Below are 72089 nucleotides of genomic sequence, written 5' to 3' on the forward strand. Positions count from 1 at the left end.
ACAGTAGTATACCGCTGTTCAAAACTCATAAATCCATGGACAAAAAACAAAATAGGGGTAACAAACTAAAACCGAGGGAAACGCATTAAATATAAGAGGAGAACAACGACATAACACCGAAACGTAACACACACAGAAACGGACCAAGCATCAGACAAAACACCACGAGAATAACAAATATAACATGAAAACCAAATACATGAATTTGGGATAGACAAGTACCGTGCCACGTCTTATCTCAATTTCTCAAAAATAAGAGAAAACACAAACGACTCAACGTTAAATGCAACACACACAGAAACGAACAATAATATAACAATGGCCATCTTCCTGACTTGGTACAGGACACTTTTAAAGGGGAATAAAAGTGGTGGGTTGAACCTGGTTTTGTGGCATGCCAAACCTCGCACTTTAATGGCAAAGTTAAATATAACATTGAAATGACAACATAATATTACAGGACTACAATACAAATTAATAGGAGAACATATTAGACAAAGAAAAACATGATTAATAAATAACAAAAAGCATCAGGTTTAAAATTCAATACGCCAAAAACGCGCCTTGTCCACACAAGACTTACAAGTGACGCCCAGATATAAAATATCGAAAGTGAAAAAAGTACAAAGTTGTACAACACTGAAGATCAAAAGTTGAAAAGGTTTCGCCAAATACGGCATTGTTTTTATGCCCGGGATATTCCTGACTTGGTTTCGCCAAATACGGCATTGTTTTTATGCCCGGGATATTCCTGACTTGGTACAGGCATTTTCTAATGTAAAACTCACTGAAACTATAAAAAATGCAGATGTTTTTTCGTCTTCATACATCTCTTACATCCTATGTTCATTCTGATTGATCCAAACGTTAGTAATAAACTTCAAAGCGTATCTATATTTACACTCCGGCATTTGCCGGTACTGTAAGATGGCGGGGGAGCGTGGGTCATGTCGAAGCTATCAAACATACAACATTAGGAAAATAAAAACAAGAAAATAACCTGGAATAGTAAGCTACTTATTTGAGAAGGGTTTCAGTTAATGCATAACAAAATAAAAACCGACTGACTTAAAAAAAAAAAAAGCCAACGATGTTGTAATGATATTTGAACAGTGAAAGTAAATTATTTTACATGCATTCTAATATGACATGCTTCTTTCGCTTTGTGAATAAACCCATGCTTTAAATCTAATAAAATGTGTTTGCACATGCGTATATTGACTACCGCATATTAAATAATTTTACCATTCTGACATGCATTTAATATATTTCATTAACTTAAAACACTTCCAAACTCTTAAATGATGCACATGCTGTTACTAATTCATTTATTATGACTACTGTGTTGCATTTCGAAATTGACATAGTTGACCTAGATACGAAAACTGTTCATGCTGGATATTCAAAATTCCTCCCTCAGAAAAATCACAATGCCAGTCGTTTGCTTTTATACAAACAAAAAAAGGGAGGTTCACAGAAGAGCCTACAAACACACTCTACATTTATACATATCGGACATAGAAATTACCTGAATTGTCCTATTCCGAATCGAAATGATCGATGAAAGTTATACTTTATTGTAGTTTTAGCATGGGTAACATTGTGTGTTTCAGCCCTCATTATCGCTCGGGCAAAACAAAATCATGAATATGATGCCTACCCATGTTAAAACGACAAAAAAGTTTAGCTTGCATCAACTATTTCTTAAATCATGTCCAATATAGTCAAATAGTAAACAATCATTTTACTACCATATCTGAGTTTAAAGCGCATGTAGAACATTTGAAGGCCCCTTCTGTATATTGACTACATAAACTTATAAAACATATCGTCAGAATTTGTTTCATCAAAGCCTATAACAGTTTCCAATTCTCATCTTTTAGTGCATTCATTTCATTTCCTAACTACGCACAATCAGAGAACTTAACACGTACACCTGTAATAACGTACCCATATGCAAATGATTACATTGATTATATTTAGATAATTAACAATTCTTTAGAAGTTTTAGATAAATCGCCTGCCTTTTGGTGCATTTACAAAAATCTCAGAATATTGTTATGTAATAAAATCAGATACAAAACTTGTAAACGAGTAAAAAGTATGCATGGTTGACAACCTACGTTTTATTTTGGCGGATATATGCTTTCATTTTTCTGATGTTAGAAAATAAAAAAAAAAACCAATAGAATATAACATGTAATGGGAAAATAACGACAATATATACTCCCGATAGAGTTACAATATGGATGAAAGAGGTGTGGTATGCATACCAATGAGACAGCTATTCACCAGAGAAAAACTTTAAATGGAGATTTCTAGATAAAGTTTATAAACTCATCAATGTCGATTACAAACATTTTTTGGCAATCCTCCTTATTTGTTTTTGTTGAAATGATTAAAATAAGGTCATATATTCAAAAGCAAATAAAGCGAACACACCCTTGTCGTATCTTGTACTGATAATTACAGTTAAAAAATAAAATCACAAAAATACTGAACTCCGAGGAAAATTCAAAACAGAAAGTGCCTAATAAAAAAACGACAATAATTCGAACACTTTTGTATTTATATATGGACGCTGTCATCGCTATACTTTGTCTGTTTTAGCGTTTAATGTTATATTTAACATTGCTATAAAAGCGCAAGGTTTGGAAAGCCACAAAAATCCAGGTTAAACCCACCATGGTTTCCTAAAATGTCCTGTACCAAGTCAGGAAATTGGCAGTTGTTATCTCATAGTTCGTTTCTGTGTGTGTTAAATTGTCGTTTGTCTTTTTGTTGCAATTAAGTTTTTCTGTTGTTTCGTTATTTTCCTCTTAAAGTTGATGTGTTCCCTCGGTTTTAGTTTGTAACCCGGATTTATTTTCTCTCCATCAATTTATGACTTTCGAACAGCGGTATACTACTCTTGCCTTTAATTCAAATGTATATAAAATTTAAGTTTGGATGTAGCATGTCGTCTGATTGGCTGACGTTGTTTAGTTTATCAGCCCATAGACATAATTTTGTCATGTGACCGTGACTTCATCAACGTTTTTTTATGATTTACTCCGGTTTAAAATGGAATTAAGAATTAAATTATAAGAAATGACTGTAATATTTTTTTGTCTATTCGAAATAACATAAAACTGTGGTGGACACTTTAAATAACCAGCTACGCGCATTATTCAGTGTGCACCATATTTTTTATGTTATTTCTTCATAGACAGAACAAATATTACATTCATTATTTAAATAGACTTTGAGGTGAGTGTCCATTATACGTCGTCTGCAAACAATAAAATGGATATCTGTTTTATATACTCTAACATTGCTAATTTTGCTTACAATACTTTTGTTCAACTCCTGATTGATCAATGTAATTGCATAAATATGTGATTTGCGAACTTTAATAAAATATTATCACACTTTACTACCACTAAGGATGTTGCTACTGTACTTTTTCTGATCGAAAAGGGAATCATCTTGCGCAGTAGCTTATTCGTCGTAAAATAAAATTAAAGGGATTTGGTATGATTGGCAATTAAACAACTCTCATCAAAAACCAGAAAGACGTAGACCGCATTCAGCAATGAGCAAAATATCTTCTGCATTGCCAGCTATAAAAGACCCCAAATTGAAACATGTAAAACCATTCAAATCAACAAGGAACTGACGGTCTGATAAATGTACAAATCAAGTACAAATCAATGATCAAAAGCAAATATGACATACAGCAGCAAACTACTGATGCGACTGTCATACAAGTGAGAGGTTTAGCTAGCTATAAAACCAGGTTCAATCCACCATTTTCTACATTAGAAAATGCCTGTACCAAGTCAGGAATATGACAGTTGTTATCCATTCGTTTGATGTGTTTGGACTTTTGATTTTGCCTTTTGATTTTTGATTTTCCTTTTTGAATTTTCCTCGGAGTTCAGTATTTTTGTGTTTTTACTTTCTACTGAATAACGTGCTTCTGACTTATACATGCACATTCAGTTATACATCGTGTAAAAACTTCGATTACAATTCTTTTAGGAAACGTAAGCCATCGACATCTATTAATGTTGTATTAATGCACCGTAACGAATGACCCTGAATTAATTACTATGTACGAAATATTAACAAAGTTAAAAATAAATTAAAAGTTAAGCATTTTGAGTAGACTCTCAGGTAGTTACGACAAACTATAGAAAAACAGACAAATCTTAAACTGTTGATTTTATTATAGCTTTTCAATTTTATTTAAAATTTTAAACAGAACGCTTTAAATTTCAAAAATAATATATTCGACATGTGTGAGTATGTACAGGTTAAAAGTTCATTTTTTTTTCTAATTGCATATGACCTCAATATTGCAATACATGAATTGTTACAAAACCTCCCGTATTCTCTAACTTTCTCATAATTATGTTTTGTTCTATTACGATGCTTAAAAAATATTTATTGCCCGCAGCGGTTAGAGGGTAATTGGAATATACGAATGCTATAATTCATTCAGACAAGTAGAATAATTAATCCATTAAAGAGCTTCAGAAACATGAATTAGACAATCGGCTTAATCAAAGGACACTATGGCTTATCACACAAAATGCCGGTATCAGATAAACACCAATTTCTTTCATATCTGATTAATATACCTCTCTAGAAATTTGTAGTATCCCAAACTTATGAAACCGTTTTGATTGTGTCATCGCAACAGTTATTCAAAAGATGACGTGAGTTCGAAAACTAAAACAAAACAATTCGTAAGAATAAAATATGAATTTAGAGTGCTTCAGATTGCTTCAAAACATAAAAATCAAGAGTTTTATTAAAACATTTGTGTAATGAAATTATTAAGATATATGTTCACAATGCCCTTCAACTTTGTAATTGTTTGGCTTTATAACTATTAATCCTTAAACATTTGATTACTATTCAATCGTACAAACGTCTAGATTCCCTTTGAAATAAAAACGGGACAAATAGTGTTATGCAAATATATAACGAACTTCTTTTTCGTGTACACATTTTCGTGTCTAAAATCAGCTTCCAATTAAGACTGAAATGTTTAGTAGCTAATTAGCTGGTAGCTCAGGCATATTTTATTTAGGTTCCAAAATGAAAAAAAAAAAAATATTAATACCATGTTCAAGCAGATGTTCCTATCATGACCCTTGTCTTTATAACTTTTGTTTGTTTGTAAATACCCCCAACATTTTAAAGAAAGGGTTATCAGCACATTACGTTAAGTAGAGCAATATGAGGATATTTTTGTTTTGGGCTAAGATACTGTCATTTGTTTTCTTATTTTAAAATATTTTTTTTTAATTCTAACAAAGGTTTCGATTAAAAAGTCATCACTCTGAAGTCTAAATCTCGAAAAAGGTTACAACTCTCACAACTGTCACGCATAAGGAAATTGATTGTATTTTGTCTACAGATTGAATGCATAATAAATTATCAGTCTTTGATTGTTTTAATGCTTATCAAACACAAAATTAATTCAATTTTTGTTTAATTAACTTGGAACTTATGTGTAATTTTGTTTGTCTGTTTGTCTTTTACATTTTTAGCCATGCCGTTGTCAGTTTTTTTTCTCGATCTATGAGTTTGACTTTCCCTCTGGTATCTTTCGCCCCTTTTTCCTTACATCTAATCTTAGAATTATATGTATGATGTACTTTTCTTTTTATCATACAATTTTTTTCATGCATAATCTATACAAAACGTTGACCCATACTTTTTTTTAAATTTAAAAAAAAAAGCATGACATCAACTACATTTTGACAGATAAGGAAAACAAATCTCTGAATTTTAATTAAGACACCTAGACCCACCTTAAAAACATAAACTAGAAATATCAATTTACTGCCGTTACGTTTATTGTTCGCAACAAGTTATTTTGTTCTGTTTGAAGATTTTTCAATTGATATCTGCAACTTTTTTTTTGTTTGATCTTTATGAGTCGGATGTGTTAGTACATTTCCCTCTGTTTTATTGATTTTATTCTATTGAGAATTATGCTGACAAGACAAAAAAGCAAATTTAGTTTGTCAAGTATCTATTTATAATACAATGAACGTCTGAGATCAAAATGGATTTTGGACTTATTACATTTTAGAAATAGAATATTCTAGATACCTATTCAAAGTTATCTCCATTAAGTTTAAATAACTCTTAAAACATGACTTCTAATTATGAGGTTTTTTTTTTAAATAACAGTTCGTTAACAAAAATTATATATACTTCAAACCTGCAATAAGTAAAGTAATCAGAGTTGATAACACAAAAATTGTTAGGCAAACCCAGAACAAAATTTTATCAAGAGCTGACATGGCTTCCTTCCACGTTACACAGGTTTCGTCTCCCGGCAAAGACTTTGAAATTTCCGATTTTAATTGAACACTTCCTTTCCGGCACTTTTTAACAAGCGCTTGTAACAAGCAATACACTGATTCATCATCAGACCGATGTGCGCATCCTGATTCTATTGCTGAAATGATAACAATCACAGTTGCGATGAATATTTGGATCATAATATAGATAGAAACAATCGGAATAGATTCTGAAGTCTGTGGCAACGAATCACTAATAATCGTTAGAAACACAGCATATGCTAGCCATACTGTTATAACATAACCTATGCGTTCCCCTGTATCTACTGGTATCTTGAATGTAAATATATCCAGAATTGAAAGTAACAAGATTGGCATAATGTAATTTATTAAAGCATACATTGGTTTCCGTTGAATCACTATTGTAAATCGAACTTTTGTCTCGTCAGATTCCGCGAGATTTAAAGAAGATGAAGATAATATTTTCCATTCACCATGACGCTGTAGATCATTGGCAAGTTCTATCCCTTTGCCCCCTTTTGTTATATGAACATCTACATTAGACAAACTCCACGCTACAAAATCTAAATGACAAGTCTGTCTATCAAACGGAAAATATGTTGAATCTATGTCACATTTGGACTCAAACACTTGGAAGGGTCTCCATTTTACTAGTCCATTGGAATCAATAAATACCGAAATGAATTTTGATCCGAGTTCTTCCAGTTTGGAAAATCCATTTTGTAAAGATATATCTGGTTTCCATACTTGGCCTTGTGGATAATAAATATACTTAAGTCCTCCAAAGTTTTCGGGTGTCCATGATAACAATTCATCTGTCCATGCAATCTCAAGCCATCCAGTAGCGGTCAATTTCTGTTCGATCTCATCCACGCCTGAAATGCCGTAAAGTGTAAAAATAACGTGAACAGATAACGGCACCGACTGGTTTCTACTCGGTCTGATCAGCGTATTGTAATTATTAGTAGAGAACAGAAGTGTATATAAATTTTGAACATTTATGTTGCTCTGTGAATTAACTGATCCAAGTAGAAAAGTCAACCAAGTTGTTAAGCACCAGGTAGCATTCATCTTTAAATTATAAAAATATCACTTTTGTCAAAAACAAATTACACATATTGTCAGCATTTAATTAGAAACGCTTTTGTTCAATATTATATATTTTTTTATCCCTTATAGATGAAAAATACAGTTCATTCCTCGCCATATAATAACATTGATATTTTTATACGAATAAAAGCTAATTGTCTTAATCGGTTATTCATGTGATAAACAACGAACACTTTACTCTAATAACAATATTGCCTGTTGTAAATCATCGTTTATTTTTCATTGAATCCGTTACAAAATATCTGTAGCTAACTCAATGCTGTGAAGTTAAATATCTATGATAGAGATGCGCAAGCGCTAAATATAGTCAGCCTGCGATCTACTTATATTTATCTTGTCAATTTAAAACTGCCTTGAGAAAGTAATATGATTATGTTCATAACAATCAGGAAATGTAAATAAGCAAAATCTAATAAATCTGTGTGTAACATGACATCAACCTAATGGGAATTTAAGACATATACTCTATAAACCAAAATTACTTTTTTATTCCAATACTAAAAATAGTAGCATACGAAATATAGACATGATGAAAATTCTGTCAAAATTGGAGATTTGGGACTGAAACAAGGTTAAAAGAAAGAAAACGAGGATGACAGGCGCCACATAGTTTACATCTGAGATAGTTGCTAAAAATATATTTATATTTTGCTGCCCTGTTAATAAGAAAAGAAAGTTTTATAAGTGAGATACAATTGTCAGATATGATCATGATGATAATAGTGTATCTAAATTAAGGTAGATTCATGGTATACCGCCATCTTGGATTGAACAATCACAGTAAAAAATCGGTCTAGTTATTTGCCTAAATCTGCAAATTTGGAGACAGATTTGCAATTTGATAGTTAGACTGTTTAATAATATAAAGAAAACTTGGCAATTTATTGTATAATTCAAAATAATTAAACAAATATCATTTTATTTTGCTTTTTGAATCATTTTTTTCAAATGAGCCATTTAAGGGAAGATAACTCTTTTAGTAAAAAATTTATACTGGACAGATAGGGAATTTTTTTCTTTTTACTTGTAGCAAGAAAACAAGTTCGGTGACACCATTTTTTCTTTTTATTTTCTTAAAACATATTACAAAACCTATCTTTTCACAATTTATTTCAAAATTCTATCTCATAGATTATTTTTTATGCACACAATTGTGTTTTTCCATTAACAATCTAACCAAATTTAGGCAATTTTCAACGACTCATAGCTTGAAAAATAGCACGGTGACCCCTACTTTTTATTATATTTTTGAAAAGAGCATATTAAAATCTTCATTCTGGCTAAGTATAAGAAAATTCTGTCTCAAAATAGATTTACTTATGATCTACCTTAAATAGAAGAAATAAAAAAAAGGTATATTAATTTTTAAATGGTTTGATAAATTCATTTTCCAAATATGTATTATAATAGGTATGAGTTCGTCATGGAGTAGGTAAATGATCACTGTCTTAGAATGGAAAATAGAAATCATTGTTCTATTTGTAATTTTCTTGTTAAAACCTGATTAATGATTTTCCTTGTTTATTCAATGAGATATTATTTATCATAGATGCGATTCGTAATAAATATTAGCTGTTTTGATGACTTCATGTTCCATTAAAGATGTTATTTATGTCATTATAGATGTAATTTAGATAATGTTTAGTTTTCTGTGTAATTACCACCTGACACGCTTAATTACATTGACCTGGTTATAAACAGCACAACACTTTATTTGAACTATTTTAAGAAGCAAACATTTGTTTTATTCAACCCCTGTGCACTTGTTATACGAAAATGCTTTGTCATCGAATGCTAAAAGGGGAATGACAGATACCAGAGGGATAGTCAAACTCCTAGAAAATATACAGCGCCATGGCTAAAAGTAAAAAGACAAACAGAAAAATAATAGTATAAAAAACCCCATAGAAAACTAAAGACTAAGCAACACGAACCCCACCAGAAACTTGGGGTGATATCTACTGATATTTGTCATTATCATTCTATCGAATAATGTGTAGACGCCATCATGGGTTGGTATACTGTTTTTCAAAATAGGTTTCGCAGATGACGAAGGATATGTTCAAATATTTGTTGCCAAAATCCCGTTCTTTTTACTTAATTGTGACCTACCAAAGAAACTATACCAAATTTTTACTTACCAGAGCAACACGACGGGTGTCAAATGTGGAGTAAGATCTGCATAATCAGCTATGATATGACCTGTGTAATGAACAATGCAAAACAAAATGTAAACGAGAGAACGGCCTGATTCATGTACAAAATAATGAACAAAAACAAATATGATATACGATGATACGAAAACCACTGAATTGCAGGCTCCTGACTAGGGACAGGCGCATGTAGAATGTGGCTTGGTAAACAGGTTTGAAGACGCGTCAACTCTCACCCTAACCAAAGACAGTAGTGTAATAGTACCACATTCAGAAAAAAATATCAAAATTAGTTGAATCTGATCTATACAAATCAGAAATACTACTTACAAGTCAATTTAAATGAGGAAAGTTCATAAATAAAGGCAACATTGGTATGCCCCTGTTCGAAATTCAAAAATCGATTGAGAAAAAAACGAATCAGGGTTACAAGCTAAAACTGCGGAAAACATATCAAATTTAAGACGAGAACTTCGACACAACAGAAACACAACATCAAAATAAAAACTGACAAAATCAAACGTTATCAACTAACGGAACGAGTGATAAAAACTGTAAATTTTACTGATTTGGTACTGTTTTCTTTCGATAAAAACAATAAGCAACGACATTTGCATCGGAAAGACATGCGTTTTTAAAATTTTCTCCCCGTAATACTGCTGAAACTACTATAGGATATAGTTCTAAGCATGGTCACAAATAAATAGGTCATTTGTCGCAAAACCACATTTCTTGAATGTAAAAAAGCTATTCCATTCATCTATATAGTTTGAATTGAAATTGTGTATGACAGAATTGTAAATTGTACAAGAAGAACTGGCAGGTGTCATATGATATGACCCTGATTTCAATTACATGGTTCATTTGTTTTGATCCTTTTTTCTAATAACACGAGACATTTCAGCGTGTGAACTCTTGTTAATGGTGAATGTTGTTTGCGGTCATGAAATGCTTTGTGGATTTTAAAACATGATTTGGATCTTGTAGTCTGTATTACCTAACTTGTTTATTAATTCATGTATTCAATGAAGCAGAGGCTAATGAAATGGATTGATTTTGCCACAATAAATCTCTTAATAATTTTATTAAAAGCTTAAACACATCAAACGAACGAAAAATACCTTTATAGCTATCTAAACATCACACATGAATGATAGTCGAGATGATACCTCAATTTTACGAAAAATATATAATTTTGAAAACATAATGACAACATACGCGGAAAATATGCGGAACACATATTTTTATATTGTCGTTTTCATTCAATTCAATATTCATAATAAGGAAAATTACGACATGTGTTATCATATTATTTTACAAGTTCTACAAAACATGGCCTAATTCATCCTTAGGGTATCTTGTTTAAAAATTGTATCCGATGACACCATACATTAACTAAGATGGACGCAATGGCTAAAAATAGAACATGGGAATAAAATACAGTTCTTTTGCTTATAGCTCTGAAACTGAAGTTTTTAAAGAAAAAATGACCGGGATAAAAAGGTTCATCAGGTCAACCTGCCCTGAAATTTTCAAACTCATCAGACAACCTGTTGATGGATTGCTCTCTCGAAATTGGTAATTTTAAAACAAAATTGCCTTAAAAAAAATGATGTTCAGACTATATTCGTCAAAACTATCAGACAAATTCTTATAGAAGTTATTGCCCATAAATGACAAATTTCACGATACTTTTTTCAGTTTTGCCGTTTATCATGAACACTATGATATTTAAGGAGAAGCATTATTTTCTGTTATGTATTGTACTTATCAGAATATATAATCCAAAATATATATACACATCAATATTCCTAAATTTTCATTTCTGCAGGCAGGTCAGGAGTTTTGAGTAAGAACAAAGACAGGGTGTGCAATTTTCTCCCGGCACCATATGGTACCATCTTAAGGTGTTATTTTTAAGCTGGGGATTTTGCTACCACAAATTACTTAAAATATTTACTAAATTGTTCCATATATATTAAGACTTGGTTTTAAAGTTTGGTTATACCTGTAGAAAACTTATTTCAAACTGGATAACACATCCCCGTTTTTACGGAAATGTTGTTTTCTGTGCCCGGAAATTTAGAAATGATCCTGGTAAACTTATAGATTCTTTAAATAAACGTATTCTACATGTTTTAAAAGGTTACAAGTTCAACACTGTAATTAGATTATTGAATATTGTTTTTATTGGTATTAATATTGATTTTGTTATCAGTAAATTAAAAGGAAACTAAATATAATTGGTACACTTATACATATATATAATAAAATTCAAGAGTCTTATCTAAAAATGAGGGTACTTTTTATATACTTTTTTATATGGCCTTCAAAATACCGTTTCGATCCCTAACATCACTGAAGAGACATTTATTGTCGAAATCCGGATCTGGTGTACTAAAAAAAAATGACACCGTATGTTCGTGGCATAACATCATGGCCACAAGTTAAATTTCTTTTCTGTTGAGTATTAAATTTATATTAAGATCCATTTTGTTATATATTGTGATCAATTTTATTTGGCAATCGCCAATGACAGTCAGCAGGGTTAAAAAAACATCAGTTCTTCGACCTGTTAGTTAAATGCGTTTTGTTTAAATATACTTTTTTACTTTTTTGGTCTTTTAGAAAATGTTGTTTGTGCTGTTTTTAGACCCTTATACAACGAAATTTGTTTTACATGCACACGTATAAAAATTGCGGTTTTTATCGAACGCAATCATAGGTTTGAACGTAGTTTTCAATTTAGACTCGTATATATACTTATACAGATTATTATTTTCTGTGACTACATCTTACATTAATTTATAGGATCCTTTACTATAGATAATTTAGCTGATCTTTAATAATAACATCTTCATGCCTTATACAATGTTATATATCATGTACTGTAGTACGACGCTAGATTAAAACTGACGTGGAAAGGTAACACCCAGCCACCGAAAGCTTCATTTTTATGCTGACTATATGGTATTGGCTTTGTTCATTGTTGAAGGCTGCACGATAACCGTTAGTTATCATCATCTGAGACACTATGTCCGATTACAAAAAAGGAAGAAACTGTTATGTGTAATTCTTAAACAATAGAAATGTAATTTGTCATTTTGATTTTCAATAATGCCTTTCTGTATTCATTTTGAGTTGCAGTGATGCTTGTATTGTTTGATAAGCATATGAGACCTACATGAATCATTTGCATGTTTTATTTTGAACTTCCTTGGTGTGCGCAATATTTCTATTACAATCTATATCGCATTCATATCTAACTCTGATTAGGAATTGTTTACTTACGTCCTTTCATTTCTTGCACCCATAACATGCAAACTTCTTTGGGTTTTTTTACGGAATTTAAATATAGTATTGAGAAATGTAAAATAAATGATAGACTAAATTTACTTTTAGGTCATCAGACGATAATGTTATAAGTTTAGCAATGGGTTCTGAGACAACAGCAACGTATGTATCATTATAATACTGGTATATTCGTCATGCACACTTTGATCCGATTTTTCTCCTAATGTCTATTTGTAGTATATAGCTAATTGTGTAACCTAGTAAGTTTCCATCTTGCCTCTATTAACTATAGATTTGGGCGTTTCTGATCATATTGATCCGGAAATTTTTAAAGCCCTACGTTCGAACCAAAGTTTTAAGTGATAGTTTGTTTTTAATTCTGAACTTTAAGATCGCCATTTGTTTAATAAAACATTAGCCATTCTTCTATTTTTGATTAGATGATTAAAGTACTTTGTTTGTATTTCTATTGTAAAAATACAGAACTATTTATAACAGCAAATCCTTGATTTGCCTTAATTTTCATATTCAAAGTTTGTAAATTTTTAAGCATCAACAGAAAACAAAAACAAATCAAAATATATCACGTTGTCACTACTAACGGTCACGTTTGCAACATACAAGCAACAACGTTTTGATGTTGAAGGGAAAAGTGAAATTAATCTATGAGAATTTAATGATTAGATTAGATTAGATTTTATTTTATCTTTATCAATAGTATATATTATATTTACAGGGTATTAAACACTTACAATATCATCAACAGCAGTTTGAATTTCCAAAGAGACTGTATGGTAAAGACCAACATTGCAAACTCCAGTACGAGTTCAAGTCCTCCTTTTTAAATGATTGATTACTGATTGCATGTACATTGAATTAATTTTGTTTTGATTTAGAGTAGCGAATATTATTTATCTATGATTTTCCATAAGACCTAGGAATAGATGTAATAATACACGTCAAATTTACTAAAAAATATTGATTCAACAATAAGATTAGCTTTTACATGTTTAAAAAACTGTGAGTACTTGTATATCGGTGCTTTTCATTTCTTGTATCTCTTGTATTTTTTGTGTATTACTGATTTATTAAGTTATGAAGTTTGCAACTGAGTTTTACTTTATTGTTCTTATTTTGTGCTCTTACATAACTGTTCAAGGTACAGGGAAGCTTGGGGGCGTACAGTTATGTACATACATGTCAAATCCCGACACAAGTGCATATCCCAAGGCAGAAGCATGTTATTCAGTTGTTGTAGGTGGTGCATGTATGTCATAATTATTTTTCATTAATTGAACTTGAATATGAATTAAGTCGTTTTAAATTTTTGTGGGTTTCCTCTCTTTTGAATGCCGTGTGGGGATTTATAAATGCTTATATTCACGTCATATAAACACTGATGGATAAATGTTTCAACGTCAATGTTAAAATATCTACTCATTTGAAGTATGTTGCTCACATGTCATTTTTTTTTTTTTTTTTAATCTATTTCCGGTGTGTTACATAGCAATAGAATGTGCTATGAGTGCAAATGAGACAACTCTAATTCCAAGTCACAATGTGTAAAGAGTAAACCCTTATAGGTCAAAGAAAGGTCGTCAACACAGAGTCTTTCCTCACACCAAACAGCCACCTATGAAGAGTCCAAAAATGACTAATGTAAAATAGTTCAAACAAGAAAATATTGTCAAATATGTATACCAAAACGAGAAACAAGAATCAGGTATTAACCACATTAGTTAAGCTGATATCCATATTCTTTTAATTTTAAATTTTAATTTGAATCAACGAAACAACTGGCGAACCGAACTGTTGCACTTCATTTTGATGTTCCGAAATCAATATAAAACCAATTTTGACTACATTTTAGATAACAACCTGATTACAGATGCATTGAAAATGGGGATGTTCCAATAAATAAAGCATCTGAAATTCAATTAGTGACCTGTAAGTTTCCTTTGAGGTACCGTAAATAGCGTCTATTGCAAATGGTTTTTTTCTCGGTTTCACATGTTTGCACTCATTCATTTAGAGGTGGTAACTGTACTTTATAAAAATAAAAAAATAAAGAAATGCACCAATTAATTTCACCATGTATTGAGGTGACGCTTTCGTAAAGTAGGTTTAACATTAGATGAAACGTATAGTGTCTCATCCGAAACGTGCACAAACTAACTCTTTGATCAGTTTGTATGGCCTGCCAGTGGTACGATGAAAATATATCAATTCAAAATATGTTGGTACATTTCTAAAAAGTTGTCGGTGATTCTCTAGTAATTAGACAAAAGGAGTATCCATGACTAGAAAACATTTGGTAAAAGGAGTATCTATGACGCGAAATATTTTGAAAGGTAGTATCTTTGACACGAATAAATTTAATAAAAACAGGACCTATGACGTGAAGATATTTGGTAAATGATTTGTTTTACGCAAACACATTTGTTTAAAGGAGTATCGTTGACTTGAAGTCATTTGGTTTAAGGAGTATTTATGAAATGAAAACATTTGTGAAAGGAATATCTATGACGTGAAAACATTTCGTACAATAAGTGTCTATGACGTTAAAATATTTAATAAAAGGAGTATTTATGACGGGGAAACATTTGGTTAATGTAGTATCGATGACATGAAAATATTTTGTCACAGATATAGAAAAAACAAGTCTGTTACTATATATGAACAACATACTTAAAATATACAAACATATTTTGTATTTATTTTGTTGAATTGTTGTATCTTATCAAAATTGTTTGAGGTAAAAGTAAAGTTATATGAGTTGCTTCCCCTTATTTGCTAAAGTTGAAACAAATAAATTGATACAAAAAATGTTCTGTATTTCTAAAACAGTTGAATTAAGACAATACAATACATATTCATTGTTGAAGGCCGTACGGTGACCTATAGTTATTAATATCTGAGTCATTTTGGTCTTTTGTAGATAGTTGTCTCATTGGCGATCATACCACATCTTCTTTTTTATATTATCTCAATATAAAAGAATACTATTACAAAAGGATCACTTTACTGTCTTGAAATTTGTTTATTTGAATAAAGATATAGACCGAGATTGTGTTCTGCTATTTTACATTTCAAGAATCTAATTCGTCCCCACAGTGTTGGTTTGTAACCTTACTTCATTGATGGCTGTTTAGTCGGTCAGTCTGTTGTTTGACATGCATAAACAGAAAGCCTTTTTAAAACTAATAGTGTAATTATTGTTTTGTGTTTTGTATTAAGGACCTTGACAGTTGTAAGAGAAAATATATATTTGTATAACTAATTTACAAATAATAAATCTGTTTTATAAAACAACACTCTTCTTTTTTGTAAAAGCTTAAATAGCACGTGATTTCTCTAAAGCATCTAAAGATTTTTGTACAATTCAGAAATGATTTAAACAATTATTTTCATATGCAGTATGGCAGAATTACGTGACAAGTTCTTTGATAGTACGTAGCATGGCAGTAAAATGAAAAGGAATAGCAACGATTAATTAGAAACATTTCTCTCCTACAAAGCTTTTAACTGAAGTCATGGATTTCATTAAATTATTGCCTCAGCAGTAAGACTTCTTTGGTTACTATAAAGCACTCATCATTGGATTCTAAATCCTCACATGTTTGTTCCAGAAGTAAAATGAAAATAATTTTCTTTATAAAATTGATAAATCAATATATTAAAGACTTTGAATTTCAAAAATGAAGTCTTGCACTATCTTTTTAAAAATAGGACAAACCATGTGTTTCGAGAACCCCCCCCCCCCCAAAAAAAAAAAAGTAACAGTCGGTACTTTAAACAAAATTCTTTCAAATACCGAGTAAGCTTGTGACTAAGTTGGTTAATCTAAATCAGTGCAGTTTTCCATTATGTTCTATGAAGTAAATACTACACGAATATTTTAAGCAATGAAATATAAATTCTTCAACATTTTGGTCCGTGCATTCCAGAGATAGCGAAATAGCAAACAATAAAATCACTTTTACAAACGAGCTAATGACGTCATTTGAACATTTGTATGTCCCTTTTTCGAATTTTTACCTAAATTAATGAGAAAACTTGACAAAATGTGTTTCCGCTCGGCCTGTAGTAAGTGTTTCCATCTCAACTAATTCATTGGTGCACTTATTTAATTTCCCAAATTATATCAAAGAACTTGAAATGAACTTATTTAATAAAGCATATGAAAATAACGTTATTACTTTCTTCTGATTTGTGTAATATTTTGGCACGTTTAAGATATATGAGGTGCGTTTTGTGCATTTATAAAAATCTAAGAATGTAATTATGTTATAAAGCAGATATTTAACTTAAAAATGAGTAGTTATTATTACTTATTGTCCAATAAACTGTCAATGTTCAGTTTTGGAGGTTACGTTTGCAACTTTATATCTGACACTTATTGCAGTAATTAAATCTACTCAGCATGTAGAAATCAAAGGAAAAATGCAGGTAATGTGAAAAAAAAATTTAGACTTTGTTGGCGTTTTGATAAAAAAAATCTCTCCTAGGAATAGTAATGGTGATATCTGTTCTGTATGCTTAAACGTTTTCTTTGCTTACAACTCTTTTGATTACAATCCGTCTGATTAAGATCACTGCAGAAACATATGATTTAATAACACTAAAGGAGCATACACAATATCATTAATTAACTTTCACTGTTCAAATATCATTACAACATCGTTGGCTTTTTTTTTAAGTCAGTCGTTTTTTTTTTTATAATTTTTCATGGAAGAGCCTACACAAACACTCTACACTTATACACATCGGACATAGACATTACCTGAATTGTCCTAATCAGAATCGAAATGATTGACAAAAGCTATACTTAATTGTAGTTTTAACATGGGTAGGCATTATATTCTTGTGGTTTAGCCATCATTATTGCCCGGGCAAAAACACAAACCCGAATATAATGCATACCTATGTTAAAACGACAATACAGTATAGCTTGCATCAATTATTTCTTAAATCAGGTCCAATAAAGTTAAATAGTTAACAATCATATTACTACCATATCCGATTTTAAGGCGCCTGTAGATCATTTGAAGGTCCATTCTTTTATATGGATTACATACACTACACAAAAATATCATCAGAATTTGTTTCATCAACAGTTTTTCAATCTCATTTTTCAGTGCATTCATTTAATTTCTTTACTACGCACTACCAGAGAACTAAACACTTACACCTGTTATAACGTACGCATATGCAAATAATCATATTATTTACATTACAGTGTTAAAAATTCTTTAGAAGTTTTAGTTAAATTACCTGCTTTTTGATGCATTCACAAAAAACTAAGAATATTGTTATGTAATAAAATTTGTTATATAACGAGTCAACGAGTAAAACGTATACATGATTGACTTCCAAAGTCTTATTTTGGAAGCGAAGCGGATACTTTCTGATGTGAGGAAATGAAAATTACAATAGCATACATATAACTGAAAAATAGAGAACTTATACATATATGTACTGTCGATAAAGTTACAGTGTGAAAAAAAAGAGATGTGGTAAAAATGCCGATGAGACAACCATCAACCAAATCTCTAATGAAGTGGATGTAAGCAATTTTAGGCCTTCGTCAGTGAAAAAAAAAAATATACATGATAATGCTATTCTTTTTAAAATAACTTCAAAGGGAGACTTCTTGGTAAAGCTGATAAAGTCACCAATGTCTTATTATTATAAACATTCCTTTGTAATCCTTCTTATTTGTGCTGTTTAAATAATTAAAATAGGAAATATATTTAAAAGCAAAGAAACCAACCCCACTCTTGTCGTAACTTTTACTGAACGGATATATGTTTTACATACTCTAACAGCATTTTTAGATATATCAAGAATTGCATCACGCTGTTGTTAACAAAGCGAAAGAAGCCTATAATTTTATAATTCAAAATAAATGATGCTAGAATAGATTGTAGTTCTGGTTCAAACATGAAATCTCATAAATTAATAAATTTGGGTATTTCTTATTCTACATTTCTTATAATAGTTCTTTGATATAATATTTCGTGTTTAATCCGTTTATACTTTGAACGACAAAATTATTTTATGTCTACCTTTGCGAATTTTAAACACCCAATTTTACACCAGTACTTAAAACCTTCCATCCTTTATGGGTGGATGTTACATAGATAAATAAAATCGTATAATATAAGCAAACTGAGGATGTTAAATTTAATGTATGCCTTTTTGTGCTTCTTCGTTACATTTGTTGTTTTTATAGTGATTAAGATGATAGCACAATGTTGACTTCTGTACACCTAATTTTCACTTTTTTACCTATTGTGTCTGTTTGTTTTGTTCACTCATCGTTGACAATATAATGGAATTTGATGCGAATGTCATACAAGTGAGAGGTTCAATCCACCATTTTCTACATAAGAAAATACCTGTACCAAGTCAGGAATATGACAGTTGTTATCCATTCGTTTGATGTGTTTGAACTTTTGATTTTGCCATTTGATTTGAGACTTTCCTTTTTGAATTTTCCTCGGAGTTCAGTATTTTTGTGTTATTAATTTTTTTTATAAATTAAAGTTCTTATACGTTTTAATCGGACGAATTCGCTTAACTGAAAAATCCCATTACATAAAATAACATGTGATTTTTGAAAAGGCAGAATTTAATTAAAAAATCTGAATCGTCGGTTTATTTCGGATTTCCCCAACAAAGAAGATAAGATTTATAATAATTACATCTAAAAGAATATTTAATATAGTAATTGTACGGAATTCTCCACTTCCGTTTATTACTTTAGTACTTTTAAAAGAGATTTAAAAGGAATCTGGTAGATTAAAGACCAAACAGCCTATTGTTTATGCGCATCAACTCACGCAACTTGGTAGTGACATAAAAGCTCTATGACGTTGTTTCTAGCAAAGGAAAAAACGTCAAATAATAACGTCCAGTTTCGCGTTTTTCACTGATTCTAACATGGTGTACGCTTAAAAATACGTCTCTAAAGAAAAAAGGAACTAAACGTCGCGATGATATCTTGTCGAAAATGGACACAAAAGATACTACGCTATATTTAACCGTCGTCCTAATAAAAATGATAAAATGTAAATTTTGATCTCGACTTTTTTGCATGTGCGCCGATCTGCTTATCATTTTTTTCTTTCACATGCGTAGATTTTGTCTTATACTTTCGCCGATCTGCATTTCATTTTTCTTATTCTTTCTTTTGCGTAGATTTTGTCTATCATTTGCGCCGATTGTGTAGATAGGTGAAAGTTATTTTTATGCCCAATATATAGGCATTATGTTTTATGGTCTGTGCCTCCGTTCGTCCGTTCGTTAGTCCATCTGTCCCACTTCCTATCAACTTAAAACTTAGTACACATATTCCTTATGATATGATCCTTCTAATTTCAATGTCAATTTTTCAAATATTTAAAAAATTTAGTATCAGTGGCGGATCCAGAAATTTTCATAAGTGGGGGCCCACTGACTGACCTAAGAGGGGGCCCGTTCCAGTCACGCTTCAGTCATTCCCTATATAAGCAACCCATTTTTTCCCAAAAAAGGGGGCCCGGGCCCCCTGTCCCCCCCTAAATCCGCCTCTGAGTATTCAGAAGGTTAAGCCGATAAACAATTATTCCTAGAACTTTTGACATACTGACAGCCGCAAGGTATGCATGTAACTGATGTCTGAATGATTCTCGTAAAATAATGTCCGATCTTGCAATGAAGTTAAAAATAAAAATACTGCTTATTTGACAAAATCTTATTACAAAATAATGACAAAGGGTCATTGTCGTTTGTCATTTGTTTCATTTCAAACTGTCTGAAGGAGAAATGATAAACATTTCGCCTTATCTCACTGAAGCTTACAGCTAATTTCTTAATGTATAAGATCAACACTTTGGTTAGCTTGCTTGCTTTGTTGGTATATTTTGTATAATTATATTCCGATAACGTCCAATTGAATTTAAATATCACATATACAGGCTACATACCTACATGTATATATGAAGATGTCAATCTTAATTTCAAAGCTTGAATAAACATTTATACAAATAAAGCAAGGAAGCCAACCAAAGTTTTACTCTACGTGCAATAGGAAATAAGCTGTAAGGCAAAACATATTAACAAAATTAATACTCAGCGAATGTGAATTAAAAACATTCGATGTTTAAAACTAAATTGTTGTAAATTTAACTTTTAAAATATGTCAAAAACAATTGCTCCAAGAATAATATCAAACATAAGATCCCTTACATTTATAGCTACAACTATGACCGGAAAGATTGAAAACAAATTCGATTTCAATGCCGTCAACATTCTTGTCTTTGTTTTAATTTCCAGAATGAGGAACTTAGATTTACAATATTTTATCCTCTTGGAGAAATCTTACTTTGTAGTTTTCAAATAAAAATTATTTCTAAAAATTGTTTTGAATCTAAAACTTTTTGTATTTTGTATTTACGGTCTCGTTTATTCAAAATACGTGAGTTAGTATTAACAGGGATTGTGTTTTATGATAGATGTATAACGTTTTAGAATCAAATACTTTACCTATAGTTTTGATTTCCTTAAATCTTAGATACAATTGTCAGTGAAAGATACGAAAAAAGGTGTGTTTGCTTTAAATATATTCTGTCTTCTGTTTATTTGTTGTACCATTACCGTCATGATATATATCACTTATTTCAATCATTCCAACAAAATACATTAGAATGATTACAAAAGAATGTTTATAAAATAATGAAGTTATTTATGTATATATATGGAAGTTTTTAACGACCTTGACTGGCTATACAGCCCTTGCACGGTCGATAGTAATTTATGATCGACATTGCTGACTTTATCAACCTTACGAAAAAGTCTTCTTTTAATGTGATATTAAAAATAAATACACTATGTATAGTTTTTGTTCATTGTTGAAGGCCGTGCAGTTGCCTTTAATATTTCATTCGAACTTTGATAGCTAGTTGTCGTATTGGTATTTATGCACTATCTTTTTATTTTCATACTGTAACTTTATCGACAATATAATATGTAAATTCGCGATTTTGCACATTCCTTGCATGCTATGTGTTTTTTTTTTTCCCTAAAGCCGAAAAGATTTAATTTCTGCAATAAATTCTGATAGTTGAAAACAGATCTTCACTTCATCTCCGAAATAAGACCTTGACAGTTGCATGATACAATTTTATATAATTATTATTCATTTGAAAGTGATGTATCTGATTTTATAATAACGTAATATTCTGAGCTTTTGTAAATGCACTAAGAAGCATGTTAATAATCTAAAACATCGAAAGAATATTTTACACTTCAGATATAATAATTATCATTATTTTCATAAGCGTTATTACCATGATTACAGTTGTTCGGGATAAGGTGACCGGGAATAAATACAATTCAAAGTTCATTGAGAACGTTTGAAAAAATCGGTTTACACAGGGTGTATAGATAACCAACAATATCTGCTGAAAATGGATGTGCTTTATCTATCTTAATTAGTGGTTGTAGTAACAACATCTGCAACATATTCCCTTTTGATCAGAAAAAAAACATCGAGGTAGTCATAACAATTACCAGACATTTTACAAATTAATTGCTGTACAGTATTTTGACAAAGTTTCATTTCATCTGGACATTTGTATCGTCTCGAGTATATTTTTTTAACCTTAATGAACAATTGCCAATAACACGGAAGTATAAACATGATACACAGCTGTTATACAAGTGGGAGGTTTAGCTAGCTATAAAAAAAATGTTAAACCCATCATGTTCCATGGAAAATGCCCGTATCTTGTCAGGAAAATATAGTTGTTTTCATTCAGGATCTGCTTACCCTTCCGAAGCACCTGAGATCACCCACAGTTTTTGGTGGGGTTCATGTTGCTTAGTCTTTAGTTTCTATGTTGTGTCTTCTGTACTGTTGTTTGTCAGTTTGTCAGTTTATTTTTAATCTATAAGTTTAACTCTCCCTCTGGTATATGTCGTCCCTCTTTTACATTAGTCATGTTAGTTTTCGGTTTTTTTGTTTGTTTAATAATTGTATTTGCCTATTTCGTTTCTTTTGATGCATGTTAATCACTTTAAATATTTTCTGTTCTCCACTTCTTTGTTTGTATTGAAGTTATATATTAATTACTGTTCGATATATTGTTACTTTGCATGTTATGCTGAAAAACTCATTAATTTTATCTTGATTTTCAAGGACACGGATGATTATAACATGTGCACAGCTTGTTTTTAGAATCCTACCATCATAGTCTACTTTGTATAATGATATATTTGTAATGATGGCGTATAAATGTGTTTAAACCAAGTCATAATGTATATTAGAGTACAAAAGAAAGAAAAAAAAAGAGAATGCACATAATGTCTTTATCAGTTTTCTTTCCAATATGCGACCAAATTACAGCGCCAGCTTGATTGACGTTCAATTCTAATGTTTTTTAAGAAGCAATAATGTATTGTATATGTTATAACTTTAGTTGCGTAATACCTAAATGGCAAGCGTCTTTCTTAAATTGTATTCTTGTAAGTTGATATGACGCAAAACAAAAACGATAAGATATTAGTGAACACAACAAATGTTTATTTAATAAAATTCATCAATAACTATCTTCAGAAAATGTATCAATAAAACGTGTGATATCGTATTCATCAAATTGAGTCTAATTCAACAGCAAGGGTCATGTAAGGTTGACTTTGTCAAAAGGAGTTGTAACCGTAGTTTTTGCACACTTGTGTATAAATCAATCATGCATATGTGAGTCAAGAGTCCGTTATTGGGTAGTTGTCGTTTGTTTCTGTATATTATACTTGTTTTCTTTATGTGTTTTGTACATATCAAGTTGTTTATTTTCTGGTGTAAATGGTTTTACATTGCTATTTAAGGGCGTTGTATAGCCAACTATGCGAAAGGGGTTGTATTTTTGTTGAAGGTCGTACGGTGACCAAAATTTTCGTCATTTGTTCTTTGGTGAAGAATTGTCTCATTGCCAATCATACCACATCCTCTTATTTTGATAGACCGAAGTGTTAAATTTTGTAGAAGATGATGCTCCTTTCGATTAAAAAAAATATTTAGCAACAACACCAATCTTAAGGTCTAGCAAAGTGAACTTATATTGTATTACTCAGTGTACATGTTTCTGCAGTGACCTTGATCAATTGCAAAGTGATAAGAAATAATGCTAGCAGGTTGCTGCTAACCGTCAAAAGTTAAAGAACGTAGAACAGATGTCACTTTCACAATTCATAGAGGAACCATATTGATCATAAATCTCGAAGTCAATATTCATCCACCAACGTTCAAATGAAGTGGATGAAAGCCATTATAGACAACCATACGGTCTTCTACAATGCAAAAAAGCATACCAAATCGAAAAAAACAACTAACGGCCTATTACAGAAAAACAATTTGCCAAAAGCAAATATGACAAACAAGAGCCAACGACAACGACTGAAATACAGTCTCCTGACTGGGGCATTTAGTTTTTGAATTAAGTTTCTAAAACATAAAAATAAAAATTAGCTGAACACTTAAACAGACAAAGTACAGCGATTAAAAGCTTTAAAAGTTGGAGTAAAGTTGCAATTGTTCACAGCTTGTTTTTGCTGATATGCAATTCGATTTTCTTAAATTTATCGTATTGAATAAAATAATTTCATGCATTAAATGATTCCTATACAACAACATAATGTAACTCATTTTGTATATCTAGCAAATCGTGAAACCACCAGCCTCCCAATAGTTTAAATTCCAAAAACACTTGGCAGTTACTAAAAACGATTAACATGATTAAATTAATTTACTATTTTATTTAAAAAATTCTATAATAAATATATGATTCAATGTTTTAAATGAAAGACGTCCATTGCCGTCCCCCGAACAGAAAAAAAGTAAGTCTAGTTTACCCTAAAGAGTATCAGTGCGTTATGCTGAAAAAGAAGAGATCATCAGATACTTTACTATTTTGTGTTTTACGCAGACCTTCATGTTTAAATTACTTTACGGCTTTGAAAAAAATTAATCAAACAATATGCATACGAGAAGGTCACAGTTACTTGGGTTTATTGTTATTCTACCAAATATTAGACTTCGCACGTGGCTAATTTGCACATGATATAACTCATTTAACATGTTTAAGCAAGCACAAAAACACAGATAACAATAAATCACTCTACGCTAAAGAACCACACAATATTTGTCTTTCTTTCTAGAGTATTTAAGTAAAAAAAAATCCAAAGAGTACACCCCATTTGAACTCGCCTAGATTTCAATAATTTTCATATGTTTGGGAACACGGTCACTGACGGCCAATCTTGAAGCACACATATCACGAGAAAGCTCCTTCATCAGTTAATGCTGTTTCGTTTTATGCTCTTTTATGAGCTCAACCTATATGTAACAAGTCTACTAAAGAGTCTTTATTTCTAGCCCTAGTTAAAAAGTAGGACTTTGCATTTGGCATAATGCAGTGCTTGGTGTATCTAGTATTTGAATTGTCGGCTGTAAACAACGACAAAATCAGGATTAGCCATTCTCATAATTCTGGATGGTACATCGTTTAGATACTTGTTTTTATTAGCGTGCTATGCATTTCATGAATTCGGGAAATTACAATACATAGATGTACACAGTATGTCATAGTAGATGTAACAAATAGTTCAAAAGGGTTATCTACAACAATAACAGAAGAAACGTTCAATCAAAAAATATTTGCCCAGTAAGAAAGTTAATAATAAGACACGAACAAAATAAACCCCTTTTCGGTCATTTTAACAAACCTGTGTAAAACATAATCAATTCTCTAGAGTACTTTGTAAGACCATGCAACTTATAGCATTTCGATATCCTAATGAGAACAAAAATCTTTCGTTTCGAATAGGTGCAGCAACACATTTTTGCAATGATTAGTCATTCTGTCTTAGGACGCTGGAAATCGGCATCCTTTAAACGTTAGATTTTGGCAAAATAAATGATATATTCAGCGTGACATATTGGTTGTTGGTTCTTCAATAAATTGCATAGGAAGTTAAGCAGGGAAGAGTGGGGTCACCAGCTTATATACTCAAACACGAGAAATATGTGATTACCTATCCTGATTTTGAAGTAGGAAGTCATTTCGTACCTTGACCATTTCTTACCTTGACCATTTCGTACCTTGACCATTTCTTACCTTGATCATTTAATATCTTGACCATTTCGTACCTCTGCCATTTCTTACCCAAAATAACCATTTTGTGTCAAACGTTTATCATTTCGTACCCATTAGAAAAACCATTATTAAGGTTAACCCTATGGACCAAACGAAGACACCAGAAGACCGTCATCCTGACTTATTTTCTGACGACAGAGTACATTTGTTATTGTATAAAGTTTTCCATATGCTTCTAGCATTAATTGGCCTTGTTAAGATAATTATTATTTGTTTAAGTGAATGTCAACATGATTTTGTTTTTGATTAATCGTACTATTAAATCTTTGACTAAAAAATCAATAAAGTGTTCTTTTCATCAATTGTAAAACCAAATCATGATATATACAGATAATTTACAATTAAAAATGTATGTTCTAAACGTAATTACACTAAAATTAAAAGCAATAAGTGTTTACTAGTTATGATTTCATGATGCAAATTTACATAAATATATTAAAATCGACAAACAAAAATACTATTGTTGACTTTTTGTCAAGCATGATTCGTTGTTTTTAATGCAGCGTTTTGTTTGATATGCATATTTTGAAGAAACATGAATATATACCCACGGATTTGACAAACAAACCATCTTTTAAGAGAGGTTTGGCTAGCTTTAATACCAGGTTTAAACCACCATTTGCTACATAAGACAAAGCCTGTACCAAGTCAGGAACATGACAGTTGATTTCCATTCGTTTGATGTGTTTGGGCTTTTGATTTAACCATTTGATTAGGGACTTTTCTTTTTGAATTTTCCTCGGAGTTCAGTATTTTTGTGATTCTACTTTTTGAAAATGTGTAATTATGAGTTGATGTTTTTCTTTCATTCGTTCTATGCTAAAGACAAATCTTAAAACAATGTATTTAATGTAAACTTTTATAAAGGAATTTTTACATGTTTTGTCTAAAATAGACACAGATAAGTAATTTTTTTTTTATCAGTAAAATATGTGAAATGAAAGTAACTTTTGAAGCATCTGGCTGTCATTTTTATTTTGATTTCTTTAATTAAAACATATTATTTTGCCTAAATTCTTATGTTTTTATGATTTGCTTTTCCATTTTTCAATATGGAAATAAAAATAGGTTTTGTAAAGCTATGGTCAATTAAGTACTACAAAATGATATTAGTGTACACATATTTAATAAATTAGGTTCAGGTTAAATAACATACACAGCTTGACATTTACATGTTAATACAATTGAATAATAATAGGATCTGGAAACGACATGTTAATTTTTAGTAAACCGTTACCATAAAGAAATTATCTGACACAACAATTATTATATTAAAAATTTTACTGTTTTATTGTTACGCCTGTAAACATCTGTTTTATTTACCAAAACGTATCAGCAGAACGTGTTTCACAAGTTATAACTCTGTAATGGCACCTCTTGAATAAATCATTACACATACATTATGCAAGCAAACGTTATATTGTTAATCAATTAAAATATCCATCAAACAATAATTACCACTAGAGGGGGATGTTATTTGATTAACTATCTTTAATTGTGCATGACTATTAAACTTCAATCATGTCATGCAAAAAATAAGTGAAAAATTATGCTTTATTAATGTCACAAATGTTGAAACATTTAAATACGTGATCTTGACATTAACTTTTAGAAATACTGTTATTAGAATAAAGTGTTCGTTGTTTATAACACGAATAACCGATTGAGACAATTATCTTTTATTGGTTAAAACAGTAATTGTAGTTCCAACTGGAATTGTCATATTATTTCAGCGAATAAATAATACAAAATATTTAATCAGAAGCATATCAGACTCAATAATGACTTTATGTGTAATTCTTATTTGACAAAAGTGATATTTTATTAATTAAAAGATGACTGCTATCTGATGTTTAATAACAGCAATATGAGTGTTCAAAATTTTACCCACTTCTGTTCACTACTATAATTTATTACAGCCTTATCCGGCCGAGTTGGAACCAGTCGGTCTTGTTATCAGTACATGTAATGTTTTTACACTTGACGGCATACATGTTTCAGGCGTGGACGAGATCGAACAAAAACTGACCGCTACTGGGTGGCTTGATGTTGTATGGACAGATGAATTGTTATCATGGACATCCTTTGTCCTAGAGAAAAACCAATATCTTAAAGTAAGCTATAAAATAGCCCCAACATAAAAAATGATAAAAACTAACAGCATTATGTACGAACACAAATATGACAGGCATGAACCACAGAATTATAGGCTCTTGACTTGGGAAATGCACATAAAGAAAAATATGGAGAGTAACTGGAAGTGTATATTTCAGGAATATGTTGTAATTGGGTGGAGACGTCGGACATACACGTATCCCTGAATTAGACTTAACCCAGAAATTAACCTGTATACTTAATCAGGAAAAAAACTTTTTCATTGTATTTTTCAAAAAAGCAAAATATTTTGTACATGTAGTAGATCTTTTGATAGAAATCACAGTAAGGTAATGAATATTTTTATACATGTAATATTTTAACAGGTGGAGATGAATGCAAAAATAAAGAATCCTTATTTGAAAAGAAAGCATTCATTTAAATTTGAATTTATTGTAACATTGTAAAGAGAGACAACTGCAAGGCATTAATTTTAAAAGGAAACGTATTTCAATTATAAGTTGTCCTTATCTAGAAAACACAATACTTTTACTATTGAATACACAGTATTTAAGGAGTATACCTTTTATAGAATAAAACTGCATATTTCAACACAAAAAAAAACAACACCAAAGATTGAATCAACTAATATCATAAATATGTATCGATAAATGAAACCCAAATGTGATCTTATTCCTTAAAAATCTTGCAATTTTGATGTTCGAAAATATTTTTTTCTTATCATTAAACGGAAGAAATATTAGTACATCCGAAAACAAAGTCTGAAGGTGAATATATAGAAATAGTTTTATCTGTCTGTCGGTTTTTCTACCCGTGTGTATTGCTAGGCCAACTGCCCGTAAACGACTGGACAGATATATGATACAAATTTCCTCAGTTATAAAACACTACCTGATGACATGCAAAAATGATTATAATTCCAGTCTAAAATGTGGAAGTTCAGATATATAAATCTTCTTTAATATTCAATTGATTATTTATTATTATAAATATATTTACTTCATACAATTGAAATTTGTAGGATAAGAGTATTTCGTAAGTCAGAAAAAGTTATCGTCATAAAGGTTTTTCCCGGATAAGTGTATAACAGACGTATACGGTTCGTAAGTAATAGTAACTGGGATAAATAGTAAGCATTTGGATCATAACATGCAGTAACATGAAATGAATATTTTAGGAATATGTTGTAATAAAATGCTTAGTAAATTGATTAGTCGTATTTGATAGTTATTTAAATCATTGAATTTTAGTGAATTCTTCCTTTAATCTCTTTTTGTGATGATCGCTAGAAATAAGGATGCACGGGCCGTTGTCAATGCTAACATCAAAGACGTTATACGAAAAATACCGAAAAACAGATTATAAATGGTCTTGGCAAAATAAAAATAAAGGACAAAACAAATAATTGTTTTACTTTAGCTATCGTTCTCTATCTACCCTGGCCTGAAATTCTGCGCATATTCGGTCGTCATCGCACAGTATACAAACAATCAACAGAACCTGGCAAGATAGAAGTACAGTACTTGCAACCTTAGGCGTTACTGTTTGACGTGAACTTGACTGATCGGTGAATGATCGGTGACGGATGTTTGACTGATCGATGAGTGATCGGTGATCGGTGACCCATAGGATCCGTCAAATAAGTCAAATAACCTATGTGAGAGTTACCCTGACAACTGTCACCGATCGATCAGTCAATTAAATTTATGCACGGATCGGACGGATACGTATATATTTAAAATTCTTATGTAAACCGAACTCGACAGTGTTTACAAACGATGAACGCGGACCTCTACGAAGACACCTTAATTTACACGTTAATTTGTAATAAAATTAGTTGCAATAAAAAAGTGAAAATAGTATAACAGAATAATATGCTTAGAGCGTTAAATTGTTTGTGTTGATTAATAGTTTTGTATTTAATATTGTTAACATCAGAGACATATAATACATAATTGTATTATATGACTCTGTTAACATAAACTTATTCCTACGAAAATAGTTATTATTGACCGGCATTGGATTTTTGAACTTTTTATAGTTTCGAATAGGTTGTTTTTTCGTGAAATTAAAAGAATGTCAAAGAAATAATATTAATTTTTTTTTTCGCATTTTATAGAATTACCAAAATTATTCTTCTTTTTATAAAAAATGATACTATTTTATTTTAAATCAGTTATTTTTACCATCTTGAGACAAGTCTTCTAATCAGAATTGAGATATAATGAGAATTAAAATACTTAAACTTTTATTTTTGTGGAATAAGAATGCAGTTATTGATTTATTTTGATACAAATTATTAACCGTCATATGATTTGAGTACTTTTTGTACATCAAGATTGGCTGTTCTTCATAAAATATGCTTACTTTAAGGAAAAAGATACTAAATTTTTGTACGCGTTGCCTAAAATGCAAATATTTCTTCATTTTACTGAAAATTATTGACCGCCATTGAATTTTTGTACTTTTTATAGTTTAGAATAGTTTTTTTTCATTAAATTAAAAGAATATCAGAAAAATCATACTAAAACTTTGTTCACATTGCTTAAAATAACCAAAATTATTCTTCTTTTTATCAAAAATGATACTATTTAATTTGAAATCAGTTATTTTTACCATCTTGAGACAAGTCTTCTAATCAGAATTGAGATATAATGAGAATTAAAATACTTAAACTTTTATTTTTGTGGAATAAGAATGCAGTAATTGATTTATTTTGATACACATTATTTACTGTCATATGATTTGAGTACTTTTTGTACATCAAGATTGGCTGTTCTTCATAAAATATGCTTACTTTAAGGAAAAAGATACTAAATTTTTGTACGCGTAGCTTAAAATGCAAATATTTCTTCATTTTACTGAAAATTATTGACCGCCATTAAATTTCTGTACTTTTTATAGTTTAGAATAGTTTTTTTTTCATAAAATTAAAAGAATATCAGAAAAATCATACTAAAACTTTGTTCACATTGCTTAAAATAACCAAAATTATTCTTCCTTTTATCAAAAATGATACTATTTAATTTAAAATCAGTTATTTTTACCATCTTGAGACAAGTCTTCTAATCAGAATTGAGATATAATGAGAATTAAAATACTTAAACTTTTATTTTTGTGGAATAAGAATGCAGATATTGATTTATTTTGATACACATTATTAACTGGCATATGATTAGAGTACTTTTTGTACATCAAGATTGGCTGTTCTTCATAAAATATGCTTACTTTAAGGAAAAAGATACTAAATTTTTGTACGCTTTGCCTAAAATGCAAATATTTCTTCATTTTACTGAAAATTATTGACCGCCATTAAATTTTTGTACTTTTTATAGTTTAGAATAGTTTTTTTTCATAAAATTAAAAGAATATCAAAATCATACTAAAATTTTGTTCACATTGTTTTAAATAACCAAAATTATTCTTCTTTTTATCAAAAATGATACTATTTAATTTAAAATCAGTTATTTTTACCATCTTGAGACAAGTCTTCTAATCAGAATTGAGATATAATGAGAATTAAAATACTTAAACTTTTATTTTTGTGGAATAAGAATGCAGATATTGATTTATTTTGATACACATTATTAACTGGCATATGATTTGAGTACTTTTTGTACATCAAGATTGGCTGTTCTTCATAAAATATGCTTACTTTAAGGAAAAAGATACTAAATTTTTGTACGCGTTGCCTAAAATGCAAATATTTCTTCATTTTACTGAAAATTATTGACCGCCATTGAATTTTTGTACTTTTTATAGTTTAGAATAGTTTTTTTTCATTAAATTAAAAGAATATCAGAAAAATCATACCAAAACTTTGTTCACATTGCTTAGAATAACCAAAATTATTCTTCTTTTTATCAAAAATGATACTATTTAATTTGAAATCAGTTATTTTTACCATCTTGAGACAAGTCTTCTAATCAGAATTGAGATATAATGAGAATTAAAATACTTAAACTTTTATTTTTGTGGAATAAGAATGCAGTAATTGATTTATTTTGATACACATTATTTACTGTCATATGATTTGAGTACTTTTTGTACATCAAGATTGGCTGTTCTTCATAAAATATGCTTACTTTAAGGAAAAAGATACTAAATTTTTGTACGCGTAGCCTAAAATGCAAATATTTCTTCATTTTACTGAAAATTATTGACCGCCATTAAATTTCTGTACTTTTTATAGTTTAGAATAGTTTTTTTTTCATAAAATTAAAAGAATATCAGAAAAATCATACTAAAACTTTGTTCACATTGCTTAAAATAACCAAAATTATTCTTCTTTTTATCAAAAATGATACTATTTAATTTAAAATCAGTTATTTTTACCATCTTGAGACAAGTCTTCTAATCAGAATTGAGATATAATGAGAATTAAAATACTTAAACTTTTATTTTTGTGGAATAAGAATGCAGATATTGATTTATTTTGATACACATTATTAACTGGCATATGATTAGAGTACTTTTTGTACATCAAGATTGGCTGTTCTTCATAAAATATGCTTACTTTAAGGAAAAAGATACTAAATTTTTGTACGCGTTGCCTAAAATGCAAATATTTCTTCATTTTACTGAAAATTATTGACCGCCATTAAATTTTTGTACTTTTTATAGTTTAGAATAGTTTTTTTTCATAAAATTAAAAGAATATCAGAAAAATCATACTAAAATTTTGTTCACATTGTTTTAAATAACCAAAATTATTCTTCTTTTTATCAAACATGATACTATTTAATTTAAAATCAGTTATTTTTACCATCTTGAGACAAGTCTTCTAATCAGAATTGAGATATAATGAGAATTAAAATACTTAAACTTTTATTTTTGTGGAATAAGAATGCAGTAATTGATTTATTTTGATACACATTATTTACTGTCATATGATTTGAGTACTTTTTGTACATCAAGATTGGCTGTTCTTCATAAAATATGCTTACTTTAAGGAAAAAGATACTAAATTTTTGTACGCGTAGCCTAAAATGCAAATATTTCTTCATTTTACTGAAAATTATTGACCGCCATTAAATTTCTGTACTTTTTATAGTTTAGAATAGTTTTTTTTTCATAAAATTAAAAGAATATCAGAAAAATCATACTAAAACTTTGTTCACATTGCTTAAAATAACCAAAATTATTCTTCTTTTTATCAAAAATGATACTATTTAATTTAAAATCAGTTATTTTTACCATCTTGAGACAAGTCTTCTAATCAGAATTGAGATATAATGAGAATTAAAATACTTAAACTTTTATTTTTGTGGAATAAGAATGCAGATATTGATTTATTTTGATACACATTATTAACTGGCATATGATTAGAGTACTTTTTGTACATCAAGATTGGCTGTTCTTCATAAAATATGCTTACTTTAAGGAAAAAGATACTAAATTTTTGTACGCGTTGCCTAAAATGCAAATATTTCTTCATTTTACTGAAAATTATTGACCGCCATTAAATTTTTGTACTTTTTATAGTTTAGAATAGTTTTTTTTCATAAAATTAAAAGAATATCAGAAAAATCATACTAAAATTTTGTTCACATTGTTTTAAATAACCAAAATTATTCTTCTTTTTATCAAACATGATACTATTTAATTTAAAATCAGTTATTTTTACCATCTTGAGACAAGTCTTCTAATCAGAATTGAGATATAATGAGAATTAAAATACTTAAACTTTTATTTTTGTGGAATAAGAATGCAGATATTTGATTTATTTTGATACACATTATTAACTGGCATATGATTTGAGTACTTTTTGTACATCAAGATTGGCTGTTCTTCATAAAATATGCTTACTTTAAGGAAAAAGATACTAAATTTTTGTACGCGTTGCCTAAAATGCAAATATTTCTTCATTTTACTGAAAATTATTGACCGCCATTGAATTTTTGTACTTTTTATAGTTTAGAATAGTTTTTTTTTCATAAAATTAAAAGAATATCAGAAAAATCATACTAAAACTTTGTTCACATTGCTTAAAATAACCAAAATTATTCTTCTTTTTATCAAAAATGATACTATTTAATTTGAAATCAGTGATTTTTACCATCTTGAGACAAGTCTTCTAATCAGAATTGAGATATAATGAGAATTAAAATACTTAAATTTTTATTTTTGTGGAATAAGAATGCAGTAATTGATTTATTTTGATACAAATTATTAACCATCATTTGATTTGAGTACTTTTTGTACATCAAGATTGGCTGTTCTTCATAAAATATGCTTACTTTAAGGAAAAAGATACTAAATTTTTGTACGCGTAGCCTAAAATGCAAATATTTCTTCATTTTACTGAAAATTATTGACCGCCATTAAATTTCTGTACTTTTTATAGTTTAGAATAGTTTTTTTTTCATAAAATTAAAAGAATATCAGAAAAATCATACCAAAACTTTGTTCACATTGCTTAAAATAACCAAAATTATTCTTCTTTTTATCAAAAATGATACTATTTAATTTGAAATCAGTTATTTTTACCATCTTGAGACAAGTCTTCTAATCAGAATTGAGATATAATGAGAATTAAAATACTTAAACTTTAATTTTTGTGGAATAAGAATGCAGATATTTGATTTATTTTGATACACATTATTAACTGGCATATGATTTGAGTACTTTTTGTACATCAAGATTGGCTGTTCTTCATAAAATATGCTTACTTTAAGGAAAAAGATACTAAATTTTTGTACGCGTTGCCTAAAATGCAAATATTTCTTCATTTTACTGAAAATTATTGACCGCCATTGAATTTTTGTACTTTTTATAGTTTAGAATAGTTTTTTTTTCATAAAATTAAAAGAATATCAGAAAAATCATACTAAAATTTTGTTCGCATTGTTTAAAATAACCAAAATTATTCTTCTTGTTATCAAAAATGATACTATTTAATTTGAAATCAGTTATTTTTACCATTTTGAGATGAGTCTTCTAATCAGAATTGAGATATAATGAGAATCAAAATACTTAAACTTTTATTTTTGTGGAATAAGAGTGCAGTATATTGATTTATTTTGATACAAATTATTAACCATCATTTGATTTCAGTACTTTTTGTACATCAAGATTAGCTGTTCTTCATAAAATATGCTTACTTAAGGAAAATGATATTAAATTTTTGTACGCGTTGCCTTAAATGCAAATATTTCTTCATTTTACTGAAAATTATTGACCGCCATTAAATTTTTGTACTTTTTATAGTTTAGAATAGTTTTTTTTCATAAAATTAAAAAAATGTCAGAGAAGTCATACTAAAGTTTTATTCGCATTGTTTCTAATAACCAAAATTATTCTTCTTTTTATTAAAAATGATACTATTTAATTTAAAATCAGTTATTTTTACCATCTTGAGACAAGTCTTCAAATCAGAATTGAGATATAATGAGAATTAAAATACTTAAACTTTTATTTTTGTGGAATAAGAATGCAGATATTGATTTATTTTGATACACATTATTAACTGGCATATGATTTGAGTACTTTTTGTACATCAAGATTGGCTGTTCTTCATAACATATGCTTACTTTAAGGAAAAAGATACTAAATTTTTGTACGCGTTGCCTAAAATGCAAATATTTCTTCATTTTACTGAAAATTATTGACCGCCATTGGATTTTTGTATTTTTTGATAGTGTAGAATAGTTCTTTTTCATAAAATTAAAAGAATGTCCAAGAAATCATACTAAAATTTTGTTCGCATTGTTTAAAATAACCAAAATTATTCTTCTTTTGATTAAAAATGATACTATTTTATTTGAAATCAGTTATTTTACCATCTTGAGACAAGTCTGCTGATTAGAATTGAGATATAATGAGACTTAAAATACTTAAACTTTTATTTTTGTGGAATAAGAATGCAGTTATTGCTTTATTATGATATAAATTATTAACCGCCATATGATTTCATTACTTTTTGTTCATCAGGATTGGTTGTTCTTCATAAATTATGTTTACTTTAAGGAAAAAGATATTATTTTTTTGTACGCGTTGCCAAAAATGTAAATATTTCTTCTCATATTGGAAAATATTGTAATTTCAATTGCAATCAGTTGTTATAAATGATTTTCATAGGTTTTTTGTAGAAAATGTGAATTATTCAAGAATAAATCTGCCTAAAATTATTTCTTTCTTTTTAAGGAATATATTTATGTTTACCACCATTGGATTTTTGTACTTTTTATTGTTTAGGAGTAGTTATTTTTTTATTAAGGTAAAAAAGACTATAAAAAAAAATGTAATGTTGTTTGCATTGTTTAAAATTATTCATATTTCTTGTTAAAAAAACAGCATTTATTTTTGTAATTTGTTATTTTAAAGGCTTCGATTCTGACGAGAATATAGAAAGTCCATGATTATGATAAGTTTTTTTTTAAAGAATTTTATGATGATAAGGATACAAAAACTTTAAATATTGAAAAAAATAGACTACATTTTTCAATAACTGATCCTTTCATTTTGTTTTTCCCGAGTATGTTTGGAAAATAATAAAATCAATTTCGCGATGTAGACACTCGCCGGGTTTGAAAATATATAACCTAAATAAAACGAAAAAGACCATTCTTTAATGATGATATTTTAATTTAGGTTTTATCTGTACATTTCTTTTCATTTCAATTCATAAAACTTTGCTAAATAATTAATAAATAAAATGTATCATTGAACGTTCGATTTTCACGAGTCGCCATTTTAATTAAATTAAACGAAACTAAGATTCCGTAATTTGTATTAGTTCATCATGTGACGTATTAAAGTTCAATCCGTCATCAAGGTCGATCGGTACTATCCGTCCGATCAGTCCGATCAGTCAATTACTTTTACTATAAGTCTGACGGATTGCTGACGTGAGTTTGACGCGAACTTGACTGATCGGTGACTGATCGATGACCGCTGATTGATCGCTGAAATAGTAACGCCTAAGGTTGCAAGTACTGTAATGAAAACATTAAAACTGCTACACAACGATTTGATAGTATCAATACTTTATTTATAATCTGCTATAATTAAAAACTTTACTTTACGATAACTCCTAACAATTTTTAAGTCATGACGAGAAATTCCCTTTTATATATAAAAAAAAAAAATACAACAAAAATACCGATAATATGAGTAAAACTGCTATTTTGCACAATACCTGCGTGTGCTATAAATCTGTCCACTGAATTTTTTAATGCTGAAAAGATTTAATTACTGTTACAGTTGATTCCTCGTAGTATAGTATCAACATAGGTAAAACACACATCATCATCATTATCATCATCAACCTAATCTCTGTCGTTCTTTCCTCATTCCCTCTACTTTTTTCAGTATAGATAAGTTATATTTATGTTGTTTATATTATATGATGTATGCTCACGTTCAATTTGTATTGTTATATATATTGTATTGTGGAGAAGACTTTATAAGTATGTTTTACTTGTGTCTGATCCTTTTTCGCTTTGAGCAAATAAAATATGTTTAAACTATAAACAGTAATGGTTTTTTTTTTATCAAAAATGTTCTATTATTTATTAAAGAATAGTTTTTCATTCTAATTTTTGAAATACAATATATAAGAAATCTGCGTAATCGTATTTATTTTGTAGAAAACTCTGGACACAGTTCGGTAAAAGAGTTTCCTTATTTATTGTCTAATAATAAGAAATTATGTTTCCAGCGTTCGAAAAGGTTAAAGCTCGACTTCCGTTAAATTTCGAATACACTAAAAATTTACTGAATAAATTTTCAAAATATTTTTTTAGGAATTACAATACTTATGAATTTACTTACAATTTCTGACTATACACAAACGTTATTTTCAATGCTTAGAGAATTTCAAGAATTTACTAACGGATATTTTTTACTAAACTTAAATTTACTAGAACTATTTCAATTTACTTGAATGTAGAAAAACATTTTAGAATAAATTCTGATTACTAGGAAATCTTCTAAATAATACAGGATATGATTATATTATTACTCGTTAATATTGTAACTTGATTTAGCTGAGATAAATTACTTTGTAGTTACTTAAAATGATAACATTTAAATTAAATATTTTGAAAGTTCTATTATACTTCATTTAAGAAATACCATGAAGATGTAGATCCGGAAACAAGCTTTGGACTGATATTAATCCGTTACCTTTATATGACAAAACTATTATTGTTATAATAGTATTAAAATGTCAAAACCGATGATCTTACTGTGATATATTTACGATGGCAAACATCTGTTTAATAAATCGTTAAACGTACCAGCAGAAAATGTTACACATTAATACTCAATTGAATGTAATGACATTGACCTCTCGTCATTATCAAAACAAATACATTAATTAATTATGAAAGCAAATTTTATATTGTTAATCAATCAAATTATGCACAAAACAATAATAACTCGTTCAGGGGAGATGATACACAACTTTAAAATTTTAAACATTTTATTCAAACTTAAGGATAAGTGTAATCTTATTCTATTGATTTCCTAAATATCGAAATATTCAGTGGTTTCGGCATTTACCCTAGAGATATTGGTATAAGAGTAAATTGTTCGTTGTTAATTACCAGAATAAACCGATTGAGACAACTATGTTTTATGAATTAAAACATGAGTTTTAGTTCCAAACTGGAATTGTCATGTTTCATCGATTAAACATTCCAAATATTGAATCAAAACCATTTCGAACTCAATAGTGACTTTATGTGTAATTTTTATTTGACAAAAGATATTTTATTGATTTAAAGATGACTGATATCTGGAGTTTTTATAATTATATTGCCTTTTTAATTTAGATCAGTTATTTCGCAGAGGAACATTAATGTTCAATAATTATATACACTCCTTATCACTACTTTTGATAATAACAAGCTTGGTCGAGCGAGCAGGAACCACTCGGTGCCGTTATCAGTACACGTCATGTTTACACCTTTACACTCAGGCGTGGACGAGATCGAACAGAAACTGATCGCTGCCGGAGGACTTGATATTGAATGTACAGATGAAATGTAATCATGGACATCCTACATAGTTCTTCTATGAGGAAACCCTATGCTTTATAGTCAGGTATAACAGACTCTAACATTAAAACGAGAAAACGAACGGCCTGATGTATACAATACAATATACGAAAAAACAAATATGACAAACATGAACCAATGAATTACAGGCTCTTGACTTTGGACATGCACATAAAGAATGTGGTTGAGTTTATCATGTTTGTAAGCGCTTAACTCTACTAACTTTGGACAGAAACAGGAAGTATACATCATTTTCCATTAAATATAAAGTTTTGATCGTTCTTGATAAATTTAAAAGCAGTAAAGCGTTTAAGTGTTATTTTTACATGTTTTGTTATATAATGTCATAATCATGATTTTGCATTCAAAATAAAATACAAATAATGTGATTTCTTTTAAGCAACATTTATCACAACAACAATGAAAAGTGAAGGACATTTACAACACACATTGTTATCATACCAGCTGTACAAGAGAAGAGCCAAACATAACAAGAAGACTACCAGATAATTAAATTTAGTTTTTTTTTTAAGTAAACAAGGAGGGTCCTTTTTCAATCTCTTGCATATCTGTGAAAACATGATATTTTTAAATAGTGTTTTCATAGTAGCAAGTAAAGATGACGATGACAGATACAATACACATTTTTGTATCAGGTTATAACAAACACACAGAGAGCCGTGGTGTAGTGGTTAGTGCATCGGACTACTAACACAAAGGTTCCTGGTTCGATTCCCGTCTGGGATGAAAATTTCAGGAACTGAATTTTTGGCTCTCCCTTGACACCATTTGCGAGTATGGTCTCGAGGAAAACGATGATAGTCCGTCGGAAGGGGACGATAAATGGCTGACCCGTGTTAAGAGAGAGAGAGCCATATCTCTTGCACGTTAAAGACACCCTTGTAGATTTCGAAAAAGAGCAGGCTAATGCCGCTACAAGGCAGCACTCGCACCCGCAAAGTGGAAAGGGATTAATATAAGTTGCAAAACTTGTTTCCCAATCCACTATAAATAAATATGTTTAAACTAACAAACACTTTTATTTGTGTCATTCAAACATATTCGCTAACTCGAACTACATGTTGCATTCCGACTTAACATTATGTTCACGCCACTTGATAATGATGTGAATGGAGCAAACGCTTGCAATTATTACACTTTCCAAGATTTCTTTAATTTTTTTTCTCTGTGCATTACAAAGAAGAAAAAGTCATATATATTTGATATATAATATACGTGATAATACCAGAACAATAGCAATATTATAAGAGTATTATTATGTTATTTAGGTTTCAGACAGAGCATATAATGTGACATTCACCGCTTAGTGTTTATATTCCTAGTTAAATCTTAATTTATTAAACCTGAAGGGGACTCTTTGTTTTTGTGTAAAGCTGCTTCAATCAACTAATTGTGTTGTCATATGAAGTAAGCTACATTCCTCCCAAAATAATCAAATAAACAAAATAAAAGGATAAAAGTACTAACATTGATAAATGAGCAAAAATAAACCAGCGACATCTTTTGACATGTACATGCATGTATGAATATTTTACTTGAAAAAGTTTATACAGCCTGTCCTCTTCTTTCATATCAGAGTGTCTAAATATAAGTAATATTTAAAAAAAGGATATATTAATATGTAACCTATCATTTTATCATGTCTGTTTATATTAGTATATATGCTTAACCATTTATTGTTAATGAGTTTGTGCAAGGACCATATTTGTATACTACTACGAGGTTCCTGCCTTTCAACATGGACACACATCTGCTAGTAACAAATAGAAATCCACGGATTATCGCAAAATAATTGTAGTTATGATCAGATGAAATCCACCATATTTACATCAATGATTATAAAATTATGAAAAAATCGTTTTAAATAAATTTAATAAAATAGCATTATATTTTATTGGTCACACATTTGTTTTGTTTTTAATTTGTAAGGTCTCGGGTGGTATCAGTTCAGCTGAAATTTATATTTTGTCAGTTCCGTGAAAAGAGAGCAATGGCGGTTTTTACACAAATAGACTGGATGCATACACAATGCTGGTTCGTCCCATTGAAGTAATATGAACTTTATTGTTGCAACACGAGGTTTTTTTTTAGAAAAAGTCCTCCCTCACCTACTGTCTTCGTCAAAGGTTTGGGAAAACTATGGTTATATCTGTTTTAGTAGAATATAAAATTTGATATGGATATAAACTGTATATATTATTTTCGTGACACGTCACATTTTCATTAGTTTATACATTAACTATTTAAAAGTTTATAAAAATAAATATTGGAATGCAATTTTCATGCTTTATATTATTACAGACATATTTGATTTGTAGCGTCCTTGTACTTATGCGTTTCTTCTTATCATGCTTTTTGACTAACAGTACAAATATTTCTTCATAATAATGAAAATATAATCATTGTCATGTGATATTTTTACGTTTTGTTACTTTTTCTAAAGTTCGATGAATGTAGTTCTTTTCTCTATATTTAAAATAATGAACTGTCATTGGATATTTGTGCTTGAACATGTTGAAGTAAACATAAAAAGCTTTTTTTTAATTAACATGATAAAATGTATTAAATAAAAAAGAAATGAAATGAGGTGTTAGTTTTGAGTGGCAACGTTTCTTCTTTTATCATAAATCATATAACAATATATAGAATTGGTCGTTAAAGTGGCTTCACATGAGCTCTTGTAATTAGATGTGAATAATATAAGAGGATAAATATTCAAAGTTTTGTTTGTGTTGATTGATAAAGCAAATCATTTGAACTGTCATTTGTTTTTTTCAGGGTGCGTTTTGAGAAATTGTGATACATTTAGCAGGACAGGTTTAGTCTACACATTTTGATTTTACCAACTTCTTTATATCAAAGAGAGAATAGATGAAAAAGTCTACTCAAATTATTATATAAATTTACAAATATGTGCATATTGAATTTCATTTCAACACATCTGAATTACTACACTTAAATACTTTCAATATGTTATGATTTTACAAAACATTTAAAATCAATCACATCACAACCCAAGTCATTTTTTTTTAAATAGACAGCAAGCAACCAACACCTGATGTGTTCTTCTGTGGAGAAAAAAAGGCAACACGATACTGTTGTTTTCTTCTACATTTTTTTTTGGTATTCAATCTCAAAGTTATCATTATATCTACCAAATGATTTATCGAACAGTACATTTCCGCCGTTTATTACCTTTCCCGATTTATAGGCTTTCATCTTATTTTATGTATGCTTTCATACAAAATTAGGACTTAGTTGAATCCATATCAGTGTTGTACACCAAGTGCATCAATCGGTTGTTGATCATAATATTGATCCGTGGGTTTTGGTTAAGCCACTTACAAAGATAAGTAAAGACAGTTTTGGCCATGTTCATTTAACTTTCTCATCTTTATCGCGTCATTGTGTATCATTTGCAAAACGATTTAGCTACATCTTCCAAATTATACTCAATTCTGCATGAAAGTCTTATTCCCTTGATGTTTCTTTTTTGTTCTTTTTGAGTTTGCTAAATGATCTGCTTCCACAATGTGCAGCCTCATAGCATTTAGTCACCAATAAAATATTCAGCAAGTTATATGCACACACCTGAAAGTAAACTAGTTTGTTTGAGTGAAGTTTTGACATTATTGATGAAAATTTCAATCCAACTTAAAATTTTCCCCCAAAACAATTCATTTTTAAACACAAATCAAAACATCTCCGCATTTTTGCGCCTGTCCCAAGTCAGGAGCCTCTGGTCTTTGTTAGTCTTGTATTATTTTAATTTTAGTTTCTTGTGTACAATTTGGAAATTAGTATGGCGTTCATTATCACTAGACTAGTACATATTTGTTTAGGGGCCAGCTGAAGGACGCCTCCGGGTGCGGGAATTTCTCGCTACATTGAAGACCTGTTGGTGACCCTCTGCTGTTGTTTTTAATTGGTCGGGTTGTTGTCTCTTTGACACATTCCCCATTTCCATTATCAATTTTATCATAATACCTCCCTTCGAAATGTTTTTTGTTGGTTCAAAAAAATGATTACCCCTTCCTTGTCCTCAAATGCCTTTGAATATATATTATTCCACTGTCTTAAATGAAGAGAACAGTACATGTTCCGTAGGTTGAAATAAGCGAGCATTTGGTTTTGGCAGGTTTTTGTTACTTCCCCCTTTTTTTTAATTTATGTTAGAGTTCAGTATTTCATTTATTTCATATTCAACTAATAAATCGGAAAAACTCGTCGAAAGGAGAGAAGATTGCTGTGTCGGCAGGTAAAGCGCTTTCCAATATGCATGACTTTTTTGATACATTCTGTCTTGGATGGATAGTTGTCTCATTGGCACTAATACCACATCTTCTTATTTATTTGAACCGCCCTCTATGTGGTTACCAATTCAGTAAAAATGTCTTGATCAGAAATACTACAAAATTAGTCAAAATTACAGACTGAACGAAGAAAATGATACATAAAGATCTAATGTGTCGCTCGAGAGAATATCGTGTCGGCCAACCAATTCATGATGGTGACCTTAAAAACATATGTGGTGTGGATTTAATTGTCCCATTAGCAAATATGAAGGCTTGTGACAAATGTAAATAAAAAAAAAACGATCGTAAAACACTTAGGAATACATAAGCATATAACACTATTTAGATTATTTTGCGTTTGGCTTTGACGATTTCTTTATACATTAACCTGTTCTTTTCACTGGATGGATTACGCAGGATCTTTTATATTTTGGAAGTTAATAGGAATATTAAATTCAAATAATTCATTTACTTTAACAAGTAGAACGTTCAATTTATTAAAGAGCTGCAGAAACTTTAAGAAGACAACCTGGTTAATCATATGACACTATTGCTAACAACACAAAGTATCAATTAATCGACAAATACCAATTTCCGTCATATTAAAAACAATTACTCTAGAAATATCAAGTATTGCGAACTGGGACGAAAAACACAACACATAATTTTGTTTAAATGAAAATTATAATAATATCTTTATTCAATAATGGTAAATAAAGGTGCCATACAATTTAAATCAAAAACAATTAGTGTATGGCCTCACAGTTCAAACATGGTAATGTTAAAAGTATATAGACTTATAGTTATGCCTTAATTCTAATACTGTGATTTTTTAAATTGTATTAGGAAGTGCATTCCTTACTTTTAGTCCACTGTATGATAAACTAAACTTATACAACTCTGTATTTGGTTTTGGAATTATGAAATTATGAGATGACGAAAATCTCGTATCGTATTTTTGGTTTGAAGAAGCTGATAAAATCAGACTTGACAATTATTCTGGAGCTAAACCATATTTTGTCTTATACATTACCCATGATTTATGATAATGTATTCCCTGCGTAATCGGCACAATGTTACATTCGAGAATTAATTTGCTAGAAGGTTTGGTGTCATCATGTTTTCTAAAACTATTCTTGCTACACTCTTTTTACATTTGTACTTAAATTTCTAAAAGAAAGTTGTTGCAGTTTCCCCACATTAAACAACAAAAATATAAATGAGGTGAAACATAAGTGTTATCAAACAGTTGTCTAGCTTTGTGATTCAAGTATTTCTTTATCCTTTTTAGTAAAACTAAGGAAGAGTTATTTTTTGTCATTGTATGATCAATATGGGAAAATCAAGAGAGAGATGCATGTTTTGAGTACCGCCACATAGTGGTAACTAATGATCAGATCTTAGAAGCAAGGATAACAATAAAAAGAAACAAATAAACAAAGCCAACACATTGAGGAAAAGCAACCGTGCCCGAAGGACAAATGACAAAGATGATTATTTGTTTTCCAATCATGTGATTTCCCACAATCATTTAATTGAGTTTTTAATCGAATTTATTCGTATTTTGTTCTTTGACCATTTTTATTGTGTGAAATTATTTTTACGAATAGTAAGATTTTTAAGTATTATTCTGTACAAATTTTATTAAATTCTTTTATCACGCAAAATGAACCATGCAAAAATACAAGTGGTAATTCAGATTGATTAAAAGTGCATTTGTTATCATCACGAAAAGTATCGAAGCCTATTTGAAGGAACAACAATCTTATGTTTTCAGTGATATCGAAACAAAATATTGGTGAAAATTAAACATGGAGAGCGATTCTACCCATAAACAAACGTCTCTTGCAATGCCATCACATTTAGTGGTTCTCAACGAGTCATTTGTTTCAGTTTTAGCCATTTGAAAGGATGTCTGCAACGATTGTTTTTTTTTAGAGCAGTAACTTTCTGAGTGTGTATGTGTTTGTACTTTTTTCCCTGTTTTGCTTTTCTTTTGATTGAGAAATATTAAGACAAGCAAAAGAAAATTCGCTAAGTGTTATAATTGAATACGAAATAGTCAGTATTGTTCTATTTAATCGTTTTTTTAATTTAACACAATGAAAGTCTGGGAAGATAATGAACTGATTAAATTTCCCAAATGAAAACATGATGGATACACAAAGTTAATCTCGCTTAATAAGAAATAAATCTTAAATCATGACTGTCTCACAACGGCAATCTCTAATTCTGTGAAATACAATAGTTCTTCATATAAATTATATATTCTTTAAACCTGCAATAAGTAAAGAAATCAGAGTGGAAAAAGCAAAAATTGTTAGGCAAACCCAGAACAAAATTTTATCGAGAGCCGATATCGCTTCCATCCATGTTACGCAAGTTTTGTCACTGTCCAAGCACAAAGGCATTTTCGATTCGGATTGTACAATGCGTTTCCGGCATTTCATTGCAAGTGTTCTAAACAAGAAGTTTACTGGTTCATCATCAGACCAATGTGCGCATCCTGATTCTATTGCTGAAATAATAACAATCACAGTTGCGATGAAAATTTGTATCATGATGTAAATAGAAACAATCGGAATAGATTCTGAAGTCTTCGGCAGCGAATCACTGATAATCGTGAGAAATACAGCATATGCTAGCCATACTGTCATAACATAACCTATGCGTTCCCCTGTACCAACCGGTATCTTGAATGTAAAAATATCCAGAATTGAAAGTAACAAGATCGGCATAATATAATTCATTATAGCGTACAATGGTTTTCGCTGCATCACTATAGTAAATCGAACTTTTGTCTCGTGCGATTCCGCAAGATTCAAGGCAGTTGAAGATATTATTTTCCATTCACCATGACGCTGTAGATCATCGGCAAGTTTTATTCCCATCCTGCCTTGCGTTATATGGACATCTTTATTCGACAAACTCCACGCTACAAAATCTAAATGACATGTCTGTTTATCGAAGGGAAAATAAGTTGAATCTATATCGCATTTTGACTCAAACACTTGAAAGGGCCTCCAATTTACCAATCCATTTGAGTCAATAAACACCGAAATGAATTTTGATCCGAGCTCTTTTAGTTTAGAAAATCCATTTTGTAGAGATATATCTGGTTTCCATACCTTGCCTTGAGGATAATATATGTACCTGAGCCCTCCGTAGCTCGCAGGTTTCCATGATAACAATTCATCTGTCCATTCAACCTCAAGCCAGCCTGTTGCGGTCAATTTCTGTTCGATCTCGTCTACCCCTGATATTCCATAGAGTGTAAAAATGACGTGTACTGATAACGGCACCGACTGGTTTTTGCTCGGTCTGATAAGCTTGTTATATCCATTAGTAGTGAACAGAAGTTTATATAAATTTTGAACATTAATGTTGCTTTGTGAAATAACTGATCCAAATGTAAAAGTCAATAAAGTTATTAAACACCAAGAAGTAGTCATCTTTAAAATAATAAAACATCCGTTTTGTCAATCAAGAACTACACATAAAATTATCACTGAATTTTAAATGCTTTTGATTCAATATTTTGTACTGTGTAATCCCCGAAATATGATAACTCCAGTTTGGAACTAGAACTCCTATTTTAACGAATAAAATATAATTGTCTTGATCAGTTATTCATGTGATAACATTGTATAAACAACGAACAGTTTATTCTCACAAGTAGTTATCAAAAGTACCAGGATTATAATTTTATACGCCTTACGCACGTTTCGTCTACATAAGACTCATCAGTGACGCTCAGATCCAAATTGTTAAAAAGCCAAACAAATACAAAGTGTGAAGTTGAACTAATCTTAAACAAATGAGTAAGCGATAAAACAAGTCAATTGCAGGTCCACTTGTGTTTTTCTTTTCAAATTCCAAATGTCTATCTTACAACTGGCGATATAAACGAATATGCAATCAAGTGTAATGTAAACAAGCGAAAATCAATAAATCTTCTGTAATATGACATTCACCTAATGTGAACGTAAGGCGTATACAAAATGGTTTTTAAGTACTAAAATTACTTTATTATTCAAGTGTTCAGAAAAGTTACACGAAAAATATACACAATGAATATACTATCTAAAGTGGAGATTTGGGACTTATACAAGGCTTAAAGGAGGTAAATAAAGATGACTGGCGCCATCTAGTTTTTACATCTAGAACAAAGCTAGAGAGCAAATGTATTTTCTGCCATCCTGTAAATTTAAAAAAGAAAATTGGGGGATATGAATAAAGGCAACAGTAGTATCTCGCTGTACAAAACTCATAAATCCATGGATAAAAATCCAAATCGGGGATAAAATGTCTGTTTTGGGGGTTAACATGTCTTTTATTGGAATATAAATAGCGAGAAATTTGAAGGAACTCTTTGTGATCAGCAACATATTATGTCCGACATTAAGCAATGGCTTTTTCTTAATTCATACTACTTCAAAGGTTCTAGAACCATAGATTTCTCTCTAAAAATGCCATGTTTAATCACATAAAATGTGGCAACATATGTGTTTAGCAATGTTGTTCTTACCCAAAGGTGTTGAGAACTTCGAATTTGAAAAAAAAATAATCAAAGAATATTTCATGGTGAAAACGCAGAACATCGTATAGCTAGTATAGTCGCATATGTGAACAATTACTGCAATTTAAACACAACTTCAAAAGATAATAAGCTATCTTACCAGCGCATATAAAGATTACAAACTGTTTTAAGCTAAACAGACGTATTAAAAACATAAACTTAGACTAACATTTTTTATCGCAATAGATAAAAGTAAACCACCACTACCATTTGTTTTCAGTGCATAATTTTAATTGTTCTGAAATGATATAACAATTTGGGAATTTGGAATTTCCTCAAATATCAGATATAGTGTGTATATATTTAGTATAACAAGTTGGAGACCATCTCCCTAACGTTTGTATGAGAGCATTTTTTCATGGACTACCTGAACTGAGGTAGACACTCTCCTACGAACAAAATGACAGTAATTTTTTTGCTACATATTAGAATTTATGATTCAGCCTACATTCTGGTTTTTGTATAAGCACATTTGCATTATGGGCCGTTTCATTTCCTGCCAAACCGAAGGCTATCAGTTATCTGTTATACAATGCGCAATAGTAATGTGCAAGTGACCTTTTCCATCCCTTCATTCGATAAAAACAGACGAAATATTATTTGATAAGTGTCCAAAAAAAAAATAGGATTCACATTGTTCAGCCTTGCTATTACTCCTTGAGCTCCGACGTTAAGTTTCGGGTGGATAATAACATTTAGTCTGTGTTTCCTTTGATATTTACTCTTAGAATATTCGTGTTTCATGGAAAATTAATTTCAAGTATTGCCCCTTTTACTGTTAACCTTTATTTACATATTCGAAGGTACGATCGTCGTATAGCATGAATGATAAATCAGCTTCTATGATTTTCTGTATGTACTGTTACATAGAGATCTGCAAGTTGTATTTTACTGCATGTCTAAGCATCATACCGATCTGCAATAAATATTACCTCCGGCGGTCACAATTTAATCCAATTAATTAATGTTCGATATCTTGTCATGTCTGCTATATCCTTATCTTAATTGCGATAATCAATTTAGATTAGAATTGCAATAAATATTACCTCCGGCGGTCACAGTTAAATCCAATTAATTAATGTTCGATATCTTGTCATGTCTGCTATATCCTTATCTTAATTGCGATAATCGATTTAGATTAGAATTCAAATAGGTATTAGCTGTCAGTATGACTGCATATTCTATTATAGATGTTATTATTATAATTATAGATGTATTTTAAACATTTGTTTTTGGCATCTGATTAATTTCCACGTTTTACGCTAAATTACATACATGTAGACCTGATTATAAACAGCATAACGCTACACTTGAAATATTTTTAGCAGCAGCTCTACCGCTGCCTTCTAATTAAGTACATGTTAAATCGTATGGTGACCGAAATTTGTGTGGCGATATCATTTTACATAAGATGTATATTTCATGCATGTCAAATTGATATTTAGTTTGGTTTTACATGTTATAGTGTCAACGAACAGAGCTTGCTAATTGACAAGTTATATAACTTTAGTACAAGGCAATAATATTTGTGTGTGTAATTAAATTCTCTAAGTTTTAGGCGCTAATTAAGATAAGTAAAAGAGGGTCATTAAAAAAGCAAAAATTCACTCCAAAACGTCAACGTTAAAAACATCTACAAGATAAATGGATTTACAATATCAACCTGTCCAAGTTCCGGCATTTAACAGTCCCTCAACTTTAAGAGGTTATTTAGTGGTTCCTTCACCGGGTTTCTACTTACATCAGTAATATGACGTTACAAATGTTTTCAAAGAGAGAACTGGAACGAAGAGCAGCATGGGTCATCAACACAGGAGGAAATTCCAGCACCCGGAGTCTGGTTTCAGCTGGCCCCTAAACAATAACGTAGATAAGTTCAGCGAAAGGTGAGATAAATGAAATAAAATAATAACTATCGGTTCTTTTATATAAAATAGTAAATTATATAGATGAATTGTGACTTTTTATGTACGTCTTAAAAATATACACATATGGTCATTAAACTCATATTAAAATAAAAAAAAGTAGATTTAGGGATGTACAATGGTGTATCCCACGCAACTGTTTACCGTAAGAAAAGGCTTGAAATAGAAACAGTTTAATCTTGCGGTATTTCACCGTATGTTTCTTATTGTGTATTCCTGAAAATAAAATGGTGAATAAATTTAATAATTGTTAACTTCTGTGTCATTTGGTCTCATGTGGAGAATTTTCTTATTGGCAATCATGCAGCATCTTCTTTTGTATATATAAAAAAAGCATTGGCACAATATTTCACTGGATAGAATATTATGATGTGCTTACATTTAATATCTTAAAGAGAAGAATATATGAACAAATCAAAACTCGCGTGGCCCTCTAATACCTTAAACTCGATAAAATAAATATTATTTCTGACCAGAATCAAAAAGATGTTCGTTATATCTGAACTCATTATCTTCACCACTTAGTAAAACACTGTTTATTCAAATAAAACTGTCACCCGATTTTGAAATTAATTTGTGGATAAATACCACATGTTTTGTTTTACTTATTCATAGTACATCAAAACGTCTGATATCGCGTTTCAAACACATAGGTGATCAGCTGATATATATTGTATACCCTTTGCATCCCAAAGTTCTAAAAGGTATCAAGTTCATAACCAATGCTCTTATATAAATCTCATGCTATTTATTGCACAATAATCTTAAAATGTAATCTGACATGTCGTATGGAACATGTATCTTAACTCAGAAAGTATACTTTTTAATGCTTGTATATCTGTAGGAATTTTCAAATTTAATCCATTGACTCAATTGCCACAATATTTTGAAGCAAAAATGACAATGATTTCAAGTATATATTTCACTTTCATGATATATCGAGGAAAAAAATGGTTGATCAATACTTCAGATACCTTTGTTTCCGTTCAGCCAAATGAACTTCAATCTTGTTTTCTGTGCGTAAACATCACATATATACAGCATCTGTTTCTGTTATTGTTTTGCACAGCTTGTTTTGTTGCACCAGTGATCAAGGTTTAGTGAAGGGTTTGGAGCCCGCTCGTATGTTGAACCCAGCCAAATTATGTACGTGTCTGAATTTAGACAGAAGGCTCTTCTTTTTTTTTGTCATTTGTTGGAGTATATCATTTTTGTTTTTTGTTTATTGTTTGTACCAAAATTAGGTCGTTAGTTTTTTCTTTTGAATTGTTTCACATTTGAGCGGTTATGACGAGTTTCATCTGTGATAATGAAACTTTTTAGATCTCGGGTCAAAATCATAATTTGTGTTAGTCCTAAATGGGCTTCCGGTGTTGAAGGTATCCTTTGAAGATTTTTTAGATTTTTTTATCATAGGTATAATGCTATTCCTGTATCTTAACTTATATTAACGAAATAGTATATGTTGGGTACCAAAAGGTAATTGTGGGTACGAAATGGTAGTTTTAGGTATGCAACGGTAGAGATATGGAATGGCTTTCTATCGTCAAAATCAGGACCTTGATCACATATCCTCCTTCTACTAGTAGTTAAGTAGTTTTAGACCTCACCCATCCCATGTTTAACTTCCATGGTTCTCTGAGGCAAAATATTGAAAACCATCAATTAATATAAATCATTTTGTCCATACTCATATAACGTTTAAAGGATGAAGTCTTTCAACGACCAAGGTCAATATGACTATTCATTGCAAAATGTGTTGCTGCACGTATTCGAAACGAATGCTTGCTGTTCTGATTAGGATAACAACCAATAATGGTCTTACAAAGTACTTTAGAAAATAGACAACGTTTTTGCGGTTTGCTAAAATGACAGATATGTGGTTAATTTTTCTCGTGTCTGATTGATAACATTCTCTTTGGACAAATATTTTCGTAATTAAGCGTGTCTACCGTTGATGTTGTATATGTTGTATATAACCGTTTTGGTGTATCAACTCTATTAATGTCATGCTGTGTATTTCTATTAAATGCATAGATTACTAATAAAAGTACACCTTAAGTAAAAACATCCTGTGACTTTGTGCATGCTAAAATGAGCAACCTAATTTGCAAATTATCCATGTGCAGAGGAACTGGAGCAGACAAGTTATCAACTTGAAAAAAGCAATTCAGAAACATGATGATTCGTATTCGACTCAAAACTTTTGTTCTATAATATTCATGATGATTTGTTTTCGCCATAATCGTTTGTTCTCGAAACGGTAATAACTAATCTAAACTGGAAACAATTGTGAATTGTTCAACATATAACAGGGACATATAAATGCATTGGAATAGTTGTTTCATATTTCCCCAGAAGTTAGAAAAGTCTGAATGTACATGTCGGCTATCAAGCTTCTAAACACCAAATCATTACCATTTTTTAATCCATGTGGAAGTGAAATCAACATGGTAAATTTAAATAGATTTATTAAAAAAAAACCAAGTCATAATATTTATGTCTCTGCGTTTACTAAAGAAGTGACAATTAGCATGGTCTGAAGTTATCTAGACACTCGTTTATTGTTGATTTTATATTTATTGTTTCCAGTTAATGTCTTTTCTCCATCATGATAAGTTAAGCCGATAGTTATCACGTACAAAATTAGGGAAATAAAGTTTTCAATTTGAATAATTATTTAAAGATATAATGTCCATTGCGTACTTTAAATTTTTTAAAGTGTAAAATGATACGTTATTTGTTTTAGATAAATTACGTGCTTTGTGTGCCTATAAAAAAGAATAGTGTTTGTTATAAAACAGATATATTACGTGCAAATGAGTAACAAATTGTTTCATACAACTGTCAAGGTTAAAGGCAAAAAAGTAATACAAAACCATACGTTTTGAGAAAGCTTTTAGTTATGCATGACAAAATATAGACCGACCGATAAATCCGCCATCTATATGGTGGTGGTATGACACAATACTACACAGTTATTTTAAACAATGAAATGAAAATTCGTCTAAAGTCAGGTCCACAGATAGTCAAATTCATGTAGTAAACAATCATATAACTACCACATCTGAGCCTAAGGCGTGGTAAGAACATTTGAAGTTCCCTTCAATGTATTTACTACATAAACTAAAGAAATATCTCGTCAAATTTTGTTTCATCTTGGCCTCTAGATAATATTCTCCAAATGATGTTTCAGTGCATTTATTTAATTTCCTTACTTTTACCAAAGAACTCATTATTAACTTATGTAATAACGCATATGAAAATACTGGTATCACTTATTTCTCTAGTGTGGAATATTCTTTAGATGTTTTAAGATATATTACATTGTTTTTGTGCATTTATAAAAATCTCAAAATATTGTGTTATAAAACAGATACGTCACTTGAAAATGAGTAATCATTATTTTTAATTGTCTCATAAACTGTCAATGTCTTATTTTGGAGGAGAAGCAGAGATATGTTTTCAACTATCTGACACTAATTGCAGTAATTTAATCTTCTCACCATTACGAACTCAAAAGAACAAATTTTAGCAATTTTACCAATACTGTCGGTAAAGTTCCAGTGTTTCTCTTTTATATATAATTTTAAAGGAAAACTTTTTGGTAATGTTGATAAATTCATCAATGTCAATCACAATCATTCTAATTCGTTTTGTGGTTATAAATCAAGTAAGTGATATGAATGTCTACGGTACTGGTAAAATGAATAACCAGAATCTATTTATTGCAAATAAAGTAAACTCATACTTTGCCTATCTTTTAAAAACAGTTAAACTAACATTTTAAGCAGATATTCCAACGCTGCAATATTGTTATGAGTATGTCTAGATTCTAAAATTGATTGTTGCCGCTACTCTTTTTCTTTTTATTTGTTTCGCCAAATATTATTTTATTTAAAAAATTACATGTACATAGACTTCGGTATTTATGTCTTCTAGGAATAGGGAAAGTGATATCTGTTCTATATACTCAAACGGTTTATGATGTTTGAAAATAACACTTTTGACCTTTTTGCTATTGATCAAGGTCATTGCAGAAACATGTGATTTGCTGAAATTATTAGAAAATCTATTTCCTTTAGCACTAACAGTTGGTGAGAATGCTGGTTTACTTTTGACCAAAAGGGGTATCATCTTGTACAACAATGAGCAAAATTTCTACCGCATAGCAAGCTTTAACAGGACCCAAAATAACAAATGTAGGGGCGTTTTCTTCAGCATAGCATACAATGTTACAATGATGTTGAACAGAAATAAATACTTGACTACATAAAAAAAAAAGAATTGAAAAATAGAAAATAATTACAATGATTAAATTGATTAAATGATAAAATGATTCAAATGATTCAAATACATCAAAAGATAAAAGATAGGAAAATGAAAAAATGTTAACGAAAATACCGAACACTTAGATAAATTCAAAAAGAAAGAAGTCCATAAAGAAACTGAGAAAATCAACTTTATCGACGAACGGACCGCGTGAAAAACAATTGTTATATTCCTGACTAGATGCAGGAATTTTTCGAAGAAAATGATGGGTTAAACTTTGTTGAAAAGCTAGCTAAACGTCCTATTTGTATGACAGTTGTTTATCATGTTGATAGTTCCGTTATATTGACAAATGTTCATTTAGGTTAAAAATATACTTGAAACTATACAAATGTTCAGATGAAATGCAACTGTGACAAAATAGTGAATAACAATACAATTGAAAATCTTTTGCACTTTAGTCAAACGTATTTTTAACAGTATTCTTGTTTGGTAAAACTGATCACACATGTTTGAAAGTTTTATAAAAATCGTAATGATAATTTCGATTGTTTCACAGAAAAAAAGAATATTTTCCATATTCTGGTGCAATAATCACTAAGGTAGATATATATTTCATCCATTTTAAGCAGATATTGTTGCGTATTCATATCCAATGTATACAGTTTTTTTCCAAATGTTATTAAATGTTGTTACTTAACACTGTATCTCTATTACCCTTCATTTACTCTACAGGATAATGTAAGATGAAATGGTTGTACTTTAGAAGCTACCACTAACACCTGTATTATAGCATCTGAAAATAATGATATTAATTATATCTGGGGTGTGATAATTTTTAGATGTTTTAGATAAATAACATTCTTTTTAGCGCATTTACAAAAACCCCAGTATATCATTTTGTTATAAAATAAGATACATCACTTGCAAATGAGTAATACGTATATAAATTGTATCAATGTCTTATTTCCGAAGTGAAGCGGAGATATGTTTTCAACTATCAGACACTAATTGCAGTATGTAATTATTCTCAGCATTAGGATATCAAAAGAACAAATCAAGTAAGGAATTAAAGGTAACCGTACGGCCTTCAGCAATGAGACAAACTCAACATAGTGTGTTTCTTTTCAATATTTTAATATCGTTTTGAATGTAATGTTGATAAAGTCATCAATGTCGATCATACACATGGTTCTGCAGTCAATCTAATTTGTTTTATTTAAATGAATCAAGTAAGTGATATAGATCAGGATAGTACTGGTACAAATGAATAAACAAAAGACAACATCTATTTAAAGCTAATAAAGTAGACCCTCCCTTTTCGTATCTTTTATCAAACCACTCCTATTCGAACGAGCCAAAATGTTTATGTGTTTCTTCAGATTCTGTTATTTGCTGTCACCGCTATACTTGTCTATTTTGCGTTTTACCAAACATTTTTTTTATTTTATCAAAGACTTTATTCAAAACCCACTGGTATATAAACTTCGTGGTTTATGTTCATTATACATCTTCTAGAAATAGTGAAAGTGATATGTATTATATATATTCAAACATCTTACACGGAAATTTATCAGGCTAAAAAAAAAAAATCCATGCGTTTTGAGAAGGCTTTTAGATTATGCATGATAAAATAGGGAACGAATATAAATCTAATACTTTTTTAGTTTTGCTATATTTATATAACTCGATTAATTCTACAAAGACGAAAAATTGTACCCTCTCTCTCGTTCTCTCTACTTTCATTTTCTTCGTTTCCACTAATGTAGCTGCTACAAGCAGACCTTTTGGTCTCTAAGCTACTGTATATTATATCTACATTTACGAATTTAACACAGTTTGCAAAATTATACTGTCCAGAACATCTTGTACAGTTTGCTTTATATTTTACAAACAATTCCCTGTGGTATATGGTAATCTCTTAACTTTTTTTCTATTACGATGTTTGAAAAATAGTTGTATTCCCCACAGCAGATCGAGGTTAATTGAGATATATACGATAAACAAAATTCATTCAGACAAACAGAATATTCAAATTATTAAAGAGCTGCAGAAACATAAACAAAACAACCCGGTTAATCAAATGACACTATATCTTACCATACCGTTTTATTGTGTCGGTGCAACAGCCATTTAGATCATGCCGTGAGTTCAATTTTCTTTTTCTTCCCGGAAAGTCCCCTTTTATATGGCAAAATAAAAGCTTATACACATGAAATGAATTGAAAATAACTGCCTTATTCCTGACTTGGTACATGCATTTCCTTATGTAGAAAATGTAATCTAAAGCCTGTCTTATAATGATTGGGATGATTCAATTCAAAAATTATAAGGCTTCACCAGATGTTTTTTTCATTATTTTGCATAACTGAATATATATTTTTTTTTGGGGGGGGGGGGGGGGGCAATACTGCGACAGATTATTTATTTTTCTTCCGTTTGATATCAGAATATTGTTTTCTCTAAAAAATCTATACATCCCCTCTTTAATTAAAATTGTTATGACTTTCAGTTCTCAGAATTCACGATTTATTCTTTAAAAAACATGCATTCAATTCAACATTATCATTACATAATGTGATTTCATATAAATTATACAGCATGAATTTTGGTCATTTCCCGACACGAAAAACACTCTTTATTAAAAATTGAATGCTTCTTTGTGTAAATTCATACGGGTGTAAAACGTTTACCAAAACACATTATATATAAAACTCTGAGGCGCTTCATAATAAACAATGTGCACACTATCAACGGTTTAACAATCCTATCAAATTATGAAAAGAACCATTAAATTCTTATTACAACTTGTTTATGCTAGAACCATGAAATTGAGAGGTACAAAATATGTTTATCAATTTGTTCCTTTGTTTTTCTATGCATTGTTTTAACATTGTCACGGATAGCATGTTCAGTTAAAACTGTTGTATTTCATACAGAAATAAAATATGAATTTGGAGTGACTCAAAATGTTGTCAGTTTATCAAAATATTGGATTCTTATAAAACTGTCATGTAATGTAATTTACAATATATATGTTCAATCGTGCAAACGTTCAGTTTTCTATCGATTTAAAACGGGAGTAATAGTATTGTGCAAAGATAAAAATGAACTCGTGGACACATTGTCGTGTTTTAAATTATCTACGCATTTAAATTGAAATTTTAAGTAACTAATTTGATGATAGCTCAATGATATTTTCATATGAATGTTCCCAAAAGTGACATTATAACCATGTTGATAAACTTACTTTTACCTTTTTCCTTTTTTCCTTCATAACTTTTGATTGGACGGCATGGTAACATTTTGAAGAATGACTATATATTTTTATCGGTTTCAATCAGCCATTAAATATTATGGACGCAGCCATTTTATGAAGATAGCATGGTATTCAGAGTTATTCCTGATTGGTCGATGTGTATTGCAGTATTATGTATTGCAAGACACTTCGCGCACTCTGCATTATACCAAAGGCAAACTAATATAGTTTCCTAAGCCCTATCGGAACTGAGAAGTCTTTTCTCTGCTGGTTTTTGACACATGTTTTAAAGTGAAGAATTGATAGGAAAGGGAGATAAGTGCAAATTTCGTTAAAAAAAGCAACGGAAACCTATATGTTTTGGAGTAAAAAATATTGTCATTATAATGGGTTTTTATTAATTCTAGCAAGGTTTCTAAAAATTAACTTTCTTAAGTCTGTATCTCGAAAAAGATTGCTATTGTCGCCTATTGAGAAATTAATTTGATTTTTTTGCAATCTACAGTATTCAAGCAAATTGAAGTATCAATCTTTGATTGATGCTAACAATTAATTTAATGTCTGTTTAATTTACGTCGAACCTTAAAATCGTAACTGTGAATTAATATATTAGGTAAACCGTTGTAATCAAATTAAAACAGATAGTTGTACGTGGCGTTTTATTATCCATGTAATGTTGTTATCAAATTAAAACAGACAGTAGTACAAAACGTTTTATGATCCATGTAAGCAAAGCTTGGACACTGGATCTGTATTTTAATCAGATTATGTATCATGAAGTCAAGAAAACATAATTGAAATTTCATAGTATTGCACCGTATGTATTGTTTTTGTTATTCTTCTCACTCACAGAAAACTAAGACAACATAAAAAAGCATTACATGCAAAACAAGGCAACTATAAGTAATTAATTCAAAAATGATTATTAAAATAGAAAATAGCATATGAAATTACAAATGTGGATGCTAAGTTATCCTAAGCACTTCATGTTTTAAGTTGAAGTTAAATAAGCATGCAGTTGTGTGTTGTCAAAATCTATATATTATAAGTTAGACCGTTAAATTGCTGATAAAGTTAAATGGTTTGTATCTCAATGATTTAACACAGTCTGAATTATAGAAATAATCAATGACTGTGTTTACAAAAAAATCAAACATTTCATTTCAATGTATTCTTAAAAAATCATAAATGGTCATAATGGATATATCTGGCATATTTCGAAAAGAGTATACAAAAGTAATATCTATCATTTTGGTAACAATCTCCTTAGATATAATAACACCGCTTCTATTGTGCGTGCTCAGCTGGTTGAGTTTATAGGATACTCTCAGATAGTTTTCCGATTACAAGACTGTTACATCATTTAAAGAGTCTCTGATATTTGACATTTGTCTAATTCATTTCAGAATGTATGGGATTCAAAGCATGTATTTTATCCAGTTTACCATAGAGTTAGATAGTAACGTAGAGAAATTGCAAATGTAGATTTCACACACTGTTTAATCTGCATTTGATCTTTCAATTTTGTGCCTCAGATATGATATCTCATTTGTCCTAAGCTCATCAATACAGCTGTACATGTGATATGTGCTGAACCTGAAAACGTTTAAAACAAAAACGGATGTGATATTTACAGTGACATTCGATAAACTTAAAATCCGTTTTCAATCTATTAATTTGTTTAACTAGTTTATTCTCTTGTAAAACAAGAGACTAGAATAGATCAGGAAATGCATACGCATACCGCACATACATTTATTGTTTTGGATAGTGATATTTTGAGATATGATAACAAATAACACTTAAGTTACGTGTAATATTGTTATTTCTGTTTATTGTAATAAAAGCAGCAGTTCAGGAAAGATACAGGCAGCGAGGTAGTCACCAAACTTAAGTTTGAAGCTAAGTTATTTATTTCATATAATAACCAATATAATAGACAATAGACTGAGGTGTTGAGGTACATAAGTGGAAGGTGGTGTTGGATGTCCTATAAGCAAACATGAATGCTTCTTGATTAAATAAGATCGAACGCAAAACAGATTTTAATGTTTGAAAAATATCCTTCTAGAAACTTTTTTTTTGGGGTGTCGTTGCATCATCTAGTTAAATCAGGGTGTGAGTTAAAAGACTAAAAAAACAATAACGATTAATCGCAGCACAATACATATCATTGTATTTGAATTCCACCTCATAATGCTTACTCATTATCAGATCTTAGCTGCAAGGATAACAAAAATACTGACAACCAAACAATGACAACAAAATTATTAACACAGGACAAAGATGATTATTTTTTTTCAATTATGTGTTTTCTTCTAAATGATTTGTTTTGTCCCATTGCTTCTTATTATGTTATTTGACATTTTTAATACCTTTTGTGTAATTCTTCATAGTTTTTATTAAAATATTTTATTATGCAAAAGTAACCATGCCAAACGCAGTGTTTGATATAGATAAAAAGGGACTTTTAATTAATATCAATTCACAAAGAATGGAAGCCTATTTGATAATTTCAGTGATATTCGAAACAAAATATTGGTAAAATTTGAACTTGGAGAACAATTTCTACCAAAACAACATTAAAAAGAAATACTCAATCAGCCAAGCAATGTCTCCTGCAACGTCATAACATTTACAGTTTCTCAACTAATCAGATTTAAGACTTTCTAGTTGATGTCTGCAACTCTTTCTTTTCTTCAGAGCTGTTACTTTCGGAGGAAATTATTTTTAGCGTGTTTATGTTCATACATTCTCTCCTATTATGTTTTTCTTTCGATTGAACAATATTTAGATAAGGAAAATAAGACAATTGAACTCGCTATGTGTCCTTTCATAAATCAGTCAATATTTATGTATTTAACAACGTCAATATTTGATTCTGTTTAATATAAAAGTTTTTCAGATATATCATATTTACTTCAGACCTGCATTAAGTCAAGAAATCAGAAATGATGAAACAAATATTGTCAGGCAAACCCATAATATTGCTTTAGAATAGAAATGTTATACCCTAACCAACATGATGGTCAGTCAAACCTCAATATTTCTTTAACATAACTGACATATTTTTTAATCTTATCTCATGATTGCTTTAAAACACAATTTTAATTTCTTCGTAACATGTTTCATAAAACCTTATGATTTTTTTGAAATTATTATTTTTAAACATTACCAACATGTTGTTTAGCGAATTCAAAAGTCGTAAGATTGATTTAAGATTTAAAATCCTTTAACACATGTTGGTAAGACATGTTTATTTGCAATTAAGGTGCGTTTTCTTAGAAATAAAAATTCAAAAATATAATTTCCAAAACAAAGGCTACCAAGTGTAAATCAAAGGAGAATAGAGAATTAAACGATGTTGATACTTTAATTTATTACAGATATTATGATAAGATTAAATTAGATATCGCAGTCCTCCAAGACTGATCCTTAAAAAAATCAAATTCCTGGAGCCACAACATTAACACCAATAAACAAGCACGAATAAAGGCAACAGTAGTATACCGCTGTTCAAAACTCATAAATCCAGGGACAAAAACAAAATCGGGGTAACAAACTAAAACCGAGGAAAACGCATTAAATATAAGAGGAGAACAACGACATAACACCGAAACGTAACACACACAGAAACGGACCAAGCATCAGACAAAACACCACGAGAATAACAAATATAACATGAAAACCAAATACATGAATTAGGGATAGACAAGTACCGTGCCACGTCTGATCTCAATATCTCAAAAATAAGAGAAAACACAAACGACTCAACGTTAAAATGCAACACACACAGAAACGAACAATAATATAACAATGGCCATCTTCCTGACTTGGTACAGGACACTTTTAAAGGGGAATAAAAGTGGTGGGTTGAACCTGGTTTTGTGGCATGCCAAACCTCGCACTTTAATGGCAAAGTTAAATATAACATTAAAATGACAACATATTACAGGACTACAATACAAATAAATAGGAGAACATATTAGACAAAGAAAAACATGATTAATAGATAACAAAAAGCATCAGGTTTAACATTCAATACGCCAAAAACGCGCCTTGTCCACACAGGACTTACAAGTGACGCCCAGATACAAAAGATCGAAAGAGAAAAAAGTACAAAGTTGTACAGCACTGGAGATAAAAAGTTGAAAAGGTTTCGCCAAATACGGCATTGTTTTTATGCCCGGGATAAGAACATTCTTATTATATAGAACAATTCATGCTATTGCAAACAGTAAATTTTATCAAATGAATATGAAAGAGATATACATAAAGAAACTGAAGTATTAACTAATTACAGAAAACTAAACCCGAATACATAACGCCCAGATATAAAAGATCGAAAGTGAAAAAGGTACAAAGTTGTACAGCACTGAAGATCAAAAGTTGAAAAGGTTTTGCCAAATACGGCATTGTATTTATGCCCGGGATAAGAACATCCTTATTATATAGAACAATTCATGCTATTGCAAACAGTAAATTTTAACAAATGAATATGAAAGAGATATACATAATGAAACTGAAGTATTAACTAATGACCGAGGACCACAATATGTTGCCTTGGCACCTGTGCACAATTCAAAATAACACAGCCACTGGTAAAATACAATTTACATCATTTCTCTACGTAACTGTCATTATATTGTTAACCTAATAAACAATTGTCCTAAAATAAATACAAAAAAATGTGTGGCTTATAAGAAAGCAGAAATCAAATACAAAACATTGCATTGTGTTTTTCAACAAATTTGTCGAAATTTCCTAATTTGTTGAACATGTTGAATATTTCAACATTTTTATATCAGTTTCTTTGTGTATTTTTATCAGTTTTGTTTCTTTCATTAAGAGTCATTTAATAATGTAAAATTTCATCAGAAATAATTATATTGAGAATTGAGAATATCAACTGAAATGTTATCTGACTGATATCTAGATTCCGTTGTTTGATTTTTGAGCCTAAATAATTTGCCGTTTATAAAGTTTAAAAAAGATTGTCCTTATGGTCAGTTCCTTTGGTGACCTAGTCATGCTAGTGCTATTGTATTTATCAATTTGACAGCATATATTTGCTTTACTATAGCAATATTGTCATACAAGGGCAATGTATTGGCATAGTTGCATTTCGGCTAGATACATAAAACAGAATCAATCACTATTCCAAATTTAACAAGTAACCAATAGCTAATGTTATTTGAAAAAATCACGTTATCATGATTAATACTCTATAGACCTATATATATATTCACCTTACAATCGTGTTTTACAACAAGACTAGTTGGTCTATTACTTAAACCCTGTTCAGACGCATGCAAAATTTTAATCGGATAGTATGAATATTGAAATTGAATAAAATTAACGAACACATGTGGTTTTGGTATAAATGTAAAAGAGAGTCGAAAGATACCAAAGGGACATTCTAACTCATAAGTCGAAAAAAAAAACTGACAACGCCATGAAATAATATATGTATAATTGTTTTTCTTTATTATTAGAGCATTGGAAATTACTATTATAAAAACAAAAAAGAACAACAAAATCAGTACGCCTTTTTCATATCTAATGAAGAACAGATTTTGGTTCTTACGAATCCATTGAATATATATCTCGTCTTTATTAAATGGAAAAGGAAAATTGAACTCAAAACCAAAATATGTGTTTTATTAAGAATAGTTGGCATGTTATTTAACAAGTGACCGTTTTTTTTAAAATAGTTTTATTTTTTATTTTGAAAGAGTTAATAGAAAAATAAGTTAGCTACATTCAAAATAGTTATCAAAGGTACCAGGATTATAATTTAGTACGTCAGACGCGCGTTTCGTCTACATAAGACTCATCAGTGACGCTCATATCAAAATATTTATAAAGCCGAACAAGTAAAAAGTTGAAGAGCATTGAGGATCCAAAATTCCAAAAAGTTGTGCCAAACCCGGCACAAAAAATACGTGTACATTTAGTTGGTTTCTCACTACAGTGCACATCTGCAATTGTACTTGTCACTTAACTCACACATTATAAAAATTGTATTTGAATATGGATGAATAAATAGTTGGCTGATTAACATCTAATGGCAACTATTAGAGGAATAATTAGGAGGAGAGCATTTAAAATGATATAAATATGAATCTGGAAGTAGAGATTTGCCACTTTTAATTTTAAACGACACTGTCCCATCACAAAACGAATTTAGACTTAATAATATATATAAATGTCTGATACGTAGATTACTTATTTAACCGGTATCAAGTGTTTTAAATTCATTCCACATCTTTGGATTTGCCATCATTACACACATATATAAGTTAAACATTTTGCATGTTCATGTAAATAATTAATACTTTTTGAGCTATAAAGTTTTAACGATCCATAGGGAAGGATACCATAGCTAAACGTTAACCCGAGACACTGTATTTCTTTACAGGTTACAAAAACATCATGGGCGCAGCCATTTATAAAGATAACATGGTATTCAGAATTAAGAGTATGGCTAATCCGGATTGGTCGATTTGTACAGCCAGTATTGTTTTAATACAAGACACTTCTACATTACACCAAAGGCAAAATGATATATTTTTTTCTAAGCTCTAACGGAACTTACATTTATTTTCTACGCTGTTATTAGACCCGTGTTTAAAGTGCAGAATTGATAGGCAAGGACGAAAAGTATAAATAACTTTAACAAAACCAACGGAAACCTATCATCTTTGGACCAAAAAATACAGTCAAAATATTTTTTCTTTAATTCTCGCAAGGTTTCGTTGTAAAATCAACATTTTTTATGTATGTATCTCAAAAGAGGCTGCGTTTTTTGCATTAAGGGATATCAATTGTGCTTTTGCAACCTAGTTTATGCACGCAAATAACAGTATCTGTCGTTGATTGATTAAATGCTTATACAACACCAAATCAACGCAGCTTTAGTTTAATTTCGTTGAATCATAAAATCAAAGATGTGAATTAATCTGTTAGTTAAACAGTTATTATCTAATTAAGACAGAACGTAGTACGGAACATTTTATGATCTATGTAAGGAATACTTGGACACATGTTCTATATTTTAATCAAATTGTGTACCATGAAAACAAGAAACACAATTCATAGTTTTGCACCGTATATTCCTTATTGATTGTACCATATTTCACACTTACAGAAATAGAACACAAACATAAAAAGTGCATTACATACAAAACATAACAACGATAAGTAGATAATTTTAAAAAGTAATAAAAATAAGAAATTGCAAGTGTAGATGCCAAGTAATTCAAAGCACTTCATGTTTTGAATTAAAGAAATGTGCTGTCAAAAACGATACTGTATGAGGTTACATGGTTACAAAGTCAAATAGTTTTTGTCTCAATGATTAAACACAGTCAAATTGATAGAAACTATCAGTGAATGTGTTTACATGACAATTGAACATTTAAATTCAATTTATTCTTAAAAAATCATATACACTGGTAAGCACATAATGGTATTACCCGGACGAGTTTGAAGAGAGTATTCATTGGTGGCCTTGCGCTGTGTTCTGCTGTTTGGTCGGGTTGTTGCCTCTTTGACACATTCCCAATTTCCATTCTCAATTTTAAAAGTAATATCTATCATTTTAAACAGCATGAGGAAACATCTCCTTAAATATTACATCTCATCGTGAGACCAAGAGAGCTCGGCTGGTTGAGTTGATAGATAACTTTCAGATATATCTCTGATTAAAAAAACTTTCACTTCATCAAAGAGTCCCTTTTCAACATTATATTTTTCATTTCTTGGTGTATGGGAATTAAACCATGTATTTTATCCTGTTGACAACAACGTTGAAGACAGTAACATGGAGAAATTGTAAACTAAGATTTCACACGATGTGTACTCTTAATGTGTGCCAACATACAACAGCTTCTATTTTCTCGTCATGTCTGGTAATATTTGAGATAGAGGACTGCCTCCCGAAGTTTGATTTCGTTTGGAGTGTACTACATCACGTGTATCATTTTAAATTGCTGCCGCATTTAGTAAGGCATATACATTCAATCCATATGTTCATGTTTAACATATTCTGGATGATGAAGGGTGAACCATTAAAACCATTGTGTGCCTGAGATACGATATCTCATTTGTCGATAGCTCATCCATACAGTTGTACATGTGATATGTGCTAAAGCTGAAAACATTTAAAACAAAAAAGGATGTGATATTTACTATGGCAAGCAAAGCATTATTCGTACATAAAGAAACTGTAGTCGGTGATGTTCCTTTTACACCATCTTAAGATGTCTATATATCAAAACGGGATAGCACATCCACATTGTTACTAAGATGTTGTTTCTCGTAATCAGTAAATTAAAATGAAACTATATTTTATTTCTATATACATATGCACATGCATGGCTCTACAATTGGTCGATACCTGTATCTGGGCAATGTACAATGCCATATTTTTCTCTGAATGTTAATGACATCTTTACACTAAATACATCGGATGTTGGGTGTATGTACTGATTGATATTTCAGTCTTAGTTGCATTGATTTATTATTTGTTTGTATTGGCTTTGAATTATCTGTAAGTAATTGTGAATACTCTCAAATCGTACTTGTGTGTTAATTTGAACTGTTGGCACAATTTGTAATGCATTTCTGTTATTCAATGTTTCCTTATTTTATTTCGTCTTAATATTTTTGATATGCACGACCTTTGAAAAGTATTTAGTATGACGAAAAATTTTCACTTCTGTACTCACACTATGAACAACAAATTAATTTTGTAAAAACAAATTCTGTACTCCTAACAACAAAAATATTATATTTCAATTTACATGTGTACGTAACTTTATTTGAAGCCATTTTGTCCTAGGTTAAAGTTGTCTTTTTGACATTGATATATCTTTTTTTTTATTATCGTTTTTTTTTGTGTATTGTCTTTTTGATCGAGTTTATCATTGTGAATAGGTACCAGGCTTAAAATTTGATACACCAGACGGGCGTTTCATCTACATAAGACTCATCAGTTACTCTCAGATCAGTTAAGCCATTTCAATGTATATTTTATTGTGTGTCTTTTTATGTTGTTATGTTATACAACTGATTCAGTATAGGGTGAATGTTGACACCTGTTAAAACGTTAAACGCGCTGCATTTTTATGGTGATGTCCCAAGTCAGGAGTCTGTTAATCAGTTGTTGTCGTTTGTTGGTGTAATTCATAAATGTTTCATAATTCTTGTTTTTCAAATAGATAAGACCGTTGTTTGTTTTGTCTGAATTGTTTTACACTAGTATTTTGGGGGCCCTTTATACCTTGCTACTCAGTGTGAGCCGTACTTTGACTAAGCATTGTTTACTTTTTTAACATTATGACTTGAATGGTAAGATGTCTTATTGGCGCTCATAACACATCTATTTATTTATATTTAGTGTCTTTTTGTTGTGAGGATGTACAAGTACCCTGTCACGTCCACTCTGTGTTTTAGTAGATGTATTTTTGTTTGCATTCATGTGACGAGTTAAGCCTTTTTATAATAATCTCTATAGATTGTTCCTATGTTGTACTGTTACACCACTGTCCCAGGTTAGGCGGAGGGCTGGGCACCCGCTAACATGTTAAACCCTGCCACAATCTGTATGTGCCTGTCTCAAGTCAGGGGACTATAATTCAAAGGTTGTCGGTTGTTTCTCTGTGTCATATTTGTTTATCGTTTATTATTTTGTACTTATATGTGTCCGTTACTTTCCTCGTTTGAAATGTTTTACATTTGTTATCACATGGCATTTTATAACTAACTCTGCGGTATGGGTTTTGCATTTTGTTGAAGGCCGTACGATGACCTATAGTTTCTTATGGCTGTGTCATTTGATTTCATGTGGAGAGTTGTGTCATTGGCAATCATATCACATCTTTTTTTTTTTAATGTAAAATGAATAAAACCATTGCCGATTATCATTTAATTGCTGAGAGGGCACTACAATAATCTTATCATATTATCAGTAATAGGAAGAAATAAATATATATAAACATTATCATTTTTCATATTTTCCTTTGATTTTCCCTAGGTTTCCACTTATACATGTAATTCTTGGAAATAATATTGGTGAAACATTTGAGGTTTTGCTAATCAATATGTTCATGATGTTGGTAAAAGAATTTATATTTTATTTGACAGAAATGTTGAGTTTTTAGCTTATCAAAAGTTTTCTTTATCTTTCCTTTTTATGTTGTCTTCCTACCTTTCTAATCAGGTCATTTTATTTATTCTACTTCTGAATAGAAAAACTAAAAACGGTCATGACTTTCTGTTGTCCGATTGCATTTCTACAATAAAAACAACCAAAGTAAAAAATCTTCAGAAAATATTTTTGTTTTATCGAAAATAGTTTCCTTAGTTGTAATTTAAACAAAATTAAGTTGAAAAAAGAGGAAATAACAAAGCTTTAGTTTCGCCAACTTAGAACGTCTTCTCCTTACTCATTATATAAATTCCATACATATTGCAAACAAAGATTGCCTAATTTTTTGGACTTACCCAGTATTTGTGTTATTACTTTTTTGGACTTACCCAGTATTTGTGTTATTACTTTTTTGGACTTACCCAGTATTTGTGTTATTACTTTTTTGGACTTACCCAGTATTTGTGTTATTACTTTTTATTTGTGTTATTACTTTTTTGGACTTACCCAGTATTTGTGTTATTACTTTTTTGGACTTACCCAGTATTTGTGTTATTACTTTTTTGGACTTACCCAGTATTTGTGTTATTACTTTTTTGGACTTACCCAGTATTTGTGTTATTACTTTTTATTTGTGTTATTACTTTTTTGGACTTACCCAGTATTTGTGTTATTACTTTTTTGGACTTACCCAGTATTTGTGTTATTACTTTTTTAACCAATATTCAAATCTCATAAGTCGACTAAGAAAATAAAACTTTGGGTAAATACAAGAACTTCAAAAGGAGGGATATAAGGTGCGTCGACGGGGAAAGCCAAACGAATATTTATTCAGATAAAAATGTGACAATCGAGAATAGAACACAATTGGTTAAGCGACCATACTGATATCTAAACATCTAAATAAAATGTGTCACAAGTGAGTTGAAACAAAAGACATGAATATTCATGATGGTGACTGTAAAACTTATGAAGGGGGGTTTTCCTGTCCTATAAGCTTTCTGAAACATGAAGGCTTGTGACAAATTTAAATAAGAATGTACGCAAAACAAGGATCTGATAAAGGATATTAGTTATTCGAAATATTTAACATTTGTTCATGTTTTTGCTTTTTTGGTGATGTTGTATCCTTTTAAACTTGCTTATTATATATTATAATTTGTAGTGTGCAGTATTACATAATTATATGATCCACCGCCCCGTAAAATTTATTGTAGGCTATTATTCAGGCATATGTAAACATCATTAAAACAAAAATAATACAACTATAGTATACATTGTGGTGAGACTTATGAATTTTACAGTTTAAAAAAAAAATGACTTGTAAGAGTATTTGTGTTTTGAATGTTTGAATTCCACACCTTTGGACAACTTAAAAAAACCTTCATTTATATAATTTTGTATCTGATTTAGGAACAATAAAATTATCTGATAATGAAAGTCGAGTATTGTATGATTGTGTACTATTTGTAGGCGCAATTAGATTTAATAAATATGTTGGTGCCAGTTTATGTTTTGATTTATACAATAATAATGACGTGTGGTAAAGTATTCTCTTAAGTAGTAACATTTTTAATTCCAGGTTCCTTAGATGGTTGAAGTATTTCTTGATTCTTTTCAATAACGCTGATGAAAAAGTTTCTTGTTTTGATAATAAAACTAATATGATCATACAAAGAGAGAGTTGCGTCAGCAACTCGATCATTATTATGATTACGATTAAATAAAGTGAAATCATTAATGAATATTAAGAATAAGATAGGACCTAAAACTGACCCTTGAAGTTCAATTGATGTCTGTAACTGTTTTGTTTTTAGAGCGGTTACTTCCTGAGTAAGGGATCATTAGTATATGTTCATACATTTTCCCCTGTTTTGTAACTTTTTTTTAATGAAAAATATTTAAACAAGGAAAACAAGACACTTGAAATTGCCAAGTATTATTCTTAAATGGTCGTTCTTGTTGTATTCAGCCGTGTTGCTGAAACAATACAATGAAAGTCTGAGATCAAAATGTATTTGGGACTGATTAAATTTCAATAATAAAATATGCTAGACGCATACAATTATCAATGGGAAATAACTCTTTAAACATAACGTCGATCTCCGAGATTATTTAATACGATAAAACTTTATATAAACTGCAGACCTGCAATAAGTAAAGTAATCAGAGTTGATAAAATAAAAATTGTCAAGCAAACCCAAAACAAACATTTATCAAGAGCTGATATCGCTTCCTTCCACGTTACGCAGGTTTCGGCTCCATTCCAACACTTTGACATTTCTGATTCTGATTGTACACTTGATTTCCGGCACTTTTTGGCAAGTTTTCTTAACAAGTAATACATTGATTCAACATCAGACAAATGTGCGCATCCTGATTCTATTGCTGAAATGATCACAATAACAGTTGCATTGAATATTTGAAACATGATATAAATAGAAACAATCGGAATAGATTCTGAAGTCTGTGGCAACGAATCACTGATAATCGTGAGAAACACAGCATATGCTAGCCATACTGTTATAACATAACCCATTCGTTCCCCTGTATCAACCGGTATCTTGAATGTAAAAATATCCAAAATAGAAAGTAACAAGATCGGCATGACATAATTTATTATAGCGTACACTGGTTTTCGCTGAATAACTATAGTAAATCGCACTTTTGTCTCCTGAGATTCCACGAGATTTAAGGCAGATGAAGATAGTATTTTCCATTCACCATGACGCTGTATATCTTTGGCAAGTTGTATACCCTTGCCCCCTTTTGTAATATGAACATCTACTTTGGACAAACTCCACGCTACAAAATCTAAATGACACGTCTGTCTATCAAACGGAAAATATGTTGAATCTATATCGCATTTGGACTCAAACACTTGAAAAGGCCTCCAATTTACTAATCCATTTGAATCAATAAACACCGAAATAAATTTTGATCCGAGTTCTTCCAGTTTTGAAAATCCATTTTGTAGAGATATATCTGGCTTCCATACTTTGCCTTGAGGATAATAGATATACCTTAGCCCTCCGAAACTTGAAGGTGTCCATGATAACAACTCATCTGTCCATTGAACATCAAGCCATCCAGTAGCGGTCAATTTCTGTTCTATCTCGTCTACACCTGATATTCCGTAAAGAGTAAAAATGACGTGTACTGATAACGGAACCGACTGGTTTCTACTCGGTCTGATAAGCGTGTTATAATTATTAGTAGTAAACAGAAATGTATATAACTTTTGAACATTAATGTTGCTCTGTGAATTAACTGATCCAAATACAAAAATCAATGAAATTATTAAAAACCAGGTAGCAACCATTTTTAAATTATCCGAATATCACTTTTGTCAAATAAGAAATACACATAAAGTCATCACTGAAATCGAAATGCTTTTGATTCAATATTTCGAATTGTTTGATCCCTGATATATAAGATTTCCAGTGAAAAACTAACACTGCTATCTTAACGAATACAAGATAATTGTCTTAATCTGTTATTTATTTTAGTAACAACAAACACTTCACTCTGATAACAATATGTCTCGTTTATTTTTCATTTATTGATGACTCCTTTGCAAAATAACTGTAGCTAGTTCAATGGTGTGAAGTTAAATAACTATGACACAGATGCGCAAGCGATCCATATATTCAGTTACATATCCACTTGTATTTATCTTGTCTAATTTCAAACGCATATCTTACAACTGCATTGAAATACTAAAATGATCATGGTCGTTACGATGATGAAATGTAAATAAGCGAAATCCAATAAATCTTTATATAATATCACATCACCCTAATGGTAATTTAAGACATATACACCAAGTACTAAAAGTCCTTTTTTATTCCGATATTAAGAAAAGTAGCATACGAAAAATATACATGATGAACATATTATCAAAAGTGGAGATCGGGGACTTAAACAACATTGAACAAGGTTAAAAGGAAGAAAATAAAGATGACAGGCGCCACCTAGTTTTTACATCCAAGATATTAGCTAGAAATTAAAAAAAAATCTGCGACCCTGTAAATCAGAAGAAAAAAAATGAAATAGTGAGAAATGAATGTCGGCTTTTGGTCGAAATACTCAAATACAGATGCATTCACATACCATAAGTTTTTGAAAGTTATTAAAAGCATACAACAACTACCGTTTATTGTTAGTACATAATTCTAATTGTTTTGAAATCATTTTAAAAAATTGAAACTGATATTTCTATATAATTAAACGCCTTTTTAAAGGAATATATTGGACTTATATGATATGTTTGTGAGTGAATGGGTCCTATTTATACACCAAAAAATGCAGTTAATCCTTAAAATTACTGGAAATTGGAGATAAGGAATTAAATTTCCCCACTCGTAATCTCCATTACACGTAAAACT

At 30.2% G+C, this 72089-nt stretch overlaps 1 protein-coding gene across 1 annotated transcript; it reads right to left on the reverse strand.

The window, feature by feature from the left end:
- Window positions 1–6115: 6115 nt before the first annotated feature.
- On the reverse strand, window positions 6116–7699 carry LOC139503077 (neuronal acetylcholine receptor subunit alpha-3-like). The gene has a single exon (XM_071292748.1). It carries the CDS (start codon window positions 7395–7397, stop codon window positions 6207–6209), a length of 1191 nt encoding a protein of 396 aa, XP_071148849.1. The 5' UTR covers window positions 7398–7699; the 3' UTR covers window positions 6116–6206.
- Between the last annotated feature and the right edge of the window lie 64390 nt (window positions 7700–72089).

The sequence above is a fragment of the Mytilus edulis genome, chromosome 14, assembly GCF_963676685.1.
Source record: "Mytilus edulis chromosome 14, xbMytEdul2.2, whole genome shotgun sequence".
NCBI classification, from domain to species: Eukaryota; Metazoa; Mollusca; class Bivalvia; order Mytilida; family Mytilidae; genus Mytilus; species Mytilus edulis.

Bases quoted from the DNA above. Each gene is read 5' to 3' on its own strand.
- LOC139503077 (XM_071292748.1), bottom strand. From the start codon at position 7,397: ATGAATGCTACCTGGTGCTTAACAACTTGGTTGACTTTTCTACTTGGA.